We start from the raw sequence: 72,089 nt of genomic DNA on the forward strand, positions 1-72,089 counted from the left end.
GCATCACATACTGTAAGTCCGTGATAATAAACCTGAATTGAATTCTCAGTTAGAAACTTCTGAGCATATTTCCATTTAAAGATTAGTTTTATTTGTCACATGTACATCAAAGCACACAGTGAAATGTGTAAACAGTCCGAGGATTGTGCTGGGGGCAGCCCACAAGGGTCACTACACTTCCGGCACCAACACAGCGAGCCCACAACTCACCAACCCTAACCCGTACGTCCTTGGAATGTGGGAGGAAATGGGAATATCCAGAGAAAACCTACATAGTGACTGGGAGAATGTGTTACCTCCTTACAGGCAGTGGTGGTAATTGAACCTGGGTCCTCTGGGTTAAAATGTTACGCAAACTGTGCCTCTATTCTGTTTTACCCTAAGTAAAGGAACTGCAAGGGTTAACCTGTGGGAGCAGGATGAGGTCTGAAGGTAATGGAAAATCAGCGGAGATAACTCTGTGTCAGCAGGCTGACAAGGATTTATGTTTCCCTGGGTTCTGGCAGGAGTTGATAAGGATTGATAGATGGGGGTGTAACGCTGGAGCTGTTACACTGAGCCGTGGGAATCTCAGCTACTTGAAGATAATATGACATCACCAGCTGAAGTGTCCCCATCACCTCCAGGTAAACACAGAGTGCGTGGTGGGGGCAGTACGCCGGCCAAGGCACAGTGCAGGGTCTGTCTACTGCATCCTGCACGCCTGCCTTCCTAGGGAATCTCGCAGCCATACATTTTAGCAGCAACTTCGTCATAGGTGCAGGAAACAGAGCAGTAATGCGGCACTGTGACTGCCACAGGAACTGTAATATGACAGCAGCATGGTCGCAGTTGCAAGAAATGGCCCAGTCCGACAGTGCAGGAATTGCAGAGACTTGCAATGCATGCACTGGTGCAGAACCTGCAACATCAGAATGAGAATGATTATAAGATCATTAAACCAAAGTTCAAATATTCAAAGTAAATTTATTATCAAAGTACGTACAGTATATGTCACCATATACGACTCTGAGATTCATTGTCTTGTGGGCATCTTCAGTAAATCCATAGAATAATAACCGGAACAGAATTAATGAAAGATCGCACCAATGGGGTGTTCAAACAGCGTGCAGAAGACAACACACTGTGCAAATACAAAAAGAAAGAAATAATACTACTATTAAATAAATACACAATTAAATATTGAGAATATAGGAGCAGAGTTAGGCCATTTGGCCCATCAAGTCTGCTTCACTATTCCATCATGGCTGATTTATTATCCCTCTCAAAACCCCATTCTCCTATCTTCTCCCCGTAACCTTTGACACCCTGACTAATCAAGAATCTATCAACCTCTATTTTAAAGATATCCAATGACTTGGCCTTCACAGCCACCCATGGCAGATTCACCACCCTCTGGCTAAAAAATTTCCTCCTTATCTCTGTTCTAAGTGGATATCCCTCTATTCTGAGGCTTTGTCCTCTGGTCCTACACTCCCCCACTATAGGAAACATCCTCTCCACACCCACTCTATCTGTGTCCTCTGGTCCTAGACTCCCCCCTATAGGAATCATCCTCTCCACACCCACTCTATCTGTGTCCTCTGGTCCTAGACTCCCCCACTGTAGGAAACATCCTCTCCACACCCACTCTTTCTGTGTCCTCTGGTCCTAGACTCCCCCACTATAGGAAACATCCTCTCCACACCCACTCTATCTGTGTCCTCTGGTCCTAGACTCCCCCACTATAGGAAACATCCTCTCCACACCCACTCTATCTGTGTCCTCTGGTCCTAGACTCCCCCACTATAGGAAACATCCTCTCCGCATCCACTCTATCTGTGTCCTCTGGTCCTAGACTCCCCCACTATAGGAAACATCCTCTCCACACCCACTCTATCTGTGTCCTCTGGTCCTAGACTCCCCCACTATAGGAAACATCCTCTCCACACCCACTCTATCTGTGTCCTCTGGTCCTAGACTCCCCCACTATAGGAAACATCCTCTCCACATCCACTCTATCTGTGTCCTCAGGTCCTAGACTCCCCCACTATAGGAAACATCCTCCCCACACCCACTCTATCTGTGTCCTCTGGTCCTAGACTCCCCCACCATAGGAAACATCCTCTCCACATCCACTCTATCTGTGTCCTCAGGTCCTAGACTCCCCCACTATAGGAAACATCCTCACCACATCCACTCTATCTGTGTCCTCTGGTCCTAGACTCCCCCATCATAGGAAACATCCTCTCCACATCCACTCTATCTGTGTCCTCTGGTCCTAGACTCCCCCATCATAGGAAACATCCTCTCCACATCCACTCTATCTAGGCCATTCAATATCCAACAGGTTTCAATGAGTAACTCCAGTGAGTACAGTCCCAGAGCCATCCAGGAGCATTCACATGGACCCTCACAAATGCCAACACACCATTTCTCAGACTGCTGCTCCCGATACTCTGAGCACAGTCTGACCAATGCCTGTCCACTTACATATGTTGTGAAATTTGTATTTTGCCCATGGTCCAGAGCAATACATAAAAATTCCCATAAACTACAATAAGGACATATAAAAATAATTCCAAGTGCAAACAGAGAGCAAAATAGTGAGGTGGTGTTCATGGGCTCAGTGTCCATTCAGAGAACTGATGGCAGAGGGGAAGAAGCTGTTCCTGTCTTCAGGCTCCTGTAGCTCCTCACTGGTGGCAGCAATGAGACCTTTGTGGGTTTGGGGTTTTACTGACCTCCCCTGCCCTGGAAGGAGCAGGAGAAGTTCACCAAATGTCAGAGGACAAATAAATTTATTATCAAAGTATCAAAGGGTGGGAGGTGACAGAGGTCGGAGGTGTGATGGTTACAAGAGTCTCCAGCGCAAGAAAACCCCACCCATAGTGATCCAACCGCCCAGTGAGTGTAGGGGGATATGGTCTTCCTGTACATCTGGAATCTGGGGAGGTCCTCTGGGGTAATCTTACACCTCAAGTTTAGCATTGAGAAGCGGAGATTGTGACAGGCCATTAGCAAAGGCTGCAGTGGCCACTCCTCTGGGAAATGGTGGGTCAGTCACCTGTACATCATGCGTAACGATGAACAGGTGTGAGCTTGGAGGTGGGGAGGGAGAGGGGTGTGGGTGTGGTGTGATACCAAGACTATTATAGTTTAACGTTATAGAACTATTGAACAGTAAGATAGATTCTTGACCTCATAATCTACCTCATTATGACCAAACCATAAACCAGACTCGATGGGCTGAATAGTCTAATTCTGCTCCAATGTCTTATGGTCTATGGTCTAATGCAGAAGAGTTCTGCAGATGCTGGAAATCCTGGTCAACACACGCAAAATGTGGAGGAACTCAGCAGGTCAGGCAGCCAATAAACAGTCAAGCCGAGACCCTTCATCAGAACTGGAAAGGAAGGGGACAGAAGCCCGAATAAGAAGGTGGGAGTGAGGGCAAGCTGGCAGGTGATAGGTGAGGGGGTCGTCGGATGCGTGGGGGAGAGGGGATGAAGTAAGAAGCTGGGAGATGATAGTTGGGAAAGGTAAAGGGTGGAAGAAGAAGGAGAGGAGAGTGGAATGTGGGAGAAAGGGAAGGAGGAGAGCTTCCAAACGGAGCTGGGGAGAATTACACTCAAGGATCTTACAGACTTTCTCTGTAACACTTTTTTCTGCATTCTGTTATTGTTTTACCTCAGTGCACTGTGTGATGATCTGATCCTTATGAACAGGATGTAAGACAAGCTTTTCACCAAGTCTTGGTACATGTGACAATAATAAACCAATTCCTATTCTGAAAGTGTGAATCCTCCAAGCCCTGCGCTCAGAGACCTGCCACACCGAGTCCGGGCTGGGTAACTGGTCAGAGAGAGGGTGCCACCGGACCACCCTCTCCTTTACCGTCCCTTGGTCAAACCCTCGTAGGGCTAATTCTACCTCCAGGCACGAAAAGTGGCATATTTCCTCTCTCTCACACATGGTGTCGGTGTCAAACTGACCCTCCCTCAGCAGCAATTCCCCATCTGTTGCTGGAATATTCTGACCCTTGGATCGGATGGGTAGACAGAACTTCACTCTGTGTCTAACCTTGCTGTCCCTGCCTTTAGAGAGTCAGTACATCAGGGACCTGACCCTGGTGAGAGTTGGTGCAGGGACCAGACACCAGGAACAGAACCACAAACACAAAATGCTGGAGGAACTCAGCAGGCCCGGCAGTTTCTGCGAAAAGAGTACAGTTGACGTTTCAGGCCGACACCCTTCAGTAGGACTGGAGAAAAAAATATGAGGAGTCAGAATTAGGAGGAGGGGTGAAGTGAAGAGCTGGGAAGCTGATTGGTGAAAGAGATAGAGGGCTGGAGAAGGGGGAGTCTGGTAGGAGAGGACAGAAGGCCGTGGAAGAAAGAAAAGGGGGAGGAGCACCAGAGGGAGGCAATGGGCAGGCAAGGAGATGAGGTGAGAGAGGGAAATGGGAATGGAGAAGAGTGGGCAGCGGTAGCTCTGCCGGAAGTTTGAGAAATCAATGTTCATGCCGTCAGGTTGGAGGCTACCCAGATGGAATATAAGGTGTTGTTCCTCCAACCTGAGTGTGGCCCCATCTTGACAGTAGAGGAGACCTTGGACTGACATGCCGGAATGGGAATGGGAAGTGGAATTAAAGTGGGCGGCCACTGGGAGACTTGTTCTGGCAGACGGAGCTTAGGTACTGGTGAAGCGGTCTCCCAATCTGTGTCGGGTTTCACCGATATACAACAGGCCGCACCGGGAGCACCCAGCCGACTCACAGGTGAAGTGTCGCCTCACCTGAAAAAAACTGTTTGGGGCCCTGAATGATAGTGAGGGAGGAGGGGTAGGGCAGGGGCAGGTGTAGCACTTGTTCCGCTTGCCAGGAGGGAGATCAATGGACAAGGGGGTCACATCGGGAGCGATCCGTACGGAAAGTGGGGGGGGGGGGAGAGTGGGGAAGATGTGCTTGGTGGTGGGATTCTGTTGGAGGTGGCGGAACTTCTGGAGAATTATGTGCTGGGAGGGGTGGTAGATGAGGACAAGAGGAGCCCTATCCTTAGGGGGGAAGCGGGAGGATGGGGTATGAGCAAATGGGAGAGAGGCAGTTGAGGGCAGCGTTAATGTGGAGGAGGAATCCTATGTGTTCTGGAGTGAAGAGCCTCATCCTGAGAGCAGGTGCGGCGGAGACGGAGGAATTGAGGGGGGGGGTGGAGTGGAGTTTTTACAAGTACTGTACCACGGTGGGAAGTCCAGGACACTGAGGGTCTGTGGGTTTATAATAGACAGCGGCAGATAAGCTGCCTAGAGAGATGGAGAAAGGGGAGCGAGGTGTTGGAAACGGACCAGGAAGCTTTGAGAGCAGCGTGGAAGTTGAGCTCCGCTTGCGCGCAGGAAGCGGCGCCAATGCAGTGGTCGATGAAGTGCAGGGCGAGTGCGAGACGGACACCAGTCTAGATTTGGAACCGACTGTTCCACGTAGCCGACAAACAGGCAGGCAGAGGGGCCACTTCGCGAGAAGAGCTCCGCCCAGCCAACACTTCTGGCATCAGGTGCAAGAAGTTTCTATGTTCTGAAGCGTTTGCGTGTCAGATCCCGGATTGCCTTAACTCCCCCGTTCTGCGAGAGCCCAAAAAACATCTCATGCCGGGAAATCAGTCAGTATCCGGCATCGCTGGGAGGCAAAACCGTCTGGATCAGGGTTGCAAGTGGGATGGGACTGGCTTCAGGCTCGGGGGGCACGGTAGTGTGTGTAGCAGTTAGTCCAGTGGTGTGCAGTGCCCCGCTGTCACGTTCTCCCCGTGACTGACGGGTTTCCTCTGCGGGCTCCGGTTCCGCCCCGCTCGCCAAACCGGTGCGGCTCACGGTTACTGAGTTGTGGGCATTCTATCGGCGCCGGACGACGAATGTCACTGTGATTCAGTGCAGGTCTGACAAATACAAGTTCTCTTTGGCAGTAACACGCGGGATCTGAACAAGAGTATTTTTTTGTTTACTGTCTATGGGCATCTCTGTGGAGGCCAAAAGTGTATCCCCATCCCCGTCTCGGTCCCGGTCCCGGTCCCTGAGAGTGTGCACACTACTGTTAGTGACCGTGATTTTCCCAGATCAGGACGGAGTGTAAATGTCTTTTGTAGAAGTAGTAGAGGCCAGTTCAGTTGTGTCATTTAAGGTAAAATTGGATAGGTATATGGACAGGAAAGGAGTGGAGGGTTATGGGCTGAGTGCGGGTAGGTGGGACTAGGTGAGATTAAGGGTTCGGCACGGACTAGGAGGGCCAAGATGGCCTGTTTCCGTGCTGTGATTGTTATATGGTTATATGGTATGAAGATAGCTTCATTTGCCTACTCTGAAACATGACGGGACTGCAAGCGTCGTTTGCACTAATGACCAACAGAGGGGTGCTGAGGGCAGCCCGTAAGTTCCGCACGTTTCCCGCGTGAGGAATGATCTTTCTGGGCCACAGACAGAGACCAGCTCCGCACACGTGTCTACCAATCGCAACAGGTGACAGACGGTATGTTCAAAGTTCAAGTTGAAAGTAAATTCATTATCAAAGTACATTCCGGGGTGATTGATATGTCCGTGGCCCAAGGTAGAAGGAGTCAATTTTGGAAAACCTAGCACGTTTATTTTTCAACATAGTCCCCTCCTACACTTACACACTTAGTCCAGCGATGGTGGAGCACACGGATCTTGGACCTCCAGAAAGTGTCCACAGATGGGTGATTGATAAGTTCGTGGCCTATGGTAGCAGGAGATGAGTTATACAGCTCTCGTTACATGCACATAATTGTGCAGAAAGTTTGAAGTTAATAACTCATCTCCTTCTACCTTAGGCCACGAAGTTATCAGTCACCCTGATACGTTATTAATTTCAAACTTTCTGCATAGTCAGTCAAAGACTTGAACTGCGTGTGCATGTAACGAGAGCTGTATAACTCATCCATGAAAAAGATGATAAACTCTGCAAATACAAAAGAAAGAGAAAATAATAATCATAACTAAGCAATAAATATCGAGAACATGAGATGGAGAGTCCCTGAAAGTGAGTCTATAGATTGTGGGGACAGTCAGTGAAGTTTGAGAGTCTGATGTTTGAGGGGTTACAACTGCTTCTGAACCTGGTGGTGCGAGTCCTGAGGCTCCTGTACGTCCTTCCTGATGGCAGCAGCGAGAAGAGAGCATGAACTGGGTGCTGGGGTCTCTGATGATGGACGTGAGAGAGAACGTGTAATGGATGTGAGAGAGAGCATGTCCTGGACGGCGGGGTCCCTGATGACAGGAAAGGTTCAGAGGCAAGAGGACTAACAGGGAAATAGGACGACTTGAGGCTGGACAGGTAGGGCCAAGGGGCCTGTTTCCGTGACGACAATGGAATTACACCCTCGTGTTTGTGAAGCACAGACACGGGTCAGTGGCGATCTGCTGCTGACAGCATGCTGTGGGTCAGCTGGGAACTGACCAGTATGTAGGTCAGGTCTGCACTGACCTTCGCCAGGGCAGGAATACGGGAACCTCGGGGCACGGAGGTGTAGACACGCTCGCTTAGCTGGTGTGCCTGCCTGCCCCTCGGAGTGAGTCCTGCGTGCAGAGTCCCAGGCATTTACTGCCCTCTGCTGCAAAACCAAAGAACTGAGCGGGTCAGTAACTTTAAACTCCTTGTCCGAGGATCTGTCTGTGAACTACACGTAACTGCCATTTGAAAGAAAGCTTGGAAGCGCCTCTACTTTCTTAGAAGTTCATGTAGATCCGGCATGTCACCGAAAAGTGTGACGGACTTCTACAGATGCACAGTGGAGAGTATCCCGACTGGTTTCATCACGGCCTGGTGTGGAACCAAACACCAATCAGCAACCAGGTGTGGATGTCTTCACTCACCTTTACCACAAACTAAAGATTCACTTCCAAAAACTCTTTACAACTCGCGTTCCAGTATCATTTTTATTTGTAGTTTGTCTTCTTTTGCACATCGGTTGTTTGTCAGTCTTTGTTTATGTGTAGGTTTTTTTTGGTAAAATTCTCTCGTATTTGTTTTCCCTGTGAATGCCTGCAAGAAAATGAATCTTAAGGTAGAATATGGTAACGTACTTTGATAATAAATTAATTTTCAACTTTGAACTTTGAGCTTCTGAATTTAAAGCTCTCTGTAAAAAACAACCTACCCTCTGACATTTCCCCTTAAACTTTGCTCCAAACTGCATAAAGTAGCCCCTGGTGTCAGCTATTTCCACCCTGGGGAAGAGTCTCTGGCTGTCTACTCGATCCATGCCTCTTTTAATCTTGTACATCTTTAAACAGTCACCTCTCACGTCCTTTCTAAGATGAGGTGACCAGAACTGAACACAATGTTCCAAATGTGGTCTAACCGGGATTTTATAGAGCTGCAATTTTACCTCGTGGCTCTTGAACTCAATCCCCTGACTAATGAAGGCCAACACACCAAACGCATTCTCAAGCAGCCTATCAACTTGTGCAGCAATTCTGAGGGATGAGTGAAGGTGAGCCCCATTCCTCCACACTGTCAAGAATCTTGCTGAATTGCTCTATCAAGTTTAACCTTCCAAAGTTAATCACTTCAGCTCGGAGTGGGCTTTGCCTCAACCTGAGTCAGGGTATCTGGGCTGGAGGCTGCCACTAACAACTTCTTTTTACAAAATCATTTTCGATTTTCTAAAGATTGTATATCTCAGATTCTGCAATTCCAGATAAGCGAGTGTTGGTGATACTCAGTGAGTCTTGCAGTGTCTGTGAGGCACTGACCTGTCTCTACCCCCACAGATGCTACTTGACCTGTTGAACATCCTCAGGAGATTCTGTACAAGCCACGAGGCCAAGTTTGTGGAAGATATGCATGGGGCAGGTAGTGCTGAGACTGCAGGAGGATTTGGACCGATTGGGAGTGGCAGATGGAATATAGTATTGGGAACTTTGGTACAATGAATAGCAGTGTAGACTTTCTGAATCGGGAACACAAAAAGTTCTAAGTGGAAAGGTTAAGTTGCAGGTTCATTTGGTGGTAAGGAAGGCAAATGCCTTCGTTTCGAGAGGCAGGATGTAATGATTGGTCAGACTGCACTAGGAATATGTGTTGGGCCCGTATTGAAAAAAGGATGTGTTGGTATTGGAGGGAGTCCAAAGCAGGTTCATGAGAATGATTCTGGGAATGAGAGGGTTAACACATGATGAGCATTAAAGGATGAAGTGGGATCTCATTGAAACCTACTGAACATTGAAAGGCCAATACAGAGTGGACATAGAGAGGATGTTTTCTATAGTGGGTGAGTCTAGGATCAGAGGGCACAGCCTCAGAAAAGAAGGACATCACTTTAGAACAGAGGACAAATTTCTTCAGTCAAAGGATAGTGAATCTATGTAATTTATTGCCACAGACATTCATGGAGCCGTCATTGAGTATATTTAAAGGAGAGTTTGCTAGGTCTTGATTAGGGTGTGAAAGGTTACGGGGGGGGGGGGGGGAGGCAGGAAAATGGGGTTAAGAGGGATAATAAATGATGGAATGGCAGAGCAGATTTGATGGGCTGAACTACCTAATACTTTTTTCAATATTTTATGGTCTTATGTCATTAATTTCACATCGACACTCTCCCACTCAGGCACATCTTTCACACCTTTTATCGGCGGTTGTATCAACAGTGACTCCCCAGGCCCAGCAGGGGGCGATGTGGTTCCTCTGTTGCGCTTGGAGGCGGCAGGTTGCCTCTTGCCGGTGACCTGCTGTCGTTGTCGGCGGCTGGTCCTCCGGCGGTGGCGGCGGGGCTCCGAGGCTCCTCTTGCCGCCCGCGCTCCTCCTCGTTGGCGGGATGGCGGCGGTTCGCGGCCTGCGGGCCAGAGTGGAGACCGAGGCCGGCGATACGGGCTCGGTCTCGGACCCGGAGCCCGGGGAGCACGGCTCGGCCTCGGAGCCCGAGTCGGAGCGGGGGCGGGAGGAGGAGCCGATGGAGGTGGAGGAGGGAGAGATAGAGCCCGAGGCCGACAAGCTGGGCTCCATCTCAGTGCGGCGCTCCCTGAAGGATCTGCTCCCGGTGAGTGTGTGGCCGGGGTGGAGGGGTCGGGGGCTTTGCCGCTCCGGTGTCAGTGGAACTGTGTGGAGCCGGGCGCAGGGCAGCACTGAGGGAGCGCCCTGCCGCCGGGTAACGGGAAGGTGAGGGAGCGCCTACCACCGGGTAACGGGGATGTGAGGGAGCGCCTGGTTGTCGGTGCTGAGGTAAGTGAGGGAGCCTCTGGTGCGCAGATTGCCTCTCAGCCAGTCTCACCCAACGAACATCAGCCTTAACGGGACACGGACAAGCTCGGGACTGTTGGACACAGAGTTAGGAATGGGCAATTATAGACCTGCCAGGAGTGGCGGCATTTGCCCCACACATCCCTGGACTGGTCGTTCACACCAACCACATGTTCCATCGCAGTTTTCGATGTCCCTGTGGCAAGTAAGCTAATCTAATCTTTAAAGCTTTCGGTTTGCAGATCTAGTTTACCACCTACATTATTAATACAAACAACAACGGAGCCAGCAGCAGTTGCAGGATCGGGAAGACGCGAGTGGAAATGTACGGTTCTAGCAGAGATACGTGGGAGTGGAAGCGTTTTAAAGCAATGTTTTGTGCTGGATGCGAGGAATGCACTGTTTGGGGAAAGTTGGATGGAGATGTGGGAGCGATGTTTAAAGGGAATGCAGGCAGCCTCCTACATTTGCTAAGGATGGAGATACACAGCAGGTGCAGGAAGATGGAGTTAATTCGGGTTGGCATTCTGAGTTGTACAGCAGCAGACAGGCTCGTCAGAACTACTCAACGCATCTCTGGTACCTGTCTGCTCACCATCAATGACATATATACAGAAAGGTGCTGGACATGGGCCAGTAACATCATGAATTTTCATGAATATTCGTGAAAATCATGAATAACATCATGTTAATTCCACAGAGAGGTTAGAGAGACTGGGCTTGTACACGCTGGAATTAAGGAGATTGAGAGGGGATCTGATTGCAACATATAAGATTATTAAGGGATTGGACAAGGTAGAGGCAGGAAATATGTTCCAGATGCTGGGAGAGTCCAGTACCAGAGGGCATGGCTTGAGTATAAGGGGTAGGTCATTTAGGACAGAGTTAAGGAAAAACTTCTTCTCCCAGAGAGTTGTGGGGGTGTGGAATGCACTGCCCCGGAAGACGGTGGAGGCCAATTCTCTGGATGCTTTCAAGAAGGAGCTAGATAGGTATCTTATGGATAGGGGAATGAAGGGATATGGGGACAAGGCAGGAACCGGGTATTAATAGTAGTTGATCAGCCATGAACTCAAAATGGCGGTGCAGGTTCGAAGGGCCGAATGGTCTACTTCTGTGTTTATTGAAAGATCCCACTCACCCAGTGCGCTGCTTGTCCCACACCCATCAGGGAGGAAGCTATGTAGAATCCACGTCAGGACCACCAGACTCAAAAACTGTTACTTTCCCCAAGCAGTGAGGCTGATCAACCCCTCCACCCCTCCACCACTCCTTTAACATTTCCTGTCAGTCACCTTGTGTACAGACACTCCTGTGCCTGGCGTCACTTTATGGACATACAATCAATCTGTGTAGAGAAGCTATCTTATGTTTTTATTGTGCTGCATCAGATTCAGAGTAACAATTATTTTGTTCTCATTGTCTACTGTAAATGACATTAAACTATCTCAATCTTGAAGGACCTTTTCCTGTGATAAATTCTAAATTTTAAAATCCAGTGGATTCCAGTTATTTGGCCCTTAGCTAATCGGGGCAGCTGCTTATTTGGAAGATCTCTTAAAGAACAAAAACTAATTGAGAAAATAATAAACACGAGATTCTGCAGACGCTGGAAATCCAGAGCAACTCTAATTGCTGGAGGAATTCAGCAGGTCAGGCAGCAGCTGTAGAGAGGAAGAAACAGTTGACATTTTGGTCTGAGACCCTTCTTCAGGACTGAGAAGGGAAAGATGCCAGAATAAAAAGGTCTGGGAGGGGAAAGAGGACAGCGAGAAGGTGACAGGTGGGAAAGATAAAGGGCTGGAGAGGGAGGAATCTGATAGGAGAGGAGAGAGGACCATAGGAGAAAGGGAAGCACGGGGTTGGGGGGGGGGGGGGTGATAGGCGAGTGAGTAGAGGTAAGAGGCCAGAGTAGGGAATAGAAGAAAGTGGGGGGGGGGGACTTTTTACCGGAAGGAGAAATTAATATTCATGCTGTCAGTTTGGAGGCTACCCGGGTGTTGCTTCTCCACCCTGAGGAGCTCCTCATCGGGACTCAGGAGGAGACCGTGGACTGTCCTGTCGGAACGGGAATGGGACGAAATTGAAATTTTTCACCACCAAGAAGTTCAGCTTTAGGCGGATGGAGTGGAGATGCTCGACGAACGGCCCCCCAATTTACGACGAGTCTCACCAATGTAGAGGAGGCCACATCAGGAGCACCGGACACAATGAACGGCCCCAGCAGGTTCACAAGTGAAGTGTTGTTTCACCTGGAAGGACTGTTTGGGGCCCTGAATGGAGGTGAGGGAGGTGCTGGATGGGCAGGTGTGTGACTTTGGCTGCTTGCAGGGATAAGTACTGGGAGAAAGATTAGTGGGGAGGATGAATAGACAATCATCTTGAAGATTCTTGAGAATGGAAATTTGAAGGATGCAGTTGTTGATATCTTTGAAGGTAGTTCATTATGTGTTCTAGGTGTTTTTGCTGGCTTTGTTCAGTTACTGTCAACCAAATGACACAAGGCAGCATGCACTGAAGGAATTCCTCAGGCTACAGCCACACTAGACCGGATAATTTTGAAAACGCCAGTTTCACGTAAAAACGATAGGCGTCCACACTAAAATATCTCTGTCTACATTGAAATGAAGATTTCGGCGAATCTCCTCCTACTGCGCATGCACAGGACACCTACCAAAAACAAGCAACATGTTTGGTGTCGAATCTCGTGAAAAATGGTGTGTGTTTATTCAGTTACAGACTAGAAAAACTTAAACGACAGGCAGCTGTACGCTCTTGTGCAGTGGGATTTAAAAGTTAAAAAAAAACAAATACTGAAGCATATGGAGGCAACCGACAGGGAGTTCACGGACAGATTGATCCGGCCGACGATGAACATTGAAAAACTGACTAACTTTTGCATTAATAAAGCCCCTTGTTAAATGTATAAAACATGTCTGCATCAGTGTTATCTTGTATTTCTATACAATGTTACATTAGGCTGTTACACATCTATTGTCAGAGAAGTACTTACATAAATAGGTAAACCACCTTCATACAAGCAAGGACAGAAAACAGGGCAAAGTGAGTGTACTTATTTATTCAGTAAGTTATGGGTCAAATATTGAGTGTATTTCTAACTCTTCTGGCTTCAGTCTCGTTGCCATCTGTTCTGAAATTGTTAGGTTGCGTTCAAGAAAACAATGAAATGGCGGGCTGCTGTCTGACAGCGTTTTCAGATTTCTCCAGTTACCCCGTCCATACTGATCTGCCCAAGCAGCATTTTCAAAAATAAGCACCCTGGAAAGCGTTTCTGAAAAGCTCAGGTTTCGGGGGATGAAAACGCCATTTTAGTGTGGACAGAGGGTCAAAACGAAGAGAAAAAGCTTCAGTTACGGATTTATCCGGCGTAGTGTGGACGTAGCCTCAGTTAATAACTTATAGGAACTAATACTGAATTTTATAGTCATTGTCAAAATCATCATGTGTGCCGTATTGTATGACGTGGGTGATCGTGTTTTTCCATGACCACGATTGTACTTGTCAAAATTTTCCACAGAAGTGATTTGCCATTGTCTTCTGGGGAGTGTCTTTACAGGACAGGTGACCCCAGCAATTGTCAATACTTGTCAGAGATTGTCTGCCTGGTGTCAGTGGTCACAAATCTGGGACTTGTGATCTGCACCGGCTGCTCATACGACCGTCCACCACCAGCTCCCATGGCTTCACGTGACCCTGATTGGGGGGGCAGGTGCTTCACCTTGCCCAAGGGTGATCTGTAGATGTGCCTCACCCTGCAGTCCAAAGTTTTGTAGTGCTGTGGTATTATTGCTGGTGTTCTAGTTTGTTCTGTTTCTCATCTAAATACATAATTTGTTACTCAGTTAAATGGTAGCTTGTCTATTTCCATGAAACTTTGGCTAATTGCGACAGCTGCTTCAATTTGCCAAGATGTTCTGGTCCCAATTTGTCCGGATTAACCAGAATCCACCGTCGCTTGTTTTCATTCTTAAATCTCTACGTTTTCTACCTTTTGCTGTTTCTGCTGTTCTGCCCATATCCTGTTTCCGGACTTGGTAGATAACTGCTGTGCAGGCAGAGTGAGAAAGTTCTACAAGCTGCTTGTAGTTTGCAGACGAGAGAGTTTACATGCTTCAAAGCCGGTTCTGTACAGCTGTGATTGATTCTGATACAGTGCCTCAATAACCCACTTGATAGTACACTTTGAAGTGACAAGCTCTGAAAGAAGTTCTATAAATAGAAGTGGGAAGACGAAGCTGTTATTGTTGGCTGGCCAACTCATTCTGTTCGGTGCAGAGTGACTAACCCGGGCACTGCAACTTCCTTCAGCACCTTAATTAAATGCTGCACATCTCCAACATTGAGACCGGATCCCGGGGAGAGTCAGTACACGACCATACCCTGGGGAGAGTCGGTATGCTGCAGGGGCTGTTCCCCGGGGGGACGTACCCTGCGGAGAGTCAGTACGCCGGGAAAGGGGGGGGGGGGGGAGTCACCAGTCACCACTGTTGGAGAATGCATTAGAAGATGCACTGTTAATTCTCTCTTCTCCCTCTCCATTGGAAAAAAGATTTTAAAAAACCTGAAAGCATGTCGCACTAGGCTCAGTGACAGAGTCTAGCCCGCTGCTAGAAGACTGTTGAATGGTTTCCCAGTATGATGTGTCGGATTCCTGAGCTCTCAATCTACCTCATTTTTACCTTGCATCGTGTCTGTGCTGTTCCACCTTATTCCTTGCGGTTGGTAAAGGTAATGGTTGTGTGTGTTACGGTTTGACCTTGTCCTACCTCTGTGCACTGTGTAATGATCTGATCTGTATGAAGAAGCTTTTCACTCGACCTTGGTAAATGTGACAATAATAAACCAGTTCCAGTCGTAACTTAGCATGGCATTGCTTTGCCAGTCCCAGACCAGTACGGCTCAGAACAAGCCCTTCGGCCCACAATGTTATGCTGAGCCAATTAAATCATTAATCAAATGGCCAACCCCCCTTCCTAAACAATATCCAGACCCTTCCATGTTCCTCACATTCTAAACGTCTCTTAAAAGCCTCGACCACCACCCCAGGGAGCACATTCCAGGCACCCACTACTCTCTCTGTAAAAAAAAACACAACTGTCCCTCACATCTGCTTTGAAATGAGCCCCTCTCACCTTCAAAGCAGCCGTCGAGTATTAGACGTTTCAACGCTGTGGAAAAGGTACTGTGTGCGTACTCTCTCTATGCCTTGTGTGTGGTAGTGTAGGTTTCACGATGACGGCGTTACAGCCCGGGCCCTCGGGTTCAGAGTTCAGTCCCGGCATCCTCTGTAAGGAGTCACTCTCTGCCACCCTGTGGAATGTGTGGGTGTGCTCCGGGTGCTCCAGTTACCCCCTCAGTACCGGGTAGGGTAGTTGGTCATGGTAAATTGTCCCTTCAGTGGGTTATTGAAGGGCCAGGAGGGCCAACTCTGCACTGTATTGTTAAACAAATAAATAGTCTTATAAACTTCCGTCAGCTGCACCTCAGTGACGTGGTGCAATCTTCTTGTTTCTCTAGGACACGAGCAGGCGTTACGAAAACAAGGCTGGAACGTTCATCACCGGCATTGACGTCACATCAAAGGTAGAAACCTCATTCACCCTTTGGGAGCTCGGTGAATGGTTCACCAACCTGGCAGGCGGAGTTTGAACGATGGGCTTTGATGACTACGGGTAGCTGGTGGTGGTGATTAAAGGCCTTCTGTCTGTAATGTCGGCGAGAGCATTAGGTGATGTCAGATGGCACTGAGCTGTGATGTCCGTCGAGCTCGTGGTTCAGACTTAGTTGTGTTTTTAAGTTTGAAGGGACAGTTTTGAGGCCAATGTGGGGAATCAGGTCAGGTTAGGGTTTAGGAATAGGGATGAGGGGTGTCAGAGGTCACGGGCAGTAAGTGAAGGGGATTGGAAGCCGGAGGTTGCACTGTTCAGGGGTAAAGGCCAGCGATCCCTGAGCCTGGGTGTTTGGCAAGCACTGATGATGGAGACCACCAATCTCTGAGGTTGGCATGGCCGATGGCCGACCCTGGGTTGTCTCGTTCTGTTGTTTGTGTTGTTCTGCTGAACGCCGGTCGTGCTACGTTGCTACCAGAATGTGTGGCAACACTTGAGGGTTGCCCTCAGTGCACCCTTGGGTGTGTTGGTTATGAACACAAGCAACACACTTCACTGTATGTTTCAATGTATACGTGATGAATCTGTGGCTGCGGTGGGTTGGGTCAGGTGAACTGTCTGTGTGAGAGTGTTTGCTTTGGTCGTAGACACTGGCCAGCCCTGAGGCTGAGGTCACTGTGTTACATTCATGGTAAACTTGGGCAAAGGCTGGCTTCTATATGCAGATGTGTCCTTGGAGCATACTGAGTGAGCTGGGAGGATGGTTAATGCATAGGGAGTGTTTGATGTCTCTAGGCCCGTACTCGCTGGAGTTTAGAAAAATGAGGGAGGATCTCATTGAAATCAATTGAATATTGAAAGGCCTAGAGAGAGTAGATGTGGAGAGGATGTTTCCTATAGTGGGGAAGTTGAGGGCCAGAATAGAGCAATGGTAATTTAGAATGGAGATAAGGAATTTCTTTAACCAGAGGGTGCTGAATCTGTGGAATTCATTGCCACAGACAGTATTTTTGGGTTTCTTTAAAGCGGAGGCTTAATGAAACATCTCAGCCCAAAACGTCAACTCTTTATTTCTCTCCTTAGATGTTTCCTGACCTGCTGAGTTCCTCCAGTAACTACTGAGGCTGATAGGCTCTCGATTAGTCAGGATAAGGGCGTCAAAGGTTACAGGAGAAGGCAGGAGGATGGGGTTGAGAGGGGTAATAAATCAGCCATGATGGATTGGTGGAACAGATTTGATGGGCCAAATGGCCTAATTCATCTCCTATGTCTTGTGGTCCTATGGAAAACTAGGAAGGTCGCCTTGAGCTTGAGTTTTGGAAGAGGTGAGATGGGTGGGGATTCTGTGACACTTTAGTCCTCAGTGTAAGGCTAAGCTCTTCACCCCTGCAGCAGACTAACCTCTGAGCTGTACTGCAACATCGGTGACTAGCCCAAAGCTGTTGCTGGCCAGGCTGCTGTTCAATCTGTGAGCTCTCTGTGAAGTCAGTTTGATTTTGCAGGAAGCGGTGGAGAGGAAGGAACAGAGGGCGCGGAGGTTCCACTTCAGGGCGGAGGTGAACGTCACCCAGCGCAAGGTGGTGCTCGACAAGGAGGTCCTGAGGGAAGGTAGTTCCATTCTGAAAAGCCTGAAACAGAAAGCTTTAAAAAATGTGTATTAACCTCGGAATGGCGTTGAAATCAAGCCAGCTCAGGCAACAGTCCCTTAGCTCCCACACCAGCAGGTTCAGGAACAGTTATTACCGTACAACCGTCAGGCTCCTGAACCTGTGTGGTAACTTCACTCACCTCAACTCAACTGATTACTCAGCCTGTGGACTCACTGTCAAGGACTCGACATTCACGTTCTCAGTATGAGCTGTGTTTTTCGTTGTCTGCACAATTTGTCGTCCTCTGCACATCGTCAGTCTTTGAGTAGATTTTTCCAGATTTTGTATTTGTTCATTTTCCTGTGAATGCCTGCAAGAAAATGAATCTGAGTATTATATGGTGGCATACACAGTGCATAATTTGGTAATAAATTCTACTTTGACTTTGATGGCAACATTGGCTAAAAATCTATCAAATCAAATGTATGTTCATGTGAACTTCCTTCTCCAATCTCATCCTCCCCTCCCACAAAGCCTCCAGTTTTCTGTCATCCATGTGTCTGTCTCAGAGTTTCTTAAACTAATGTATCTCTCACCACCCTTGGCAGGGTATTCCACACACCCACCAATCTGTGTATAAAAAACTATCTCTGACATCCCCCAATACTTTCGATTATACTTTATATGTACAGTACTGTGCAAAAGTCTTAGGCACATATATATATATAGCGAAGGCTTTTGCAGTGCTGTAGTAATTTTATGTATTCCACTGTACTGCTGATGTGAAAAAACAGATTTTATGACATATGAGTGATGATAAACCTGATTCTGATATGGGTCTCTGTTGTGGACTGAGAGTGTGAAGGGGTCAGGGAGAGGGGAATCATGGTTGGGAAAAGGGGAAGGGAACAGGAAGCACCAGAGAGACATTCTGTAATGATCAATAAACCAATTGTTTGGAATCTAGTGACTTTGACTGGTGTCTCAGGGCTGGGTGTGCCTGCCCCTGACACTCCTCCCGTGGTGCTTCACCCTCACCATTCTCACTGCTGCCGGATTTATGAACTCGATCTCCACTCCACGTTGACAAATACGGAACCGTGCAAGTCTTAGGCAGCCTGTTGCATACCGATTGTGCATTAGACAATACCGTACACACTTTGATAGCAACATTGTCCAAGCATCTACCAAATTAAATTTCTGTTTATGCATTGTGTCATCCTGTCACCCAGGAGGAGGAGAAAACATCAGGGTTATACAGCATGGAAACAGACCCTTTGCCCATTTTGCTTGTGCAAACTAAGATGTCCATCTAAACTAGTTCTTTTTGCTTAGAAGAAGGGTCTTGGCCTGAAACATCAACTATTTGTTCATTTCTGTAGATGCTGCCTGACCTGCTGATTTCCTCCAGAATTTTATGTGTATTGCTGCTACATGCCCGTGTCTGTTCCATATTCTTCCAAGGCCTTCCCACCAGGCACAAGGTCAAGTTTTGCACTGTGTCTCAGTACATGTGACAGTCATAAACCAATTCCAAGTCCAATTTTAATCCCTCAGGCCTGTCCAAGTGCCTTTTAAAAGGAGTTTATTTTGCCAGCTTGCTCTGCCACTCGAGACCATGGTTAATCTTCCACTTCCTGTCAAGTTCCTGTACTTTTCCCATACCCTCATCTTCCTAAATCTCCGTCTTAACTGGAATGCAGTTAATGACCCAATTGTCAAAGCCCAACAGGATGTAAAATTGCAAAGGCTCACCATCTTTCACTCTGAGACTGTGGTCCCAGGTTCTCAGTCAAAGAAACACTTTCCTATGCACCCTTTTGAGACCCGATCGCCTTCTACACATCGCTTTGTTTATTGAAGTAATCTGCCTGTGTTCCTAGATTTATTTACCTATCAGCGTACAACGAAACAAACGGTGAAATGCGTTGTTTGCATTAACAACCTACATAATCTAACGCCGCGCAGGAGGCAGCCGGCTAGTGTTGCTACACATTCCACCGTTCAGCACGACGACACAATAACAGAAACACAACAGTAAAACAAGCCCCTTTCCTGCCTCCCACACACAGACTGGAAGCTCAGACAATCATAACACCAATGTTTGTGTGAGTTACTGTTGGTAGAGGGCAGTCTGGTGACGGTGGACGGTAAATTTGTGAGTCCAGAAATCGTGAAGTGCTTGAAGACTCAGATGCTCCATGAATTTTGTTCTTTCCTCATTCTCACGCTTTCTGCCCTCCCTGCAGTAATGCCGAAGGGTAGGGGTGGCAGGTTGGTGTAACACTCTTACAACGCCAGTGACCCAGGTTCAATTCCTGCTGCTGTCTGTAAGGAGTCTTTACATTCTCCCCGTGACCTCGTGGGTTTCCACCGGACGCTCCTGTTCCCTCGCAAATTCCAAAAGAGTACTGGTTAATAAGCTAATTGGTCGCGAGGGTGGAATTGGGTGGTGCAGGCTCATTAGGATTGAAGGGCCTGTTACTGTGCTGAATCTCCAAATCAGGGCTTCCCAACGTTTTTTATGCCACGCAGCCTTACCATTAACCAGGGGGACCATGGGCCCCAGGTTGGGAACCCCTGTCCTAAAAAATAAAATACCTCAGCACCGTCCTTCTGGATCATCCCCAGCCGGCCCAGCCATTCACCCTTAAAGTTAACCTTCTGCTGGAACAACAGCCATGGTCCTACCTATGCTCTTTGTTAATATTCCTCCTGCAACACCACACTGGAACAGGCAGTACGGCCCATCGTGTCAGTGTTCACCATTCCTCCTGTTACACCACACTCCAACAGGCACTTCGGCCCATCGTGTCAGTGTTAACCATTCCTCCTGTTACACCACACTCCAACAGGCACTTCGGCCCATCGTGTCAGTGTTCACCATTCCTCCTGTTACACCACACTGAAACAGGCAGTACGGCCCATCGTGTCAGTGTTAACCATTCCTCCTGTTACACCACACTCCAACAGGCACTTCGGCCCATCGTGTCAGTGTTAACCATTCCTCCTGTTACACCACACTCCAACAGGCAGTACGGCCCATCGTGTCAGTGTTCACCATTCCTCCTGTTACACCACACTCCAACAGGCACTTCGGCCCATCGTGTCAGTGTTAACCATTCCTCCTGTTACACCACACTGAAACAGGCAGTACGGCCCATCGTGTCAGTGTTAACCATTCCTCCTGTTACACCACACCGAAACAGGCAGTACGGCCCATCGTGTCAGTGTTGACCATTGCTCTCTTCTGTACCAGCATTTAAGAGGTTCGCTTTATTTGTCACATGTACATCCAAACATACTGTGAATTGTGTGGCTTATGTCAACAATCAGCAATTTGGGGATGTGCTGGGGGCAGCCCGCAAGTGTCTGCACGCTTCCCATGCTCACAATTCACTCATCCTAACCCATATGTCTTTGGAATGTGAGAGGAAACCAGAGCACTCTGAGGAAATCCACATGGTCACAGGGAGAACGTACAAACTCCTTATAGACAGCAGTGGGAATTGAACCCTAGTCGCTGGGTGCCGTGAAGGATTATGGTAATCACTGCACTACTGTGCCCTCCCCTTGGCTATCGTGGCACCCCCATGGTAGCAGATGTCACTGTCAGCATTCAAAGCTGTTTCTTTGTGCAGTCAAGCAATACACTCAGAATGCTGGAGGAACTCAGCAGGCGAGGCTAAAACATTGACTGTACTCTTTTCCATAGATGCTGCCTGGCCTGCTGAGTTCCTCCAGCATTTTGTGTGTGTGCTCGGATTTCCAGCATCTGCAGACTTTCTGTTGTTTTTTTTCTCTCTAAATTTTTTCAGAAATGCATTTCCAGTATCTTTGCATTCTGTATAGTGTGATTATATAATTAAATTTCCAATCAGTTTCTCCAAAGAAATTCTTTCATTATTGTATTGAAATTCCTTCCCATCCTGTCTCCGTAATCTCTCCAGGCTCAATCTCTGTATTCCTCCAAAACTGACCAGATATCACCTCGTGTGGCTCAGTATTAAGAACGAGCAGGTCCTTGTGATGTGCGTTAATGGTCACGTAGATCTTTGTCCATTCTCCTGTCCGTTGGCTGTGATTAACTCCTGCCTATGCCTTGCAGCAATCCCCAAGGTACGCCTGGAAGCTCTCCACGTGATTGGGGTCGATGAGATGAGCACTGAAGAGATATTTGCCTACTTTAAGGAATACCCCCCATCCAGCATAGAGTGGATTGACGACTCTTCTTGTGAGTGTTCAGTGAGGTTCTCACTCTAGAATGAGAAGTGATATTGATGTAACTACTGAAATCCTGTCAGAAAGCAGAAATGTTGGAAAAGCTCAGCCAGCTAGATTGTATCTGCTGAAAGAGAAAGCGGTCAACATTCTGCGTCAGGGTCCTTCCATCAGAACTGGGGAATAGTCCCTGGTTTCTGATGGTGTTTGAGAGGGTGGATGTGCCTCCTCATGGGAATAGAATCATAGAGGAATTCAGCAAAGAAATAGGTCCTTCAGCCCATTTAGTTCTGTTACTCTGCCTAGTTCCGTTGACCCCCACCTGCACCGTAGCTCTTCATAACATTCCCCTCCAAAATGATGCAGTCAAACCCACATCCACCACTTGTGCAGGTAGCTTGTTCCACCCCCCTCATGTTCCTGTCAATATTTCACGTTTCACCGTTAAGCCATGATCTCTAGTTCCATTCTCACCCTACCCCTGGGGGAAGCCTGCCTGCAAGTTCAATATAAACCCCTCCAACATAGCTGTTTATCTTAACAAGATAGACTGTGACAGTAAGAATCCATCATTTTCTACTAGGGAGCTATTTAATAATCTTATACCAGTGAGGTAGAAGCCACCCTTGTCCCAAGAGTTGAGGTTCGGCCAGATAGTAGAGACCAGTAACTGAAGAACTGTCCTCACTTTGCTACTCTCAATATTAGATTTGTAGTCAGGTAGTTGAGGTTCCTTCACCCCAGGAATATCCAAACCTACCTGTCCTTTTTATCAGACTTGTAGTCTCTATTCCTTTCCTAGCACGTCCATCTCTCAACGTAGGTCGAGGGGGGGCCAGCACGCTTTTGCAGGGGCAGAAGGTGATGCTAAGAGGAGCCAAGGTTGGCAACATTGCAGGAGAGGTGCTGCATGGGAGATGCGTTCTGCCCTGTCCGATTCGATCCATTCACAGCTGCTTTCACCTCACCCAGTCCTGGAACCACGTTTGGGTGAGCGGCAAAGTGACCTGGGCCAGAATCCATCCATGGCCAACGTCAGCTCAACTGGTTGTGTCAGTGCTGTCTTTGGAGGCTGTCTGGGAGACAGTAAAGTAATGATTTCACATCAGGGTCATTGAGGTGCCTTTGGCTGGTGAAAAATTCAGAAGAAGGAGCCCTCTTGGAGCCATAATGAGCTACAGCGCAGAAAGAGTTACCATATGATGGCTCTGGGTCTGTACTCATTGAAACCTATGGAATGGTGAAAGGCCTTGAGAGAATGGATGTGGAGAGGATGATTCCTATGGTGGGAGAGACTTAGACCAGAGGGATGTCCATTTAGGACGAAGATGAAGAGCGATTTCTGTAGCCCCAGAGTGGTGACTGTGTGGAATTCATTGCCACAGGTGGCTGAGGAGGCCAAGTCATTGGATACATTTAAAGCAGAGGTTGATAGATCTTTGATTAGTAGAGGCATGAAGGGTTATGGGGAGAAGGCAGGAGATTTGGGCTGAGAGGGAATTGGATCAGTCATGATGAAATGGTGGACCAGAGTCGATGGGCCAAATGGCCTAATTCTGCTCCTGAATTTTATAGTCCAGAAACAAGACCTTGAGCCCATCTCGTTTGTGCTGAACTGTTAGTCCCGTCAACCTGCACCTGGACCAGAGCCCCCCATGTACCTATTCAAATTTCCTTAAACATTGCAGTTGAGTTCGCACATCCACCATTCCCAGTGCCCCATCCTGTACCAAGCTTCCTACCGGTCCGATGTCTGCTGGGTGGTGGGGAGAGGCACAGGAGCTGGTGTGAAGCTGCTGCTGTGGTGTCTTGCTTCTGAATCTCTTTCTCTCTCTCTCTGTTTCTCTGTCTCTCTCCCCCCTCTCCCTGGGTGTTTCGCAGGTAACGTGGTCTGGCTGGACGATGTCACGGCTGCTCGCGCCATGATAAACCTCAGTGTGGGAGCAGACAGCAGCACCAGCGTTGATAAACTGGCTGGTGGCGAGGGCAGACACAGCTCAAGAAAGCAAGGTAGCCCCATGGACCACTCCTAGCTTGGAGTTGCTTGGCATTGCTAGAGGTGTGGTATGGCCAAGAGAGGCATGGAGTGGACAGTCTGAGCTGTGGAGGGGGTGCAGAGGAGACTCACCGGGTAACACACACAAAATGCTGGAGGAACTCAGCAGGTCAGACAGCACCAATGGAAGTTTTGAGCCGAGACCCTTCTTCAGGACTGGAAAGGAAGGGGGAAGACACCAGATTAAAACAGTGGGGGGATAGGTGAAGCCAAATGGGTGACTGGCGAGGAAGGAATCTGATCGGAGAGCGGGGTGGACCACAGGAGAGAGGAAGGAAGAGGGCACCGGGGAGGTGATGGGCCAGAGTGAGGAATTGAAGATGAGGGAGGGAAGAATAACCAGGAGAAATTGATGTTCGTGCCATCAGGTTGGAGGCTACCCAGACAGAATATGAAGTGTTGCTCCTCGACCCTGAGGATGCCTCCTGGATTAGAGAACATGTTTTATGAGGAGGTTGAGAGGACACGTGTTAGAGGTGTAGGCCGGAAAAGGTCAGTGCCAGAGAGCATCCATTTACGAGGATGTCAGAGATCGGTTTTTTCACACAGAGTGGTGGGTGTGTGAAATGCCCTGCCAGGAGCGGTGGCACAGGCAGATACATTAGGGACGTTTAAGGGACTCTTAGATAGGCACGTGGGTGAAAGAAAAGCAGGTTATGGTCTGTGAAGTAGTGAGGTTTAAATTGTTGCTAGAGCAGCTTAGATAGGTTGCCACAATGTTGTGGGCTGAAGGGCAGATTCTGTGCTGGAGTGGAATGTGGGAGGAAACCCACGTTCTCATGGGGAGAATGTACAAGCTTCTTACAGACAGCACTGAGAATTGAATCCAGGTAGTTACCCTAACTGCTGTAGTGTCGTGCTGCCCCCTAAACAACCTTTTCCGACCGGGATTGAGGACATCTGATTGCTTTTTATCCAGGCTGGACTTTGTGTCTTGGAGCAGAGATTAACTGGTAGAAAGCGGAGAGTAGAACCCTGGGCACTCAGCAGTGTGGGGCTGACGGGCAGTCTCTTCAGTAACACTCTTGCAGAGACTGCGCGTCGGGCTGTTGCTTGGCTATCCGAATGAGATGGAATACTAGTGTGATTATTTGGGTGGCTGTTGGCAGTAAATTGCAGTCTGAGCTAGCTGCCCTCAATACTTCAGCCAGTGTTACACGGCCCAGAATTCCCTTTTATTGAGAATTTGGATTGAATTGGTTCACAGCCAAAGACTCTGGCTTTGTAAGGCATTGGTCAGATCACACTTGGGAGTATTGTGAGCATTTCTGGGCCCCTTATCTGAGAAAGATATGGAGAGGGTGCAGTGGTGGTTTGTGAGAATGATCCTGGGGATGGAAGGGTTATGGGAAGCACTTAATGGCTCTGGGTCAGTACTCAATGGAGTTTAGTCGAATGAGAGAAGATCTCATTGAAATCTATCAGAAGTTGAACGGCCTAGGTAGAATGCACATTGAGAGGATATTTACAATAGTGGGTCGGTCTTGGACTATAGGGCACAGCCTCAGAATGGAGGGACATCCATTTAGACATGGAGACCATGTCACTGGGTATATTTAAAGAAGAGGTTGTCGTGTTTTTGATTAGTCAGGGCGTTAAAGGTTATGGGGAGAAGGCTGGAGAATGGGGTCGAGAGGAATAATAGATCAGCCATGATGGAATGGCCAAGCAGACTCAGTGTCTAATTTTGTTCCTACAGTACTGTGCAAAACTCATACATAACAGCCTCAGACTTTTGCATACTACGATAGTAATGTTATGCATTACACTGTACTGCTGCTACAAAAAAAACTTCATGATGTGTGAGTGATAAACCTGATTCTGATATGGGTCTCTATTGTGGACTGCGAGTAGGAATGGGACAGGAATCACAGTTGGGAAAAGGCGGAAGGAGAAGGCAGGGAGCAGAAAGCATCAGAGAAACATTTCCTCGTGTTTGCTCGAGAGAAACATTCTGTATTGATCAATAAACCAATTGTTTGGAATCAATTGACCTTGCCTGGCATCTCAGGGCTGGGTGTGTCTGCACCCACACCCACACCACCACCGCCCTGGCACTCCTTTTCTGCCACCTGTCCCACACAGCCTCCCAGAACGCTCCATTCCTGACACCCTTTGCCCCTGTCAGATTTACAAATGCTCTCCACTCCACATTGACAAATTCAGTAATGTACATGGAACTTCAAGGAGGGGAGCTAATTGAGGCATTTAAAAGACAGTCGGATTGGTACATGCATTACATACAGAATGCTCGAGGAACGCAGCAGCTAAGGTGGCATCTGTGGAGAGAAATAAACAGTCAATGTTTTGATTGAGACTCTTCATCAGGACGAACAGCTGAGACAAATTGAGGACTCCTCAAACAAGGAGGTTCGAGGTTTCAGTCCTGGCAAGGATCTACAGAGAAGATCAAAAGTGGGTACTTGGAAAGATTTAGAACTCATCTGGAGTTCCTCTAGCATATGTGTGTTGCTCTGGGATTCCGGCACCTGCAGACACTCGTGTTTATGCACAGGTACATGGATTGAAAAGGTTGGACCACAAAAACTGTTTCTATGTGACTTTGTCAGCGCCTCAGGCTGCCTTGACTGAATGCGGTGTATTTATTTTGGTGGCAGACGGCTCTGATGTACACGACTCGTCGGAAAAGACTGACGAGGAGGAGGAGGAGGGTGAGTTAGAGAAGGAGCCTGCAAACGCTGAGGAAGTAGTGTGCAAACTGCTGGCAAACAACGAGGTATGTCCGAGGGTCGCAGCTACACGGGTAAATATGGCTGTCGAAAGCATTGTACGTCAGTCCCATCGCGTTGGTGAATGGCTCCTTTCCCTAGCGTCTCAGCAAACGTACCCTTGGGCAGATGCCCCTTCTCTCGTAGCCCCTCCCTTTACTGAGGGCTGTTCCCTGTTCTCCACCCTTGGGCAGATGCCCCTTCTCTCGTAGCCCCTCCCTTTACTGAGGGCTGTTCCCTGTTCTCCACCCTTGGGCAGATGCCCCTTCTCTCGTAGCCCCTCCCTTTACTGAGGGCTGTTCCCTGTTCTCCACCCTTGGGCAGATGCTCCTTCTCTCGTAGCCCCTCCCTTTACTGAGGGCTGTTCCCTGTTCTCCACCCTTGGGCAGATGCCCCTTCTCTCGTAGCCCCTCCCTTTACTGAGGGCTGTTCCCTGTTCTCCACCCTTGGGCAGATGCCCCTTCTCTCGTAGCCCCTCCCTTTACTGAGGGCTGTTCCCTGTTCTCCACCCTTGGGCAGATGCCCCTTCTCTCATAGCCCCTCCCTTTACTGAGGGCTGTTCCCTGTTCTCCACCCTTGGGCAGGTGTGACAACACTGTTCAGCAAGGGTGTGATGCTCCCTACAGTTCAATTGCACCCTGGCTGTATAAAGAGTTTTATTTGTCACAAGTACATCAAAACACACAGTAAACTGCATCGTTTACGTCAATGACAAACACAGTGTGAGGATGTGCCGGGGGCAGCCGGCAAATGTCACTGTGCTTCCTGTGTGAACGTAGGACGCACATAACTCACTAACCCCAAGCAGTCTGTCTTTGGAATGTGGGAGAAAGCTGGAGCACTGAGGGAGACCCACATGGTCATGGGGAGAATGTGCAGGCTTTTCACAGGCAGTGGTGGGATTTGAACCCAGATCACTGGCACTGTAAAGCATTGTGCTAACTGCTACACTACCTGTGCTATGCTGCATGCATGACCCGTCAGCAGAATGTCTTTTTAAATACAATCCATTGAACAGCCTGAAAACAGCTCGTTCTGTGGACACCGTCAGCACCTCCTGTTTGACAGTGTATAGCAGGCTTGTCATTTGAACTTTGTGTGGAGAGACAGCACTTTGGAATGTGGGAGGAACTCCACAGGGTCCTGGGGAGGACATACCCATTCTTCAGACAGTAGCAGGAATTGAACATAGACCGCTGGTGCTGTCAAAGCATTGTGCTACTGTGCCACACCCAAACATCGTGTAGTAAGGATTCATCTGTGGTGCTAATGTCTTCAGTGCAGTCAGTCTTCCTGAGACGTGATGTTGCATTGTGTGTGTGTTTCTCTGTCTCTGCCGCTCTCATAATGGTGCCAGACACCTAGTCCAGCAACCGAGGGCTCCTGTGGCTCCATGTTGCGGGAGAGCCGTGACATTCTTGCCGTTCTCCTTGGGGCAGTGGGAGGTTGTTGTGCTGCGACCTAACCTCTGGCCGGGGCATGTGCACTTACCTCTGTCTCATTACCCAGCTGGACACCCTGTCACAGGCTGAGCAGGCGTCAATCCTTCGAAACGACCTGAGGCCAGCGATCAGGACTCCGCAGGGGAACAAGCTGCAAGTGAGATTTGCCACAAAAGGTGAGTGAAGTTCTGCCTAGGATAGACACCTGGCCTGCTAGCCCAGAGAGAAGACCAGCTGGCTGAACGGCTGTAGTCGGCATCACATTCTTCCCAGGGTCTCCTGCAGTCAGGGTGAGGTGTGCAGGCTGCTTTTCCTGAAAGGGGAGGGAACTGTGGTAGTGTGTTACAATCTGCTATCATCCACTCCGCTTAGACAATGCTGAAATGACTCACCAGGGTCTGTTTCATTCACTTTCCTTCATCCTAATTCGTCCGTTCGTTATGTTTCGTGTTGTATGATCTGGGTGATCGTGGTCTTTCCGGGACCATGGTGGTCCTTGCAAATTTTTCTACATAAGTGGTTTGCCATTGCCTTCTTCTGGGCAGTGTCTTTACAAAACGGGTGACCCCAGCCATTATCGATACTCTTCAGAGATTGTCTGCTCGGCGTCAGTGGTCAGTCACATGTATCAGCTGCTTATACGACCATCCACCTCCTGCTCCCATGGTTTCACGTGCCCCTGATTGGAGGCTAAGCGGGGACTACCCCCTGCCCAAGGGTGAGCTGCAGGCCAGTGGAGGGAAGGTGTTGAGTTTATTGTTACGTGCACAAGTACCCGTATGCTCATTAATACTTGCAGCAACATCACAGACAGCGTCAGAAAATCAGCATTCACAAGAAAAACATAAGCATAAATTATACACAATTTTCACAAGGAAAGACAGAACAAAGAAACACAAACACGAGGAAATCTGCAGACGCTGGAAATTCAAACAACACACACAAAATGCTGGTGGAACACAGCAGGCCAGGCAGCATCTATAGGGAGAAGCGTTGTCGACGTTTCGGGCCGAGACCCTTCGTTGTCTTGATGAAGGGTCTCGGCCTGAAACATTTATTGTTTATTCCTCTCCATAGATGTTGCCTGACCTGTTGAGTTCCTCAAGCATTTTGTGTGTGTTACTCCAGATTTCCAGCATCTGCAGAATCTCTTGTGTTTAAAAGAAACACAAAATCCATTTCAGTGCAAAGTGATTAAGATTTTGCCAGGTGGTTCAAGTACCACATAGCTGAAAGGAATTTGCTGTTCCTGAACCCGGGGGTGTGGGACTTTGGGCTTCTGTACTTCCTACCCGATAGATCCAGATGGTGGGGAACTTTGATGGATGTTGCTTTTTTGAGGCAACACCTCACCTAGGTGTACGAGCTGGAACTTCTAGATGATGGTGGTGAGCGACATGCCTGCACTGCATTGGGACAAGTCCACTACAGTTTACAATTACACACATTCCTGTACGTTCAGATTGCTGTACCGGACCGTGATGCAACCAGTCTGGGTATTTTCAAAAACACAAGAGATTCTGCAGATGCTGGAAATGCAAAGCTATACACACAAAATGCTGGAGGTACTCAGCAGGTCAAGCAGCATCCATGGAAATGAACAGTCGACATTTTGGGCCAAGACCCCTCTTCTGGACTGGAAAGGAAGGGGGAAGAATCCAGAATAAAATATGGGGGGAGGAGGAGGATAGTTAGAAGATGATGGATGAAGCCAGGTGGGTGGGAAAGGTAGAGGAAGGAATCTGATAGGAGAGGAGAGTGGACCGTGGGAGAAAGGGAAAGAGGCAGCGGCCCAGGGGGAGATGAAAGGGGGTAAGAGGCCAGAATAAGGAATAGGAAAAGAGGGGAGAAATCAATATTCACGCCACTAGGTTGAAACCTACCCAGATGGAACAAGAGGAAGCCGTGGACGGAATTGTGGGAACCGGAATGGGAATGGGAATTAATATGTTTGGCCACTGTAGAGTGGCAAACCAAAGCCAAAGCATCTGCTGCCACCAGAAACCCTATGGATTCGTTATACTGGTTCTTACTCCAGTAATGATTGTTTCAAAAGTCGAGCATCTGCATTCCATCCTTTATTAGCAAACATATAAGCTTGAAGCGATGAAACCTCAGCGTACCCCAATGTAAGCTAAGTGTTATTGAGCAATCGGCAAAAGATACGGCCTCCGTCAGTCCCCAGTACAAACGGCAATGAGCAAAGCATGAAGATGTGACTTATTCCCTTTGCTTTTACCCTGCCCCCACTTGTGGCTAGGCACTAGGTAAACGCACAGAATATAATGCAGATAGACAACGGATGCAAGGCTCCTAAATTCCAAAACCGTCGTTATTATACTAGAATAATTACAACGGCACGCTACTAAGACACAAAATCTCAACATTTACACTTGATGTCTTTCTGGTGAGCAGTCTATCCCGGAATGAGATCATCTCCTTATAAACCAGGTTGTTGTTCTTGACTGCATTCAGGAAAACCTGTTTTGAATCGCTGCTCCTGAAGTGCAAAACTGAAATCCCATTAACTGTCATGTCTGGCAGAGTGTGGCCGTTCCCACCACCACGGTCTCCTTCCCATGGTCTGTTACCAGTCCAACCCAGCATAGGGTCCATCGTTAACACTTGCAGTGGCTGCAATGCCTTAACCTCATTCACCCCTCAATTTCCTTCAAATGAGACCATTCCTGATGATCTCTCTGATGAGGAATGTTCCTTCTGTAAACAGGCACACGTTCCAGTGGATGCATGCTAAGCCAGCCGCTTTCAATCCTGTAGCTGTTCACAACCATGGTGCATAAGAGAATGCACGTTTCTTTTGCTTTCAGGTTGAGCTTGTATATGAGGCTGACAGTGCATAATCTAGGGAAGTATAAGTACCCAGCGTCTTGTTACCCTTCTTAGACATCACCCGATTCGGAATTAGAGGAAGTTTACAATCATGATCACCAGCCCCCGAAAGGCCAGTAGATACTGGGGTGGTACTCACTGCTGTGTTTGCTTCAAATCTGTATTCTTTTCACCAGTTGCAGCTTCACTTTCCACAGTAGTGGGAAAGCTGCTTCCTTTAGCTTGACAACCAGATTGTTCCCACCTTTGCTTGCTGCTGGTGATGTAGCATTGTATTTCTTTACAAACACCGAGTGTGTAGCAATCTTTACTTGCCTTTCAATAAAATCAATACTGTCTGCGAAATTAACCTTACAGTTGTGTTTTTCTTGTCGTTTATAGACCGCCAATCTCCATTTTTCCGTAAGTTTATCGGGTAATTTATTCACAACAATCCACATTTTAACAGGCATGTCCAACTCATGTGTCCTGCACATATTGCACGACATTGACTATAATCTTAAAGAGCTTTCATGTCTTCTGATTTGATACGTGACCAAGAAACAGCCTTTTCCATATAGGCCGCAGCAATTTGTGCTTATCACCAAAATGTTCCTGTAGTAAAGCTTGGGCCTTTAGATATCCTTGCTCTGGGTCAGCCCATTGGGAACTTTTAACAAGCTCTCTAGGGGAATCTCCAGTGAACTGTTTGAGTAATTAGCAATGGCTACCACAGTTATCAGTCTTGCCTTCGATGCTGTTCCTGAAAGCCCTGATAAACGAATGGATTGCCATTGAAGACTTGAATCTCTCTCTTAGGCAGAGATGCAATGCATTGTTGTTCATCACCCTGCTTGTTATTTCCTTTCGCAGCGTCTTTAGACTGGTATCATCTGAATCACCGGTGTCAGTCAGTGTCCTCCGAAGCACCGTGTGCCACTGGATACGGCATAGGTTCGGAGAGCCCCCTCCATTCAGCCTGAACTTCCGCTTGCGGTTCAATCTTGTTGCTTGTAGGAGCAGATGTATCCATGTGGACATCGAGTATGTTGGATATTCTCTGTTCCATGTCACCATAGAGCTGTCCTGCTGGAGCACGTTTAGATTCAGCACTTGTACTCTGGCCAACCTGGCTTCGGTTTCTTCCTGCAACTTAAGCTGCTCCATCTTTTTTCAAAGTTGTTCTTCCATTTGTTTCGGTTTCATTAAAGCTGTTCCATCTTTTCTTCTAAAGCATGTTTATCCCTCAATACTTGTCTTGCGTTTAACACAGCTATATCAGTCTCCATCCTAGTGCATGCTGATGAGGTATTGTAGTCACTCTGCTAGCAGTAGAACATGCTGCACGCACGTTAACCGCGCTGTCTTCAGTGCATACGCCATCCTGAAAGTCAGCTTTATACGCCGTCACAGCCTGTTCTGTGGCTCTATAAGTATTTTCATTTCCTCCAATAGTCTGACCTTCAACATCGCATGTTTGTTTAATTTCTCTCTGTCTTGACTTCAAGGTCACTGCTTCCAGCTTGATTCATGTTGTTTAACAAGTGCACGAACCAGACAAAACATCGCCAAATTCAATTCAGCTGTCGGCAGGCGAAGCAGTATTTCAGTTCACATTTTAACAGAACCAAGCGTGAAAGTACTCAGGTAAACACCACTATACAGCTTTCAGTCCCCACTGGACAGGCAGCGTGTCTCAAACCCAAACACACAGCATAAACCAACAAAAGGCCATTGCTGGCCACCAGCTGCCGCAGGCTGCAATGCTTCTGATTTCACCGACCTGTCTGAATGCTGACGTTAGTTTGGTATAACTGTCGAACACTTTTACTGACTGAGCGTAGCAGCCAGCACAGTTACTGCTGCCTGTGAGCCCATGCATTGTTATACTTGCATTATGTGCCCCTTCACAGAACGGGGTTTCCCTCCTCCACGGTCACCCTGTCTTCCCACTGCCTTAACAGTGATAGAGTTCCTCTTGTCTTTACCTATCACTTCACAAGCCTCTACATCCATGCTCTGAAACCTCCGCTATCTCCAAAGGGAACCTACAACCAAACGCATCTTTACCTCCCCCAACTCTCCGCTTTCCACAGGGATCGCTCCCTCTGTGATTCCCTTGTCCATTTGTCCCTCCCGGCACCTATCCCTGCAAGTGGCCAAAGTACTACACCTACCCCCACACCTCCATTCATGGCCCCAAACAGTCTTTCCAGGTGAGGCAACACTTCACCTAGGAATCTGCTGGGGTCGTCTGTTGTGTCCGGTGCTCCTGATGTGACTTGCTATGCACTGATGAGACCAGTTGCAAATCGAGCTCCTCCACTCCATCTACCTCAAGTGGGACTTCCTGGTGGCCAAACATTTTGATTCTGATGTCAGCCCGTGGCTGGAGGAGCACACCTTGCATTCCATCTGTGTAGCCTCCAACCTGATGGCATGAGCATTGATTTCTCCTTCCGTTAAAAATGTTTCCCTTCCCTCTCCACTCTTTCTGTTTCTCACTCTGGCCTCTTATTTTCTCACTTGTCATTTCCACCTGGTGTCCCTGCTCCTTCCCTTCCTCTAGTCCACCCTCCTCTCCTATCAGATTCCTTCCTTTCCAGCCCTGGCTTCACCCATCACCTTCTAGCTACCCTGCTTCCCTTTCCAGTATTGATGAATGGTCTCAGCCTGAAACATTGGCTGTTTGTTCATTTCCATGGACGCTGCCTGACCTGCTGAGTTGTCCCAGCATTTTGTGATGCTTTCAATAGTATACAGAATGTAGAACAATGCAGCATGGGCCCTTCAGCCCACAATGCTGTGCCAGACTGAATCTTCCTGTTCTGAGGCTGTTTCCTCTGGTCCTCTCCATCCAGCCCTTTCTGTCTGGTTGTTAGGAGGTACTTCCCCTGGGGATGACCAGAACAAGGGGGCATTTCTTAACAGTCAGGCCAGTATGTAGAGGTGCGATGTCAGAAAATGCATCTGAACACACACTCGGGCAGAAATCTGGAGCTTGTGTCCTTGCCAGGTGCTGAGTCAGTTGCAGTCTTCATGGCTGTCGAGCAGAGTTTGTGGGGTGAGAGTTAGGGGTACGAAGTCTGTCTGAATGATGCAGCAGGTGGGCTGCCGTTACTGTATAACACGAGCTGCTTAAGTGGACAGGGAATCTCACTGAAACAGGGCCATCCTAGCTTCCTGCTCGAGCAAATTTCTACAGCAGAACTGTGGAGTGTGTTCTAAATGGTTGCATCACTGTCTGGTGTGGAGGGGCCACTGCACAGGGTCAGAAAAGGCTGCAGAGGGTTGTAAACTCAGCCAGCTCCACCATGGGCTCTAGCCTCCCCACATCGAGGACATCTTCAAAAGGCCATGTCTCTAAAAGACAGCTTCCCTCATTGAAGTTCCCCATCAACCAACAAATTCAGAGAGGAGATGCAGGAGCCTGAAGACATACACACAACATTTCAGGAACAGCTTCTTCCCCACTGCCATCAGATCTGTGAATGGTCCACGAACACTATCTCACTATTTTTGCACTACTTATTTATTTTTTGTAAGTGTATTTCATGCTGTGATATATCGTATATTTTATGTATTGCACTGTTCTACTGCTGGAAATCTACAGATAATAAACCTGATTCTGATTTGGGGTTAACATCAGTAATCCTGGGGGGGGGGGGCTTATTGTTGGCACCTCAGCCGGGCTGTTACTGACGCCATGTGCCCTCTTCCAGATGACCGAAAGGAATTGGGAGCCGCAAGGCGGAGTCAGTATTACATGAAGTACGGGAATCCTAATTATGGTGGAATGAAGGGGATTCTGTCGAACTCGTGGTGAGTGCGGTGGGGGCACTGGGTCATGTGCCACGCTGTTAGACCTGAGTACTTACGTGCTGTTCAAAGTTATAGAGCCCTACAGCACAGAACATGCCAAACTGATGTCCTGACTTTAATATACGTGACCCCTTTATTTATCGTGATGCAGAGCGGAACAGGGGTGACAGTTTAAGGATCCAGAACGAGGGGTCACAGTTTAAGGATAAAGGGGAAGCCTTTTAGGACTGAGATGAGGAAAAACTTCTTCACACAGAGAGTGGTGAATCCTGTGGAATTCTCTGCCACAGGCAACAGTTGAAACCGGTTCGTTGGCTATATTTAAGAGGAAGTTAGATATGGCCCTTGTGGCTAAAGGGATCAGGGGGTATGGGGAGAAAGCAGGTACAGGGTTCTGAGTTGGATGATCAGCCATGATCATACTGAATGGTGGTGCAGTCTCGAAGGGCCGAATGGCCTACTCCTGCACCTATTTTCTGTGTTTCTAACAGGCTGTTCCAGACCTTCGAGCTACCAACTGCCCAGCAATCCCCTGATTTAACCCTGGCTAATCACAGACTATTTGCAATGACCAATTAACCTACCAGCCAACATGGTCTGTGGGAACAAACTCGCGCGGTCATGGAGAGAATGTACAGGCTCCTTAAGGGCAGCAGTCGGAATTGAACCTGGGTCACTGGAAGTATGAAGCGTGCTATCCAGTATGCTAGTGCCGTCCCACAGGATCCTCATGTTATTCTGGATTATTTATTCATTCCTCGCCTCCAGAGAGTATTGATAGTGGCCTTTTTGCTTTGAATATCTATCTTCCACATAGTTTGTGAGGGCTTGGTGCGACCCAGTGCTTCGCTTGCTCTCTGCAGAGGGCATAGAACATGAAATAGTACAGGCCCTTCGGCCCACAATGCTGTGCTGAACTTTTAACCTTATCTAAAATCAACCTAATGCTTCTCTCCCACAAAGCCCTCCATTTTGCTATCATCCATCTGCCTAAGAGGTTCTTAATTGTCCCTAATGTATTTGCCCCTCCCACCACCCCTGGCCACGCGTTCTCCACACCCACCACTCTGCCTCTGACTTCCCCCTTTACTTTGCTCCAGTTACTTTAAATGGATGTCCTTTGGCACACTGGGAGCACCTCTGGCTGCTCACTCCATCGTTTCCTCTTACCATCTTGTACACCTCAGTCAAGTCACCTCTCATCCTCCTTCACTCCAAAGTGAAAGGCCCTGGCTTGCTCAATCTTTCCTCATAAGACATGCATCCAGGCAGCATCCTCGGACTGAGATTTATCCATTTATCACATATACATTGAAACATACAGGGAAATTTGTTGTTGGTGTTAAAAAGCAAGACACATAAGTATTTCCTGGGGGCAGCCCGCTGGTGTGTGAGTGGCTGGAGTCTGGCGATGGGTACAGGCTGGCACCAGATTCCTTCCCTGCATGATGGCTAAATGTTCTCAAACACCAGTCCATCTGCTTCCTGCTGCCTTCCAGTGCTGCTACTTATACATTTCTTCGACGACTTTGGGTTTGACCATAATCCAGAAGTCCTAGCAGCAGAATTAGGCCTTTTGCCATCGTCTGTGCCACCACTCCATTGTGACTATCCCTCTTAACTCCTGCCTTCTTATGAACTTTGATGCCCTGACTAATCAAGAACCCACAACCTCTGCTTTAAATGTACTCAATAACCTGGCCTCCATGGCCATCTCTAACAATGAATTCCACTGATTTACCATCCTCCGGCTAAAGAAATTCCTCCTCGTCTCTCTTCCAAAGGGACGTATTCTGAGGCCATGCTCTTTGGTCCTAGACTCTCACCTACAAGAAACATCCTCTCCCTGTCCACTCCGTCTAGCCCTTTCAGAATTTGCCGCGTTTCAACAAGATCCCCCTCATTCTTCTAAACTCCAGTGAGTATGGGCCAGACTCAAATCAAATGTTCTTTACAGGTTAACCCTTTCATTCCTGGGATCATTCTCGTGAACTCCTCCAGACCCTCTCCAATGCCAGCACATCTTTTCTTCATTCTCAGTCCTCCTAATGCATCGACAGGTGCAGTGAAATCCTGTGCTTGCTCACCTGATCCCTTGGGGGCCACTGATACCTGTGTGATCTGACAGTCAGATCCCAGATTAATCTCACGTGGAGGGTGTCACCTCTGGCACAGAATTGTAGGGCGTATGTCAGCAAGATATCTGAACCCATAAGTCTCTGCCGCAGGTGCGTTCTGCCCCTCTACTGTGAGCACTGAGGTTCTGAGTGCCTGTGGTCTTTGCAGAGTCCTGGAGTAATACAGCACTGAAACAGGGCCTTTGTCCCAGCGGGGCCATGATAACCACAGCACCCTCACTACCTGCATTTGGCCCATAACACTCCTCTCTGTGCACCTATCCAAATGCTTCTATAATGCACACAAAATGCTGGAGAAACTCAGCAGGTCGGGCAGCACCTAGGGAGGAGAATAAACAGTCAACATTTCAGGCTGAGGTCTTTCATGAGGTCTGCTTCCCTCTCACCTATCACTTGCCAGTTTGTAGTCCTTCCCCTCCACTTACCTTATTGTAGCCTCTGTCCCCTTCCTTTCCAGTCCTGATGAAGGCTCTCATCCCAATACATCCACTCTTTATTCCTCTCCATCGATGCTACCCGACCTGCTGAGTTTCTCCAGTATTGTGTGGGTGTGTGTTGCTCTGGATTTCCAGTGTCTGCAGAACCTCTCGTGTTGATGATTTGCCTCTCCGGTGTTGTACCTGCTTTGACCGGTCCCTCACGCTGAATGTGGTGGGATCTCATGAAGGTGCGTCTCTCTGCAGGAAGCGGCGTTATCACGCGAGGCGCATCCAGAGGGACATTCTGAAAAGGAAGAGCTTCCTGCCCGATGATGTGGGGCTGGCATCGCATTACAAGCACCACCATACTGGTCAGTCTGTGCTGGAGCGGCCGCGGGTCACTAATATAGTTCCACAGATGCTGGAAAGCTGAGATAAGTCAGAACACAGGAAATGGCCTGCATGTCCAGCGCGTCAGTGGCACAAGTGTGTTTCTAGTTAATAAGATCTTCAGCAAGTGTGGAGGAGGGGCAGGTCCCGCCTGTCTTTGGGGGCTAGCAGTGGTACCGGTCTTGGAATTATAGAAACATGCAGGACAGAAACGACCCACTCAGACATTGGCACTCATCTAGACTAATCCCCTTCGCTCATGTCAAGCCCATCTCCCTCCACCCCTTTCTTATCCAGCTACCAGCCCAAAACAAACATTTCAATAATATTTGTCTCCAGTGCCTCCGCTGGTAGGTAAAAGAATAAGCCATGAGACGGAGGAGCAGAGTTGGGCCATTTGGCCCATTAAGTTTGTCCTCATCCCATCATGGCTGATTTATTTTCTCTCTCAACACCTTTCACACCCTGACTAATTGAGAACCTGTCAACCTCCAGTGTAAATGTACCCAGTGACTTGGCCTCTACAGCCGTCTGTGGCAATGAATTCCGCAGATTCACCAGCCTCTGGCTGCAGAAGTTCCTCATCTCTGCTCTAAATGGGCATCTCTTTCTTCTGAGACTGTGCCCTCTGGGCCTAAACTCCTCCGCTATAGGAAATGGCCTCTCCATGTCCACTCCTTCGAGGCCTTTCAACATTCAATAGGTTTCAGTGAGTTCCCCCCCGCCCCCATTCTTCTAAACTCACAGGCCCAGGGCCATCAAACGCTCCTCATACTTACACCCTTTCATTCCCAAACACCCCCCATAAATTAACCCTTTCATTCACTGGATAATTCTCATGAACTCCTTCTCTAACACCAGTACATCCTTTCTTAGATATGGTCCCAACTGCTCACAATATTCCAAATCTGATATGACCAATGCCTTAAATAGCATTTGAATCGGGTTCTGAATCAGTGCTTGCACTATAGTGTGCCCAGTTCCACATGCTTCCAGCTTTTGGAATGAGAGGGGGAGGGGGAGGGGGTTCTTGGAGATGGAATGGATGTGTCTACAGATCAGGATACTCCCACCTTTGATCACGCTCCTCAGCTGACCGTTACCTTGGGTGCCTGCAGGTCTGGGGAACGTTCCTGAAGAACCCATCCAGGAGGAGGATGAAGAGGATGAGGCAGAGCAGGACATGGAGGCGGACGACCGGGTGGTGGTGGAATACCGGAACGACAGCCGCAACAGTGGACACTGGAGTCCCCGGGGCTCAGACTCTGATGAGATGGACTATGATCTCGAGCTGAAGATGATCTCGATGCCTTCGCCCAAGAAGAGTCTGAAGATGACGATGTACGCGGACGAGGTCGAGGCTCAGCTGAAGACCATAAGGTGTGTTTTCAACTCTGCTGCCTCTCCCCCCCCCGTGCAAATGAAAGGTAACACGGTCCAGTCTGATGGAGCTCACATCCAGTCTGCTGGTGGGTGCCCAGCAGCGATTGGATGAACGAGGAGAGGTCTAGATCTCCTGGGTAGCGCAGCAGTTAACGTAACACTATTACAGCACCAGTGATCAGGGTCAATTCCCACCGTTGTCTGTAAGGAGTTTGTACTTTCTCCCTGTGACTGCATGAGTTTCCTCCAGGAGCTCTGGTCATCTCCCACACTCCAAGGATGTTTGTATGGGGTTAGTAAGTTCTGGGGGCACTGGGAGCATGGTGGGCTGTTCCCCAGCACATCCTCAGACTGTATTGGTCATCAATGCAAACGAGGTGTTTAACTGTGTTTTCATCTACTACATGTGACAAGTTTTAATAACATCTAATCTGGTGTGGGGATGCAGACTGAGGGCTGGGGTGTGTACACAAAAGGCAGGATGAATTGGAGTGACCGACAGGGATCTGGCTGGGGCCCCTGATATTCCCAAAGACGTAGCAACAGAATCATGACATTCGGTGCATTGGGTCTGTGCAGTCTTTTATCAGGGATTAGGATGAGGAGGCAGTGTAACGTATCCCAGTTTTCCACTGATTCCATATTGCTTTCAGAATGTGGTTTGTAGGGGAGATCCAGAAGGTGGTGGGGGGAGAAATGTAAACATATTGAATAAACTGCTGAGTGGAATATCACATGGTAAAATAGGAGATCATGTACTATCAGAAAGAGTAACGCAGATTCCTCTAACTTCTGGTTATTTATTTAGTTAGTTTTACACCAGAGTAACAGGCCCTTTGGCCCAACAAGCCCGTGCCATCCAATTATACCCGTGTGACCAATTAACCTGCTAACCAGCACGTCTTCCAACTGTGGGAGGAAACCCACGCAGTCACGGGGAGAACGTACAAACTCCGTACAGACAGTGGCAGGAATTGAACCCAGGTCGCTGACTCTGTAATAACATTGCACATCATACCGCCCCTTCCTCTTCTCTCTTTTTACCTCCTGCTTCCCTCTTACCCCTTATTTTCTCCTCTCACTTCCCACTGGTTCCCTCTGTCCCCTTCTGCCATGGTCCACTCTCCTCTCCTAACCGATTCCATTGTCAGCTTTTACCCCCTCACCTGCCACCTTCTTACCTCATCCCCTCCCCTCCACGCCAACCTTCCCCTCACCTACCACCTGCCAGCCTCTTACTTCAGTTATGAAATCCCATAACTGGATCACTTACCAGCAAAGATAGAGAGGTTCGTTGAAGTCTGAAGGTACTATTTTTAAAAGTCTTTATTTATGAAGGGGCACAAAAATAAGATTAATACAAACATTCAGATAATATACGTCGTCACTACTCAATCTAAAAGCGCGGGTCTAATAATAACTGTCAATAAGAAACAGCTCGATCGTTTGTCTAGGGCAGGGGTCAGCAACCTTTACCACTGAAAGAGCCACTTGGACCCGTTTCCCACAGAAAAGAAAACACTGGGAGCCGCAAAACCCGTTTGACATTTAAAATGAAATAACACTGCATACAACGTTTTTTTTGCCTTTATGCTATGTATAAACAAACTATAATGTGTTGCATTTATGAAATTGATGAACTCCTGCAGAGAAAACGAAATTACATTTCTGCATGCAACAAAAACATTTTGAACTCCGAAAAAAAGACGTTGGGTTGAAAGTTACTTTTAAGTAAAATATTCAATGTCTATTTGAGTCCTTCTTGTATTTATGAAAAACGCCGAACTTAAATTTTCCGCCAGCAGCAAACCAAAAATAACGTCAGCCAGCTGTCAGCCTGAAAAATAAAAGGACTATTTCACTGAACAATGAAAAAATATGAATATGAGTAAAATAATAGGCAATTAAAATATTTATCATACTTGGTTAATGGGTTTTCTGCTCCTGGACCTCAGCGCACAGCGTCTGCACATCAGGGCTGTATGATGTCACCTTCATCTTTACACAGGATCGCAAGCTGTCATCTGTGAGGTTTTCAATATCACTCCATTTGTGTTTCTGAGCAAGAACGGCCTTCTGACGGGCAACATCTTCAAGGTCTGCTGTCAAGCGTCTAAACTTGGACACCCATATGTCTTTGTCGGCTATGTCGGCCAGTTCCATCTCAAGATCAGGTTGACTCACACCTGCCAATGCAGTCGTATTCAGTAGGGAAGGATCGATGCTTAAGGGAGTGACCGGGAAGGATAATGTGTTTTTTTCCTCTCTGAACTCACAGAAGCGTTTCCCAAACGATGTTTGCATTGCGATGATTGCAGAATGTAAATACTCCGAAATTATCATGTCGTGACCTTGTTTGAACTCTCTCAAATTGGGGAAGTGAGACAAAGTGCCTTTCTGTAAATCTCTGGCAAGCACTGTCAACTTGCGCTCGAATGCCAAAACATCCTCCAACATGTGCAGGGCTGTACGTCCTTTCCCCTGAAGAGCTGTGTTCAGCGTGTTCAGGTGCGCTGTCATGTCTACCATGAAGTGTAGCTTTTCCAGCCACTCTGGCTGTTCCAGCTCAGGAAAGGTGAGCCCTTTGCTGCCCAGGAAAGTTTTCACTTCTTCCAGACACGCGACAAAGCGTTTCAGCACCTTCCGTCTGGACAGCCAGCGATAAAAACACGTTGTAGCGGTGTCAGTAAACTGCAGTCAAAGATAGCTTTATTCGAACTAAACAGCCTTGCTTTTCAGCTTCCCTCAACCCAGCCCCCATGGACGCAGATGCTGCAAAAGACGCGTACTCACAAACCCCCGTAGGCTATCTCCCTTAGCCGGAATGCTGGCTAATTGTGAGCCGTTTTATGATGTGGCAGGAAATGTGTCGCTACACTTAGGTTGTACAAGATCACCATAATTACATTTCAAAAGCTAACAAACTAACATAAAATACATTTTAATTAAATACTGACCAATTATTTCCCAAAGCCACAGGGAGCCGCAGCACAGAGGTGAAAGAGCCACAAATGGCTCGGGAGCTGCAGGTTGCCGACCCCCGGACTAGGGGATAATATATTGTCCGATGGAAATATAAAAGTCACTCAGTTCCTGCAGGCTTCAGCCTTTGGGGACCGCTGGGTTTTCACTTGTTGGGGAGAGAGAGAGATTTGTGAGAAAAGAAACTTGCCAGGGTCTTTTATGAAGCAAATCTGTTGAGTCAGGGGAGCGGGCTTCCCCGTTGTTAGCTAAAAGCTGGTTTCCATGGTTCCAGCCACCGATTCCAGCCACGGAATTGGGTGCATGTGGCTTCCCGCTACTACGGGATCGTTAGCGTTTCTTCTGGTGTGCTGAAGGAGTTGTTCCCCCAGACCCTCTTTTATACTTCCTCACGGGGTCTCAGATGTCAATCAGGTTGGGATGATGCAATCCCTCTCTCAACCAGCCCACTTTGCCCGAGGGCTTGCACGTAGCATAGTCCACAAATCCACAAACGTGGTCTCCAGGAGACAATGGTCAATGTCGCGTTAATTTGCACCGCTGTGGAACGAGGCATTTGGCTCATCTCTCTCCCATTTCCTGGGTCTACTGACCCCCTCCCCCCCCAACTAGTGCTCTTGCGATTCTCACAAAGGAGGGGGCTGCGGGCATAACACTTCATCCCCTTCCCTCCACGCCAACCTTCCCCTCACCTACCAACTGCCAGCTTGTTCCCCTACTCCTTCCCCCTTCCCTCCCACGTTTTTACACTGGTTCTGCCGCCTTCGTTTCAGTCCCGATGAAGGGTCTCGGCCTGAAACGTCAACAGTCTGTTCCTCTCCATAGACGCTGCCTGACCTGCTGAGGTGTTTTGTTTAGTTTCTGCCAAAGCTTCCGGAGGCTGCGACAGACATGCGGCTCTCCTGCTGTGAACGTATCTTCATGATTCTCCGCTGTTCTGATTCTCCAGGAATTCCATAAGGCCAGAGACCAACATGACAATTGTGTCCAGCAACGTGAAGAGCCGGATTGGTTCCAGGCTTTCGGCGGAGAAGGTTTCGGACGTTCGGCTGTTGCTGCAAGAGAAACGGCAACTGGCAGAGAGACAGCTGCCCAGTGCAGGGAGCAGCTCAGTCACAGGTACGGCCCCCACTCCCACACACGTGTAGAGTCCACGTTCACCCCGGTCACCGGTACGGTCCCCACTCCCACACATGTGTACAGTCCACGTTCACCCCGGTCACCGGTACGGTCCCCGGTCCCACACACGTGTAGAGTCCACGTTCACCCCGGTCACCGGTACGGTCCCCACTCCCACACATGTGTACAGTCCACGTTCACCCCGGTCACCGGTACGGTCCCCGGTCCCACACACGTGTAGAGTCCACGTTCACCCTAGTCACCAGTACGGTCCCCGGTCCCATACACGTGTACAGTCCACATTCACCCCGGTCACCGGTACGGTCCCCGGTCCCACACACGTGTAGAGTCCACGTTCACCCCGGTCACCGGTACGGTCCCCACTCCCACACATGTGTACAGTCCACGTTCACCCCGGTCACCGGTACGGTCCCCGGTCCCACACACGTGTAGAGTCCACGTTCACCCTAGTCACCAGTACGGTCCCCGGTCCCACACACGTGTACAGTCCACGTTCACCCCAGTCACCGTACGGTCCCCAGTCCCACACACGTGTACAGTCCACGTTCACCCCAGTCACTGGTACGGTCCCCGGTCCCACACACGTGTAGAGTCCACGTTCACCCCAGTCACCGGTACGGTCCCCGGTCCCACACACGTGTACAGTCCACGTTCACCCTAGTCACCGGTACGGTCCCCACTCCCACACACGTGTACAGTCCACGTTCACCCCGGTCACCGGCACGGTCCCCACTCCCACACACGTGTACAATCCACGTTCACCCCGGTCACCGGTACGGTCCCCGGTCCCACACACGTGTACAGTCCACGTTCACCCCGGTCACCGGTACGGTCCCCGGTCCCACACACGTGTACAATCCATGTTCACCCCGGTCACCGGTACGGTCCCCACTCCCACACATGTGTACAGTCCATGTTCACCCCAGTCACCGGTACGGTCCCCGGTCCCACACACGTGTACAGTCCACGTTCACCCCAGTCACCGGTACGGTCCCCACTCCCACACACGTGTACAGTCCACGTTCACCCCAGTCACCGGTACGGTCCCCGGTCCCACACACATGTACAATCCATGTTCACCCCAGTCACCGGTACGGTCCCCGGTCCCACACACGTGTACAGTCCACGTTCACCCCGGTCACCGGTACGGTCCCCGGTCCCACACACGTGTAGAGTCCACGTTCACCCCAGTCACCGGTACGGTCCCCGGTCCCACACACGTGTAGAGTCCACGTTCACCCCAGTCACCGGTACGGTCCCCGGTCCCACACACGTGTACAGTCCATGTTCACCCCGGTCACCGGTACGGTCCCCGGTCCCACACACATGTAGAGTCCACGTTCACCCCAGTCACCGGTACGGTCCCCGGTCCCACACACGTGTAGAGTCCACGTTCACCCCAGTCATCGGTACGGTCCCCACTCCCACACATGTGTACAGTCCACGTTCACCCCAGTCACCGGTACGGTCCCCACTCCCACACATGTGTACAATCCATGTTCAAGTTGATTGGGGCTGGAGAGTCCCTTGTGACCTTGTGTGGCCCCAGCTCACGTTTACACCACACCGGCAGTACGGGGTTTCCCAGCAGCCGGCTTCATCACAAGATCCACATTGAGTCCATCAGACATAGCAGCAGAATTAGGCCATTCTGCCCATCGAGTCTACTCTATCATTCCATGATGGCTGATTTAGTATCCCCCTCGACCCCCATAACCTTTGATATCCCGACTAATCGTGAACCCTCAGCCTCCGTTTTAAGTATGCTCAATGGCTTGGCCTCCATAGCCGTCTGTGTTAATGAATTCCATAGAGTCACCATCCTCTGGCTAAAGGACTTCCTCCTCATCTGTTCTGAAGAGATGTCCTTGCATTCTGCGGCTGACTCCCCCCCGCCCCCCATGGGAAACATCCTTTCCAGATCCACTGTCTAGGCTTTTCATTTTTTGGCTGGTTTCAATGAGAACCCCCTCCCCCCAGCCCCCAATTCTTCTAAACTCCAATGAGTACAGGCCCAGACATATCTAATGCTCCTTGTATGTAACACTTTAATCTTGCTTAAAGGGGCTGAAGAAGCTTCAGGGATTATCGCCTTCGGCCCTCACCAGTTTTGCATGATACACCATTTGAAAGCATCACAGAACAGCAGCTGCTTTGTGCAAGCAGAGAGTTGTGAACACAGCTCAGAACATAACAGGAACCAGCCTCCACTCAATGGGCTCTGTCCTCACTCCCCTCTGCTTGGTAAAGCAACCACCCCAGATATTCTCTCTCCTCCCCTTTCCCTCTCCCGTCAGGCAGATACAAAAGCCTGAAAGCATGTCCCACTAAACTGAAGGACAACTTCCACCTGCTTTTATAAAGGTATTGAATGGTCACTTGATTTCACCACCTACTTCATTGTTTACCTGCACTGCACTTTCTCTGTGACGGTAGCATTAGTCTGCATTTAGTTAGTTAATCTTACTCTACCTCAGTGCACTGTTGTATCTGTATGAATGGTATTCTGTGCCTCAGTATGTGACGATCAGAAACCAATTCACATCTCCTTGGAAATTAACCCCCTCACCTTCAACACATTCACTTCAACCCTGGGAAATAGAACTGTCTGTCAGCTCTACCTATGCCTAAACTTTTAAACCTTTATCCACCACTCCAGAGAAAACAATCCAAGATTGTCCAACCTCCCATTACAGCACGTGCCCTCTAATCCAGGCAGCATCCTGGTGAACCTCTTCAGCACCGTCTCTTAAACCTTGATAGCCTTCCTGCAGTGGGCTGACCAGAACTGTGTGCAGCTGTATAAAGCTACAACATCTCACCTCGAGCTCAGTTCCATTATTAATAAAGGCAGGCATGCTGAACACCTTATTTACCATCCTGGCAATCTGTGTGGTCACTTTCAGCGAGCTGTGGACTTGGCTCCCAAGATTCCTATGCATATCAACAGAGTAATGGTCTGTTGCCCTAAACAGTGTACCTGTCTCCAGTTGGGGCATCGCCAGGTGACCTCTCACTGACGCTCTGCTGTCTGTGTCGGTTCCAGGTGTGAGGCAGAGGCTGGGCAAGCGGCCGCACTCGCCACAGACCGTCAGCATCAGCCGGCGTGAGCCTCAGACAGATGTCCACAGCAGGCTGGGCTTTTCCAAACAGGACAGCAGGAGTTTCCCACCAGACAAGGGCAAGAAAACGGGTAAGTTCGCCATGGCGTCCTGTTTCAGCCAGCTAGTCTTGCAGGGAGGTGAATGGTCGGTCAGAGGCAATGTCTGCTGTAGCTCTATCCGCACTCTTCCTTGCATCCTCAAAGAACATCAGATATGATTTCCCTTGTTAAAAATGTATTTAGTTAGAGAGACAGCACAAAGCAGGCCTTTCTGGCCCATCAAGCTGCATCACCTAGCAGTGCACCTGGTTAACCCTCGCCGAGGTTCTCCAACAAACAAGGCAACGGAGAACCCTCAGATACTGGACACTAAGAGAAAAAGGATAGCAAGGAATGATCAGACTGGTAGCATACGAGTGGACCCAAAAGAGATGGGTGAGATCTCAAATGAATTGTTTGCATCCAGTATTATTTACTGTGGACGTGGGTACAGAATCTATAGATATATATAACCATATAAACATAACAGCACAGAAACAGGCCATCACGGCCTTTCTAATCCGTGCTGACACTTACACTCACCTAGTCCCACTGGCCCACACTCAGCCCATAACCCTCCATTCCTTTCCTGTCCATATATCTATCCAATTTTACTTTAAACGACAATACCGAACCTACCTCTACCACTTCTACTGGAAGCTCGTTCCACACAGCTACCACTTTCTGAGTAAAGAAGTAGCGGGGGAGTTATTGAAAGGTATTCCGAGGGACTGGATAGGCACAGACCGACTCGGGATAGTCAGTGTGGCAGGTGATGTCTACCCAATCTGTAGAGCTTTTTGAGGAAGCTACCAGGCAAGGCAGTGGATGTTGTCTACGTAAACTTCAGCAAGGTCCTGCATGGGAGGCTGGTCAGGAAGGTTCAGTCATTTGGCATTCAGGGTGAGGTAGTAAATTGGATTGGACTTTGGCTTTGTGGGCGAAGCCAGATAGTGGTAGAAGATGGAGGCCTGTGACTAGCGGTGTCCCAGGGGATCGGGGCCGGGCCCTTTGCTGTTTGCCGTCTATATCAGTGATCTGGATGATATTGTGGTAAACCAGATCAGCAAGTTTGCAGATGACACCAAGACCTGGGGGTGTAGTGGACAGCGAGGACTATGACAGCCTGCAGCAGATCTAAACCAGCTGGGAAAATGGGCAGAAAAAGATGGCAGATGGAATTTAATGCAGGCAAGTGCGACATTTGCACTTTGGTAGGACCAACCAGGGTAGGTCTTACAGTGAATGGTAGGGCACTGAGGGGTGCAGTAGAACAGGTCCATTCAGTGAAGGTGGCATCCCAAGAGGGGAGGGGCATAAAGCAATGACCTTCATAGGTCAGTGTATTAAGTGTAGAAGATGGGATGTTATTATTTAAGTTGTACGAGACATTGGTGAGGTCTCATTTGGAGTATTGTGTGCAATTTGGGTCACCTTCCTACAGGAAAGATGTAAACAGGTTGAAAGAGTACAGAGAAAATTTACCAGGTTGTTGCTGGGTCTGGAGGACCTGTGTTATTAGAAAAGATTGAATAGGTTAGGACTGTACTCTTCAGAATGTAGACAATTGAGGGGAAATTTGATAAAGAAATGCAAAACTGAGGGTATAGATAGGGCAAATGCAAGCAGGCTTTTTCCACTGAGGTTACAATTAGAGGTCATGGGTTTTGGATGAAAGGTGAAAAGTGGAACATGAGGAGAAACGTCTTGACTCAGAGGGTTGTGAGTGTGGAACGAGCTGCCCGTGCAAGCTCAGTTTTATGTTTAAGACAAGTTTGGCTAGGTACATGGATGGGAGCAGGTTGATGGGCTGAAGGACCTGTTTCTATGCTGTACTTGATGACTCTAAGCTTGAACCATCTGCGTTTTGTCCAGTGCAGGAACTAGACCCTTTGCCCTACTACACCCTGCTGAACTCATCAGTAATCAAATGCCCAACTAAACTAATCTCGTCTGACTACACAGTGTCCACATCCTTCCATATCTCTCACAATCAGAGACTGTTAGAAACCTCTACCACCCCTAGCAAGGCACCCACCCCTCTGAGGAAAAAGCAAATCTTACCCAATGACTGCCTCTCACCCTAAATGCATGCCCTCTGGTATTAAGACATTTCAAACCTGGGGATGAAAGATACTGTCTGTCTACTCCATCTCTGCCTCTCAATCTTATAAACCTCTTATCAGATCTCCCCTCAGCCTCCGTCACTCCAGAGCAAACAACACAAGTTTGCCCAACCTCTCATTACAGCACGTGCCGTCTAATCCAGGCGACATTCTGGTAACCTCTTCCGCGTCGCCTCCAACACCTGTCCTATAATGAGGTACCAGAACTGTACGCAGTACACCAGATGCAGCGCTGCAGTACATACAGGTAGTGTGCCTCAGACTTTTGAACTGTACTGCTGCCACACAAAAAAACTTTTTATGACATGATGATAAACCTAATTCTGATATGGGTCTCTGTTGTGGACTGAGAGTGGGAAGGGAGCAGGGGGAAGGAATGGATAGGGAAAGGGGGGGAAGCGGGAAGCACCAGAGAGACATTCTGTAATGATCAATAAACCAATTGTTTGGAAACAAGTGACCTTGCCCAGTGTCTCGGTGTGTCAGCATACACACTATCCCCTGTCCTGGCACTCCTTCTCTGCCACCTGTCCCACACCCCTCCCAAGGCACTCCACCTCACCATTCCCAACATCCTTTGCTCCCGCTAGATTTACAAACTTGCTCTGCTCACCGCTGACAAATATAGGACTGAGCACCCTAGCTTTAAACATGTATACAGTACTGTATAAACCCGAGACATACTGTAACTCCCTGACTCTTCAACTTAGGGTTCATGCTCTGAAGTCTCCACATCATTCCTATAGTGGGGTGACCACAATAAGCCTGATGTTTACTCGCATCTGGTTTCTGTAACTTGTTTAGATGTTCTGTAGGATTCTAAATAAATTCTTGCCAATCTTCAACTTGAAACTTTTGCTCTTGGTGATAATGTGTGCATACTTGCCTCTCTCTACCTTCCCTGACCTCCCTCACTCCCCCTACCTCCCACCCTTCCCTCCATGCCTCGTTGGGGAAGAGACCAGTCTCTTGTTGGCCCAAGCTGATGTTCTGCTCTTCCCAACAGGGGGTTTGTGGAGCCGTCTAGGGAAGGTACGCGGGAAAGGGGAGAAGTTGCCGGAGAAAGAGGCGGACAAGGACGCTCCTGCGGTGAAGGACAAGGAAGAGCCGGCAGCGGGAGAGGAGAAAGAAGAGGACGGCGACACAGCTCTGCAGCGAGCCTGGGGCGCCCTGATCCGGGAGAAGGAACGCTCGCACAAGAAGAGTCGGCTGGACAACCTGCCCTCGCTCCAGATTGAGATCAGCCGGGAGAGCTCCACCTCAGACAGCGAATCGTGACTTCCAGGCACCCCAGTCAAGAACTTTGCTCCTCCACCGAGACAGAGATGGCAGCTCTGGGTACCCCAATGGACAGCAGCCGGCCCTGGGCTGAAATCTGGCGTGTTTAATCCCCCATCCCTGAGCCCCCCCACACCCCTCCGCCATGTTACATTTCATTTTATGACTGAATTAAAGTTAACCTTGAAAGCCAGTTTGTAGGTTGGATTGACTTGTGTGGTGCTCGTCACAAGCACTGGCTGCCCCTGCTCTGCCTCTGTGAAGAGATACAGAGTGTAGAATCCGTAGGAATGGCTTACTGTTGATTCATTCACAAGAAGCTGGGTCACTGGCAAAGCCAAGAGTCTTGAAAGGTGTAGTTGATGGTGTTGTGATGGAAAATAACTGGTTCTTTGAGTCTCAACAGTAGAGGCCTGGACACACAGTTTTAATAATAAGAAATTTATTTACAAGGGGAAGTCAGGTCAACACAAGCAACTACAATACACAGGAAGCGGTGTGGGGACAGGGTACGGTTACACAAAGAACAAGGGAAAAGCACAGTGACAGCTATCCCCCTTGACCTTGGATAGCTGCGGCTCCCTTACCAGGACAAACGATAGACCTTCCCAAACATAAATCAATGCACTTACCTCCAATGAGGTGGTCTGTAAGAGAGGGCTCGCCAAGGGCAAGTCTCACCTTTTATAGCATGGGGCTGGGTGAGATAATCCAATTAAGGTGACCAATAATTTAGGAGTGCATTGATTAGTTGGAAGGGACCAAATGTTGATTGGCATGTGGTGTGTCCTCCGACCAGCCAGTTGCAGTGCGTCTGTCATGTGGCCGGTATCTCTGGATACACTCCACCCCTCGGAAGCCGCACCACATCGCCAACACACATAAGAGGGTGAAACAAAATCGCATATACCAGAAATAACCAATATTGAGCAACTAAGTAAATGCAGAGACGCTCTTAATCAGCTGGCATGCGCAACATAGTATAGAAATGGCTGTGAGTGCAGTGGACCAGTGAATGACAGTTGCCCACCACCCCCCTAGGGACCCAAACGGCCACCAATTGCCCCATGAGGTGTTGTGTCGGAGGAGCTGGTCCCTTGATTTTTGAATTTTAGCCACCGAGTCCCGAATGTGAGCGGCCAAGTGAGTGATGTTGCTGGACTCATCAGGGATAAAGGTACAGCATTCCTCACCACCCACTGCACACGGTCCTCCACCAGCAGCGAGTAGGTAGTCCAGTCCACTCGGTTCTGCGGGGCGACCATCCTGACGAGCCGTCCGAGTTCTGTTGCCAGGGCCTTCCAGACAGTTTCAGGCAGGGAATGCGTGGAGGGTGGTCTCTTTGTAAGTAGTCTTCCCCCTCCAATGCTCCTTCCACAGGGCATATAGGTTGGGGGTGGGGATGCCAACTATCTGGTTACGATCCACCCCTGCACGCAGCAGGTCCGTGTACAGCTGCCTGCGTGTGTATCTGAGAGGGACAGTGTCTAGGGCCCTTGTCTCGGTCTTCCGTACCTGCGTAGGTGCCCCCCTCTGCATATATTCTAATCCCTCCAGGAGGGTGATGGCATCCCGTACGGTCCTACTGCTGGCTGGTGCCATGAGGGGCAGGATTACCGACTTCAGATCGGGGCGTGCGGTAGTGACCGAGTATCCCGCCAGGGCACCGGTCACTCGTGTGTTTTCAAGTTACGGTCGCAGGCATCCTGATAGATACTGTTGACCAGTGCCCATTCCCTGATAACCCGGGTGCCCTCACTGATTGTACCCCTTGAGGGAGAAGTCTCAGGTCTTGGAGTGACTAGGGGAAGGTCTGGCCGTCTCCCCCTCATTCCCTTCCTCACTGCGGTGAACCTGGGACCGCGTGGTGACGGGTCGGGCATGTTGGAGCTTGGGTGAGAAGGGGGAAGGGTGGTTGTGGGACCTTGATTCCTCGGGCACCCCCTCGTCGTCACTATCCAGCCAGATGTCCCCATCCCCCAGCCATGCATCCAGCTTGTCGCCACACTGGACTAAGGCTCGAATCTTTAATGGGTCCGGCTGCCAGCCAGACCGACGGGCTGCCCTGGCCTGCTGAAGTTTTATGAGGCAACAGGCAAGTTCAGTTCCCCGAACTTCAAGGTCATCGGCTCAGGCCTGGGCAGCCTGTGCTGCTTCCTTCAGCGTGCAACAACGCTGACTGAGGTCTTCAATTTCCCTGTCCTTCTGACCACACAAGCGCTGCAGGTGATCAGTAATTCTAACCTGGAGTCTCAGCAGGGACGCAAACAACCAGAAGGCACCCCTTTGACTCCCCTTGGCTTTGGGGAACCCTGATTCCTTCAGGAGGGAGACCACATGATGGCCCAGCTTCTCTCCACGGGGCTCTAACTGCTCAGACCAGTCCACTGGTTTCCCGTGGTCTGCCAGCATGCTGGCCAGACTCTCAAATCCCTCCCTTTCATCAGCCCACCCGGGGGTCTTATCCTGGGAGCCTGCACTGGCTTTCTTCCCCTTATTCCAGAACATTATCCCCTGTACTTGTGTCCAGCCAAAACCTATGAGACCCTGCTCCGCAGCGCCAAATGTTGTGATGGAAAATAACTGGTTCTTTGAGTCTCAACAGTCGAGGCCTGGACACTCACAGCTTTAATAAGGAATTTATTTACAAGAGGAAGTCGGGTCAACACAAGCAACTACAATACACAGAAAGAGGTGTGGGGACAGGGTACGGTTACACAAACAAAGAACAAGGGAAAAGCACTACACCAACAATCCCCCTTGACCTTGGATAGCTGCAGCTCCCTTACCAGGACAAACGATAGACCTTCCCAAACATAAATCAATGCACTTACCTCCAATGTGCTGGTCTGTAAGAGAGGGCGAGCCAAGGGCAAGTCTCACCTTTTAAAGCATGGGGCTGGGTGAGATAATCCAATTAGGTCACCAATAATTTAGGTGTGCATTGATTAGTTGGGAGGGACCAAACGTTGATTGGCATGTACATCTATCACGTGCCCGGTATCTCTGACTACAGATGGCCGATCTTAAAAACGTAGGACAGTACAATACAGGCCCTTCGGCCCACAATTTGGTGCTGACCTTTTAACCTACTCCAAAATCAATCTAACCCTTCCCCTCCACATTGCCCTCCATTTTTCTATCATCCATGTAAGAGTCTCTGAAATTTCCCTATGAGACTAGATGAGCTTTATTAATCGCATGTACTTTGAAACTAAGTGAAATACTTTGAGTCAACAACTATGTAGTCTGAGGACGTGCTGGGGGCAACACGTCAGTGTCGCCATGGTTCTGGCGCAAACATGCCCAAACTCATCTACTTAGGATGTGGGAGGAAGCCCACCCGGTCAAGAGGACAACGTACAAACTCCTTCACGACATTGAATCCCGATCCTGCAGCTGTCACTGTAAAGAGTCAGGCCAGGGGTTCCCAACCGTGCACCAATAACATTAAGCATGGGTCCGTGGCCTCGGGTTCGGCGGTACTGTACTGCCATGGTAGATTGTTCCACGCACTCGCCCTTCTATGTGTAGGAAAAAGCTACCTCTGATACCCCCCAGGCTTTTCTGTTCCGGTATTTACATTTGGTTCCCGAGGGAGTTCTGTTTTGTCAACAGTACCCTCCGCTGTCCCGACACTAGGGAGAGAACGAGTTTCCAAAAGGGCAAAGGCTGCCCTCTCTGGTGTTACTCGTTACAAGTAAAAAGTGAAAGGGTGAGACATTGGAGCTGCCCTCAGGTGGGGCGTCGTCCATTAATCTCTGGTATGCCTTCCAGATGGTGTTTGATAAGCTGCCACAGAAGAGCTATCCGTCTGACAAGGATGCATAGAGATGGGGTAATGTATCAGCATGGGCAGAGGGTTGGTTAACCAATAGAGATGGGGTAATGTATCAGCATGGACGGAGGATTGGTTAACCAATAGAGATGGGGTAATGTATCAGCATGGGCAGAGGGTTGGTTAACCAATAGAGATGGGGTAATGTATCAGCATGGACGGAGGATTGGTTAACCAATAGAGATGGGGTAATGTATCAGCATGGGCAGAGGGTTGGTTAACCAATAGAGATGGGGTAATGTATCAGCATGGACGGAGGATTGGTTAACCAATAGAGATGGGGTAATGTATCAGCATGGGCAGAGGGTTGGTTAACCAATAGAGATGGGGTAATGTATCAGCATGGGCAGAGGGTTGGTTAACCAATAGAGATGGGGTAATGTATCAGCATGGACGGAGGATTGGTTAACCAATAGAGATGGGGTAATGTATCAGCATGGGCAGAGGGTTGGTTAACCAATAGAGATGGGGTAATGTATCAGCATGGGCAGAGGGTTGGTTAACCAATAGAGATGGGGTAATGTATCAGCATGGACGGAGGATTGGTTAACCAATAGAGATGGGGTAATGTATCAGCATGGACGGAGGATTTGTTAACCAATAGAGATGGGGGTAATGTATCAGCATGGATGGAGTATTGGTTAACCAATAGAGATGGGGGTAATGTATCAGCATGGACGGAGGATTTGTTAACCAATAGAGATCGGGGTAATGTATCAGCATGGATGGAGTATTGGTTAACCAATTGAGATGGGGGTAATGTATCAGCATGGACGGAGGATTGGTTAACCAATAGAGATGGGGGTAATATATCAGCATGGACGGTGGGGTAGGTTAACCAATAGAGATGATGGTAATGTATCAGCATGGACGGAGGATTGGTTAACCAATAGAGATGGGAGTAATGTACCAGCATGGACGGTGGGTTGGTTAACCAATAGACATGAGGGTAATATATCAGCATGGACGGAGGATTGGTTAACCAATAGAGAAAATAGAGTAATGTATCAGCATGGACGGAGGGTTGGTTAACCAGTAGAGATGAGGGTAATATATCAGCATGGACGGAGGATTGGTTAACCAATAGTGATGGGGTTAATGTATCAGCATTGATGGAGGATTGGTTAACCAACAGAGATGGGTGTAATGTATCAGCACGGACGGAGTGTTGGTTAACCAATAGAGATGGGGGAAATATATCAGCATGGACGGTGGGGTTGGTTAACCAATAGAGATGGGGGTAATGTATCAACAATGACGGAGTGTTGGTTAACCAATAGAGAAGGCGGTAAAGTATCAGCATGGACGGAGGGTTGGTTAACCAGTAGAGATGAGGGTAATATATCAGCATGGACGGAGGATTGGTTAACCAATAGAGAAAATAGGGTAATGTATCAGCATGGACGGAAGATTGGTGAACCAATAGAGATGGGTGTAATGTATCAGCATGAACGGAAGATTGTTTAACCAATAGAGATGGTGGTAACATATTGGCATGGGCAGAGGTTTGGTTAACCAATAGAGATGGGGTTAATATATCAGCATGGACGGAGGTTTGGTTAACCAATAGAGATGGGGTTAATATATCAGCATGGACGGCGGATTGGTTAACCAATAGAAATGGGAGTAATGTATCAGCATGGACGGAGGGTTCGTTAACAAATAGAGAATGGGGGTAATGTATCAGCATGGACGGAGGATTGGTTAACCAGTAGAGATGGGGGTTATGTATCAGCATGGACGGTTGGTTAACCAATAGTGATGGGGGTAATGTATCAGCATGGACGGAGGATTGCTTAACCAATAGAGATGGTGGTTACATATTGGCATGGGCAGAGGGTTGGTTAACCAATAGAGATGGGTGTAATCTATCAGCATGGACGGAGGGTTGATTAACCAATTGAGATGGTGGTCATGTATCACCATGGACGTAGGATTGGATAACCAATGGAGATGGGGGAAATGTATCAGCATGGACGTAGGATTGCTTCACCAGTAGAGATGGGGGTTACATATTGGCATGGGCAGAGGGTTGGTTAACCAATAGAGATGGGGGTAATGTATCAGCATGGATGGAGGATTGGTTAACCAATAGAGATGGTGGTAACATATTGGCATGGGCAGAGGGTTTGTTAACCAGTGGAGATGGGGGTAATGTATGAGCATGGACGTTGGGAGTGGTTAACCAATAGAGATGATGGTAATGTATCAGCATGGACGGATGATTGGTTAACCAATAGAGATGGGGGTAATGTATCAACAATGACGGAGTGTTTGTTAACCAATAGAGAAGGCGGTAATGTATCAGCATGGACGGAGGGTTGGTTAACCAACAGAGATGGGGGTAATGTATCAGCATGGACGTTGGGGGTGGTTAACCAACAGAGATGGGGGTTATGTATCAGCATGGACGGATGATTGGTTAACCAATAGAGATGGGGGTAATGTATCAACAATGACGGAGTGTTTGTTAACCAATAGAGAAGGCGGTAATGTATCAGCATGGACGGAGGGTTGGTTAACCAACAGAGATGGGGGTAATGTATCAGCATGGACGTTGGGGGTGGTTAACCAACAGAGATGGGGGTAATATATCAGCATGGAAGGAGGATTGGTTAACCAACAGAGAAAATAGGGTAATGTATCAGCATGGACGGAAGATTGGTTAACCAATAGAGATGGTGGTAACATATTGGCATGGGCAGAGGGTTGGTTAACCAATAGAGATGGGGGTAATGTATCAGCATGGACGGCGGATTGGTTAACCAATAGAGATGGGGGTAATGTATCAGCATGGACGGAGGATTGGTTAACCAGTAGAGATGGGGGTAATGTGTCAGCATGGACGGAGGGTTGGTTAACCAATAGAGATGCGAGTAATGTATCAGCATGGACGGAGGTTTGCTTAACCAATAGAGATGGTGTTTACATATTGGCATGGGCAGAGGGTTGGTTAACCAATAGAGATGGGTGTAATGTATCAGCATGTACGGAGGGTTGGTTAACCAATAGAGTTGGGAGTAATGCATCAGCATGGACGGAGGGTTGATTAACCAATTGAGATGGTGGTAATGTATCAGCATGGACGTAGGATTGGATAACCAATAGAGATGGGGGTAATGTATCAGCATTGACGTAGGAATGCTTCACCAGTAGAGATGGGGGTTACATATTGGCATGGGCAGAGGTTTGTTTAACCAACAGAGATGGGGGTAATGTATCAGCATTGATGGAGGATTGTTTAACCAACAGAGATGGGGCTAATGTATCTGCATGGTCGGAGGATTGGTTAAACAATAGAGATGGGGTAGTGTATCAGCATGGATGGTGGATTAGTTAACCAATAGAGATGCGGGTAATGTATCAGCATGGATGGAGGATTGTTCAACCAATAGAGATGGTGGTAACATATTGGCATGGGCATAGGGTTGGTTAACCAATAGAGATGGGTGTAATGTATCAGCATGGACGGAGGATTGGTTAACCAGTAGAGATGGGGGTAATGTATCAGCATGGACGGAGGATTGGTTAACCAATAGAGATGGGGCAATGTATCAGCATGGATGGTGGATTAGTTAACCAATAGAGATGCGGGTAATGTATCAGCATGGATGGAGGATTGTTCAACCAATAGAGATGGTGGTAATATATTGGCATGGGCATAGGGTTGGTTAACCAATAGAGATGGGTGTAATGTATCAGCATGTACGGAGGGTTGGTTAAACAATAGAGTTGGGAGTAATGTATCAGCGTGTACGGGGGATTGTTTAACCAGTAGAGATGGGGGTTACATATTGGCATGGACAGAGGGTTGGTTAACCAATAGAGATGGGTGTAATGTATCAGCATGGATGGAGGATTGTTCAACCAATAGAGATGGTGGTAATATATTGGCATGGGCATAGGGTTGGTTAACCAATAGAGATGGGTGTAATGTATCAGCATGTACGGAGGGTTGGTTAAACAATAGAGTTGGGAGTAATGTATCAGCGTGGACGGGGGATTGTTTAACCAGTAGAGATGGGGGTAATGTATCAGCATGGACGGAGGATTGGTTAACTAATAGAGATGGGGGTTACATATTGGCATGGACAGAGGGTTGGTTAACCAATAGAGATGGGTGTAATGTATCAGCATGTACGGAGGGTTGGTTAACCAATAGAGTTGTGAGTAATGTATCAGCATGGCTGGAGGGTTGATTAACCAATTGAGATGGTGGTAATGTATCAGCATGGACGGAGGATTGGATAACCAATAGAGATGGGGGTAATGTATCAGCATGGACGTAGGATTGGATAACCAACAGAGATGGGGGTAATGTATCAGCATGGACGGAGGATTGCTTAACCAATAGAGATGGGGGTTACATATTGGCATGGGCAGAGGGTTGGTTAACCAATTGAGATGGGGGTAATATATCAGCATGGATGGAGGGTTGGTTAACCAATTGAGATGGTGGTAATGTATCAGCATGGACGTAGGATTGGATAACCAATAGAGATGTTGGTAACATATTGGCATGGGCAGAGGTTTGTTTAACCGATAGAGATTGGGCTAATCTATCAGCATGGACGGAGGACTGGTTAACCAATAGAGATGGGAGTTATGTATCAGCATGGACGGAGGTTTGGTTATCCAATAGAGATGGGGTAAATGTATCAGCATTGATGGAGGATTGGATAACCAATAGAGATGGAGGTTCTGTATCAGCATGGACGGAGGTTTGGTTAACCAATAGAGATGGGGTAAATGTATCAGCATTGATGGAAGAATGGTTAACCAATAGAGATGGGGGTAACATATCGGCATGGGCAGAGGTTTGGTTAACCAATAGAGATGGGGGTAATGTATGAGCATGAACGGACGATTGGTTAACCAGTAGTGATGGGGGTTATGTATCAGCATGGACGGAGGGTTGGTTAACCAATAGAGATGGGGGTAATGTATCAGCATGGACGGAAGATTGGTTAACCAATAGAGATGGTGGTAACATATTGGCATGGGCAGAGGGTTGGTTAACCAATAGAGATGGGGGTAATGTATCAGCATGGACGGCGGATTGGTTAACCAATAGAGATGGGGGTAATGTATCAGCATGGACGGAGGATTGGTTAACCAGTAGAGATGGGGGTAATGTGTCAGCATGGACGGAGGGTTGGTTAACCAATAGAGATGCGAGTAATGTATCAGCATGGACGGAGGTTTGCTTAACCAATAGAGATGGTGTTTACATATTGGCATGGGCAGAGGGTTGGTTAACCAATAGAGATGGGTGTAATGTATCAGCATGTACGGAGGGTTGGTTAACCAATAGAGTTGGGAGTAATGCATCAGCATGGACGGAGGGTTGATTAACCAATTGAGATGGTGGTAATGTATCAGCATGGACGTAGGATTGGATAACCAATAGAGATGGGGGTAATGTATCAGCATTGACGTAGGAATGCTTCACCAGTAGAGATGGGGGTTACATATTGGCATGGGCAGAGGTTTGTTTAACCAACAGAGATGGGGGTAATGTATCAGCATTGATGGAGGATTGTTTAACCAACAGAGATGGGGCTAATGTATCTGCATGGTCGGAGGATTGGTTAAACAATAGAGATGGGGTAGTGTATCAGCATGGATGGTGGATTAGTTAACCAATAGAGATGCGGGTAATGTATCAGCATGGATGGAGGATTGTTCAACCAATAGAGATGGTGGTAACATATTGGCATGGGCATAGGGTTGGTTAACCAATAGAGATGGGTGTAATGTATCAGCATGGACGGAGGATTGGTTAACCAGTAGAGATGGGGGTAATGTATCAGCATGGACGGAGGATTGGTTAACCAATAGAGATGGGGCAATGTATCAGCATGGATGGTGGATTAGTTAACCAATAGAGATGCGGGTAATGTATCAGCATGGATGGAGGATTGTTCAACCAATAGAGATGGTGGTAATATATTGGCATGGGCATAGGGTTGGTTAACCAATAGAGATGGGTGTAATGTATCAGCATGTACGGAGGGTTGGTTAAACAATAGAGTTGGGAGTAATGTATCAGCGTGTACGGGGGATTGTTTAACCAGTAGAGATGGGGGTTACATATTGGCATGGACAGAGGGTTGGTTAACCAATAGAGATGGGTGTAATGTATCAGCATGGATGGAGGATTGTTCAACCAATAGAGATGGTGGTAATATATTGGCATGGGCATAGGGTTGGTTAACCAATAGAGATGGGTGTAATGTATCAGCATGTACGGAGGGTTGGTTAAACAATAGAGTTGGGAGTAATGTATCAGCGTGGACGGGGGATTGTTTAACCAGTAGAGATGGGGGTAATGTATCAGCATGGACGGAGGATTGGTTAACTAATAGAGATGGGGGTTACATATTGGCATGGACAGAGGGTTGGTTAACCAATAGAGATGGGTGTAATGTATCAGCATGTACGGAGGGTTGGTTAACCAATAGAGTTGTGAGTAATGTATCAGCATGGCTGGAGGGTTGATTAACCAATTGAGATGGTGGTAATGTATCAGCATGGACGGAGTATTGGATAACCAATAGAGATGGGGGTAATGTATCAGCATGGACGTAGGATTGGATAACCAACAGAGATGGGGGTAATGTATCAGCATGGACGGAGGATTGCTTAACCAATAGAGATGGGGGTTACATATTGGCATGGGCAGAGGGTTGGTTAACCAATTGAGATGGGGGTAATATATCAGCATGGATGGAGGGTTGGTTAACCAATTGAGATGGTGGTAATGTATCAGCATGGACGTAGGATTGGATAACCAATAGAGATGTTGGTAACATATTGGCATGGGCAGAGGTTTGTTTAACCGATAGAGATTGGGCTAATCTATCAGCATGGACGGAGGACTGGTTAACCAATAGAGATGGGAGTTATGTATCAGCATGGACGGAGGTTTGGTTATCCAATAGAGATGGGGTAAATGTATCAGCATTGATGGAGGATTGGATAACCAATAGAGATGGAGGTTCTGTATCAGCATGGACGGAGGTTTGGTTAACCAATAGAGATGGGGTAAATGTATCAGCATTGATGGAAGAATGGTTAACCAATAGAGATGGGGGTAACATATCGGCATGGGCAGAGGTTTGGTTAACCAATAGAGATGGGGGTAATGTATGAGCATGAACGGACGATTGGTTAACCAGTAGTGATGGGGGTTATGTATCAGCATGGACGGAGGGTTGGTTAACCAATAGAGATGGGGGTAATGTATCAGCATGGACGGAGGATTGCTTAACCAATAGAGATGGGGGTTACATATTGGCATGGGCAGAGGATTGGTTAACCAATAGAGATGGGTGTAATGAATCAGCATGTACGTAGGGTTGGTTAACCAATAGAGCTGGGAGTAATGTATCAGCATGGACGGAGGGTTGATTAACCAAATGAGATGGTGGTAATGTATCAGCATGGACGTAGGATTGGATAACCAATAGAGATGGGGGTAATGTATCAGCATGGACGTAGGATTGCTTCACCAATAGAGATGGGGGTTACAAAATGGCATGGGCAGAGGGTTGGTTAACCAATAGAGATGGTGGTAACATATTGGCATGGGCAGAGGTTTGGTTAACCAATAGAGATGGGGGTAATGTATCAGCTATAACGGAGTGTTTGTTAACCAATAGAGAAGGCGGTAATGTTTCAGCATGGACGTAGGATTGGTTAACCAATAGAGATGGGGGTAATGTATCAGCTATAACGGAGTGTTTGTTAACCAATAGAGATGGGTGTAATGTATCAGCATGTACGGAGGGTTGGTTAAACAATAGAGTTGGGAGTAATGTATCAGCATGGACGGAGGGTTGATTAACCAATAGAGATTGTGGTAATGTATCAGCATGGACGTAGGATGGGATAACCAATAGAGATGGGGGTAATGTATCAGCACGGACGGAGGATTGCTTAACCAATAGAGATGGGGGTTAGATATTGGCATGGGCAGAGGGTTTGTTAACCAATAGAGATGGGTGTAATGTATCAGCATGGACGGAGGATTGTTTAACCAATAGAGATGGGGGTAATGTATCAGCATGGACGGAGGATTGGTTAACCAGTAGAGATGGGGGTAATGTATCAGCATGGACGGAGGATTGGTTAACCAATTGAGATGGGGGTAATGTGTCAGCATGGACGGAGGATTGGTTAACCAATAGAGTTGGGAGTTATGTATCAGTATGGACGGAGGTTTGGTTAACCAATACAGATGGGGGTAATGTATTAGCATGGATGGAGGATTGGTTAACCAATAGAGATGGGGGTAATATATCAGCATTGATGGAGGTTTGGTTAACCAATAGAAATGGGCGTAATGTATCAGCATGGACGGGGGATTGTTTAACCAGTAGAGATGTGGGTTATGTATCAGCATGGACGGAGGGTTGGTTAACCAATAGAAATGGGGGTTTACATATTGGCATGGGCAGAGGGTTGGTTAACCAATAGAGATGGGTGTAATGTATCAGCATGTACGGAGGGTTGGTTAACCAATAGAGTTGGGAGTAATGTATCAGCATGGCTGGAGGGTTGATTAACCAAATGAGATGGGGGTAATGTATCAGCATGGACGGAGGATTGCTTAACCAATAGAAATGGGGGTTACATATTGGCATGGGCAGAGGGTTGGTTAACCAATAGAGATGGGTGTAATGTATCAGCATGTACGGAGGGTTGGTTAACCAATAGAGTTGGGAGTAATGTATCAGCATGGCTGGAGGGTTGATTAACCAAATGAGATGGTGGTAATGTATCAGCATGGACGGAGGATTGGATAACCATTAGAGATGGGGGTAATGTATCAGCATGGACGTAGGATTGCTTCACCAATAGAGATGGGGGTTACATAATGGCATGGGCAGAGGGTTCGTTAACCAATAGAGATGGTGGTAACATATTGGCATGGGCAGAGGTTTGGTTAACCAATAGAGATGGGGGTAATGTATCAGCATGGACGGAGGATTGGTTAACCAATTGAGATGGGAGTAATGTATCAGCATTGATGGTGGATTGGTTAACCAGTAGAGATGGGGGTTATACATCAGCATGGACGGAGGATTGGTTAACCAATAGAGATGGCGGTAACATATTGGCATGCGCAGAGGTTTCGTTAACCAATGGAGATGGGTGCAATGTATCAGCATGGACGTTGGGGTTGGTTAACTAATATAGATGATGGTAATGTATCAGCATGGACGGAGGATTGGTTAACCAATAGAGATGGGGGTTATGTGTCAGCATTGACGGAGTGTTTGTTAACCAATAGAGAAGGGGGTAATGTACCAGCATGGACGGTGGGTTCGTTAACCAATAGAGATGAGGGTAATATATCAACATGGACGGAGGGTTGGTTAACCAATAGAGATGCGGGTAATGTATCAGCATGGATGGAGGATTGTTCAACCAATAGAGATGGTGGTAATATATTGGCATGGGCATAGGGTTGGTTAACCAATAGAGATGGGTGTAATGTATCAGCATGTACGGAGGGTTGGTTAAACAATAGAGTTGGGAGTAATGTATCAGCGTGTACGGGGGATTGTTTAACCAGTAGAGATGGGGGTAACATATTGGCATGGGCATAGGGTTGGTTAACCAATAGAGATGGGTGTAATGTATCAGCATGGACGGAGGATTGGTTAACCAGTAGAGATGGGGGTAATGTATCAGCATGGACGGAGGATTGGTTAACCAATAGAGATGGGGCAATGTATCAGCATGGATGGTGGATTAGTTAACCAATAGAGATGCGGGTAATGTATCAGCATGGATGGAGGATTGTTCAACCAATAGAGATGGTGGTAATATATTGGCATGGGCATAGGGTTGGTTAACCAATAGAGATGGGTGTAATGTATCAGCATGTACGGAGGGTTGGTTAAACAATAGAGTTGGGAGTAATGTATCAGCGTGTACGGGGGATTGTTTAACCAGTAGAGATGGGGGTTACATATTGGCATGGACAGAGGGTTGGTTAACCAATAGAGATGGGTGTAATGTATCAGCATGGATGGAGGATTGTTCAACCAATAGAGATGGTGGTAATATATTGGCATGGGCATAGGGTTGGTTAACCAATAGAGATGGGTGTAATGTATCAGCATGTACGGAGGGTTGGTTAAACAATAGAGTTGGGAGTAATGTATCAGCGTGGACGGGGGATTGTTTAACCAGTAGAGATGGGGGTAATGTATCAGCATGGACGGAGGATTGGTTAACTAATAGAGATGGGGGTTACATATTGGCATGGACAGAGGGTTGGTTAACCAATAGAGATGGGTGTAATGTATCAGCATGTACGGAGGGTTGGTTAACCAATAGAGTTGTGAGTAATGTATCAGCATGGCTGGAGGGTTGATTAACCAATTGAGATGGTGGTAATGTATCAGCATGGACGGAGTATTGGATAACCAATAGAGATGGGGGTAATGTATCAGCATGGACGTAGGATTGGATAACCAACAGAGATGGGGGTAATGTATCAGCATGGACGGAGGATTGCTTAACCAATAGAGATGGGGGTTACATATTGGCATGGGCAGAGGGTTGGTTAACCAATTGAGATGGGGGTAATATATCAGCATGGATGGAGGGTTGGTTAACCAATTGAGATGGTGGTAATGTATCAGCATGGACGTAGGATTGGATAACCAATAGAGATGTTGGTAACATATTGGCATGGGCAGAGGTTTGTTTAACCGATAGAGATTGGGCTAATCTATCAGCATGGACGGAGGACTGGTTAACCAATAGAGATGGGAGTTATGTATCAGCATGGACGGAGGTTTGGTTATCCAATAGAGATGGGGTAAATGTATCAGCATTGATGGAGGATTGGATAACCAATAGAGATGGAGGTTCTGTATCAGCATGGACGGAGGTTTGGTTAACCAATAGAGATGGGGTAAATGTATCAGCATTGATGGAAGAATGGTTAACCAATAGAGATGGGGGTAACATATCGGCATGGGCAGAGGTTTGGTTAACCAATAGAGATGGGGGTAATGTATGAGCATGAACGGACGATTGGTTAACCAGTAGTGATGGGGGTTATGTATCAGCATGGACGGAGGGTTGGTTAACCAATAGAGATGGGGGTAATGTATCAGCATGGACGGAGGATTGCTTAACCAATAGAGATGGGGGTTACATATTGGCATGGGCAGAGGATTGGTTAACCAATAGAGATGGGTGTAATGAATCAGCATGTACGTAGGGTTGGTTAACCAATAGAGCTGGGAGTAATGTATCAGCATGGACGGAGGGTTGATTAACCAAAGGAGATGGTGGTAATGTATCAGCATGGACGTAGGATTGGATAACCAATAGAGATGGGGGTAATGTATCAGCATGGACGTAGGATTGCTTCACCAATAGAGATGGGGGTTACAAAATGGCATGGGCAGAGGGTTGGTTAACCAATAGAGATGGTGGTAACATATTGGCATGGGCAGAGGTTTGGTTAACCAATAGAGATGGGGGTAATGTATCAGCTATAACGGAGTGTTTGTTAACCAATAGAGAAGGCGGTAATGTTTCAGCATGGACGTAGGATTGGTTAACCAATAGAGATGGGGGTAATGTATCAGCTATAACGGAGTGTTTGTTAACCAATAGAGATGGGTGTAATGTATCAGCATGTACGGAGGGTTGGTTAAACAATAGAGTTGGGAGTAATGTATCAGCATGGACGGAGGGTTGATTAACCAATAGAGATTGTGGTAATGTATCAGCATGGACGTAGGATGGGATAACCAATAGAGATGGGGGTAATGTATCAGCACGGACGGAGGATTGCTTAACCAATAGAGATGGGGGTTAGATATTGGCATGGGCAGAGGGTTTGTTAACCAATAGAGATGGGTGTAATGTATCAGCATGGACGGAGGATTGTTTAACCAATAGAGATGGGGGTAATGTATCAGCATGGACGGAGGATTGGTTAACCAGTAGAGATGGGGGTAATGTATCAGCATGGACGGAGGATTGGTTAACCAATTGAGATGGGGGTAATGTGTCAGCATGGACGGAGGATTGGTTAACCAATAGAGTTGGGAGTTATGTATCAGTATGGACGGAGGTTTGGTTAACCAATACAGATGGGGGTAATGTATTAGCATGGATGGAGGATTGGTTAACCAATAGAGATGGGGGTAATATATCAGCATTGATGGAGGTTTGGTTAACCAATAGAAATGGGCGTAATGTATCAGCATGGACGGGGGATTGTTTAACCAGTAGAGATGTGGGTTATGTATCAGCATGGACGGAGGGTTGGTTAACCAATAGAAATGGGGGTTTACATATTGGCATGGGCAGAGGGTTGGTTAACCAATAGAGATGGGTGTAATGTATCAGCATGTACGGAGGGTTGGTTAACCAATAGAGTTGGGAGTAATGTATCAGCATGGCTGGAGGGTTGATTAACCAAATGAGATGGGGGTAATGTATCAGCATGGACGGAGGATTGCTTAACCAATAGAAATGGGGGTTACATATTGGCATGGGCAGAGGGTTGGTTAACCAATAGAGATGGGTGTAATGTATCAGCATGTACGGAGGGTTGGTTAACCAATAGAGTTGGGAGTAATGTATCAGCATGGCTGGAGGGTTGATTAACCAAATGAGATGGTGGTAATGTATCAGCATGGACGGAGGATTGGATAACCATTAGAGATGGGGGTAATGTATCAGCATGGACGTAGGATTGCTTCACCAATAGAGATGGGGGTTACATAATGGCATGGGCAGAGGGTTCGTTAACCAATAGAGATGGTGGTAACATATTGGCATGGGCAGAGGTTTGGTTAACCAATAGAGATGGGGGTAATGTATCAGCATGGACGGAGGATTGGTTAACCAATTGAGATGGGAGTAATGTATCAGCATTGATGGTGGATTGGTTAACCAGTAGAGATGGGGGTTATACATCAGCATGGACGGAGGATTGGTTAACCAATAGAGATGGCGGTAACATATTGGCATGCGCAGAGGTTTCGTTAACCAATGGAGATGGGTGCAATGTATCAGCATGGACGTTGGGGTTGGTTAACTAATATAGATGATGGTAATGTATCAGCATGGACGGAGGATTGGTTAACCAATAGAGATGGGGGTTATGTGTCAGCATTGACGGAGTGTTTGTTAACCAATAGAGAAGGGGGTAATGTACCAGCATGGACGGTGGGTTCGTTAACCAATAGAGATGAGGGTAATATATCAACATGGACGGAGGGTTGGTTAACCAATAGAGATGGGGGTAATGTATCAGCATGGACGGAGGATTGGTTTACCAATAGAGATCGGGGTAACATATTGGCATGGGCAGAGGGTTGGTTAACCAATAGAGATGGGACAGTGTATCAGCATTGATGGTGGATTAGTTAACCAATAGAGATGCGGGTAATGTATCAGCATGGATGGAGGATTGTTCAACCAATAGAGATGGTGGTAATGTATCAGCATGGACGGAGGATTGGTTAACCAGTAGAGATGGGGGTAATGTATCAGCATGGACGGCGGATTGGTTAACCAATAGAGATGGGGGTAATGTATCAGCATGGACGGAGGATTGGTTAACCAGTAGAGATGGGGGTAATATATCAGCACGGACGGAGTGTTGGTTAACCAATAGAGATGGGGGAAATATATCAGCATGGACGGTGGGGTTGGTTAACCAATAGAGATGCGGGTAATGTGTCAACAATGACGGAGGATTGGTTAACCAGTAGAGATGAGGGTAATATATCAGCATGTACGGAGGGTTGGTTAAACAATAGAGTTGGAAGTAATGTATCAGCATGGACGTAGGATTGGATAACCAACAGAGATGGGGGTAATGTATCAGCATGGACGGAGGATTGGTTAACCAATAGAGATGGGGTTAATGTATCAGCATTGATGGAGGTTTGGTTAACCAATAGAAATGGGCGTAATGTATCAGCATGTACGGAGGGTTGGTTAACCAATAGAAATGGGCGTAATGTATCAGCATGGACGGGGGATTGTTTAACCAGTAGAGATGGGGGTTATGTATCAGCATGGACGGAGGATTGGTTTACCAATAGAGATGGGGGTAACATATTGGCATGGGCAGAGGGTTGGTTAACCAATAGAGATGGGTATAATGTATCAGCATGTACGGTGGGTTGGTTAACCAATAGAGTTGGGAGTAATGTATCAGCATGGCCGGAGGGTTGATTAACCAATTGAGATGGTGGTAATGTATCAGCATGGACGTAGGATTGCTTCACCAACAGAGATGGGGGTTACATAATTGCATGGGCAGAGGGTTCGTTAACCAATAGAGATGGTGGTAACATATTGGCATGGGCAGAGGTTTGGTTAACCAATAGAGATGGGGGTAATGTATCAGCATGGATGGAGGATTGTTTAACCAATAGGGATGGGGTAATGTATCAGCATGGACGGAGGATTGTTAACCAATAGAGATGGGAGTTATGTATCAGCAAGGACGGGGGTTTGCTTAACCAATAGAGATGGGGGTAATGTATTAGAATGGACGGAGGAATGGTAAACCAATAGAGATGGGGTAAATGTATCAGCATTGATGTAGGATTGGTTAACCAGTAGAGATGGGGGTTATATATCAGCATGGACGGAGGATTGGTTAACCAATAGAGATGGGCCTAATGTATCAGCATGGACCGAGGATTGGTTAACCAATAGAGATGGGTGTAATATATCAGCATGGATGGAGGATTAGTTAACCAATAGAGATACGGGTAATGTATCTGCATGGTTTCAGGATTAGTTAACCAATAGAGATACGGTTATGTATCAGCATGGACGGAGGATTGGTTAACCAGTAGAGATGGGGGTAATGTATCAGCATGGACGGAGGATTGGTTAACCAATTGAGATGAGGGTAATGTACCAGCATAGTCGGAGAATTGGTTAAACAATAGAGATGGGGCAGTGTATCAGCATGGATGGTGGATTAGTTAAACAATAGAGATGCGGGTAATGTATCAGCATGGATGGAGGATTGTTCAACCAATAGAGATGGTGGTAACATATTGGCATGGGCATAGGGTTGGTTAACCAATAGAGATGGGTGTAATGTATCAGCATGTACGGAGGGTTGGTTAAACAATGGAGTTGGGAGTAATGTATCAGCATGGACGGGGGATTGGTTAACCAATAGAGATGGGGGTTATGTATCAGCATGGACGGAGGGTTGGTTAACCAATATAGATGGGGGTAATGTATCAGCATGGACGGAGGATTGCTTAACCAATAGAGATGGGGGTTACATATTGGCATGGACAGAGGGTTGGTTAACCAATAGAGATGGGTGTAATGTATCAGCATGTACGGAGGGTTGGTTAACCAATAGAGTTGTGAGTAATGTATCAGCATGGCTGGAGGGTTGATTAACCAATTGAGATGGTGGTAATGTATCAGCATGGACGGAGGATTGGATAACCAATAGAGATGGGGGTAATGTATCAGCATGGACGTAGGATTGGATAACCAACAGAGATGGGGGTAATGTATCAGCATGGACGGAGGATTGGTTAACTAATAGAGATGGGGGTAATGTATCAGCATGGACGGAGGATTGGATAACCAACAGAGATGGGCGTAATGTATCAGCATGAACGGAAGGTTGGTTAACCAATTGAGATGGGGGTAATGGATCAGCATGGTTGGAGGATTGGTTAAACAATGGAGATGGGGTAATGTATCAGCATGGATGGAGGATTTTTCAACCAATAGAGATGTTGGTAACATATTGGCATGGGCATAGGGTTAGTTAACCAATAGAGATGAGGGTAATGTATCAGCATGGACGGAGGATTGCTTAACCAATAGAGATGGGGGTTAAATATTGGCATGCGCAGAGGGTTGGTTAACCAATAGAGATGGGTGTAATGTATCAGCATGGATGGAGGATTGTTTAACCAATAGAGATGGGGGTAATGTATCAGCATGGACGGAGGATTGGTTAACCAATAGAGATGGGAGTTATGTATCAGCATCGACGGAGGATTGGTTAACCAATAGAGATGGTGGTAACATATTGGCATGGGGATAGGGTGGGTTAACCAATAGAGATGGGTGTAATGTATCAGCATGTACGGACGGTTGGTTAAACAATAGAGTTGGGAGTAATGTATCAGCATGGACGGGGGATTGTTTAACCAGTAGAGATGGGGGTTATGTATCAGCATGGACGGAGGGTTGGTTAACCAATATAGATGGGGGTAATGTATCAGCATGGACAGAGGGTTGGTTAACCAATAGAGATGTGTGTAATGTATCAACATGTACGGAGGGTTGGTTAACCAATAGAGTTGTGAGTAATGTATCAGCATGGCTGGAGGGTTGATTAACCAATTGAGATGGTGGTAATGTATCAGCATGGACGGAGGATTGGATAACCAATAGAGATGGGGGTAATGTATCAGCATGGACGTAGGATTGGATAACCAACAGAGATGGGGGTAATGTATCAGCATGGACGGAGGATTGCTTAACCAATAGAGATGGGGGTCACATATTGGCATGGGCAGAGGGTTGGTTAACCAATGGAGATGGGGGTAATATATCAGCATGAATGGAGGGTTGGTTAACCAATTGAGATGGTGGTAATGTATCAGCATGGACGTAGGATTGGATAACCAATAGAGATGTTGGTAACATATTGGCATGGGCAGAGGTTTGTTTAACCGATAGAGATGGGGCTAATCCATCAGCATGGATGGAGGGTTGGTTAACCAATTGAGATGGGGGTAATGTATTAGCATGGACGGAGGTTTAGTTAACCAATAGAGATGGGGGTAATGTATCAGCATTGATGGAGGTTTGTTTATCCAATAGAAATGGGCGTAATGTATCAGCATGGACGGGTGATTGTTTAACCAGTAGAGATGGGTGTAATATATCAGCATGTACGGAGGGTTGGTTAACCAATAGAGTTGGGAGTAATGTATCAGCGTGTACGGAGAGTTGATTAACCAATTGAGATGGTGGTAATGTATCAGCATGGACGTAGGATTGGATAACCAATAGACATGGGGTAATGTATCAGCATGGACGTAGGATTGCTTCACCAATAGAGATGGGGGTTACATAATGGCATGGGCAGAGGTTTCTTTAACCAATAGAGATGGTTGTAACATATTGGCATGGGCAGTGGTTTGGTTAACCAATAGAGCTGGGGGTAATGTATCAGCATGGATGGAGGATTGTTTAACCAATAGAGATGGGGTAATGTATCAGCATGGACGGAGGATTGGTCAACCAATTGAGATGGGAGTTATGTATCAGCATGGACGGAGGATTGGTTAACCAATAGAGATGGGGTAAATGTAACAGCATTGATGAAGGATTGGTTAACCAGTAGAGATGGGGGTTATATTTCAGCATGGACGGAGGATTGGTTAAGCAATAGAAATGGCGGTAACATACTGGCATGCACAGAGGTTTGGTTAACCAGTAGAGATGGGGGTAATGTATGAGCATGGACGGAGGATTGGTTAACCAATAGAGTAGGGGGTAATGTATCAGCATGGACGGAGGGTTCGTTAACCAACAGAGATGGGTGTAATGTACCAGCATGGACGGTGGGGTTGGTTAACTAATAGAGATGATGGTAATGTATCAGCATGGACGGAGGATTGGTTAACCAATAGAGATGGGGGTAATGTGTCAGCATTGACGGAGTGTTCGTTAACCAATAGAGAAGGGGGTAATGTACCAGCATGGACGGTGGGTTCGTTAACCAATAGAGATGAGGGTAATATATCAGCTTCGTCGGAGGTTTGGTTAACCAATAGAGATGGGGGAAATGTATCAGAATGGACGGAGGATTGGTTAACCAATAGAGATGGGTGTAACATATATGCATGGGCAGAGGTTTGGTTATCCAATGCAGATGGGGGTAATGTATGAGCATGAACGGAGGATTGGTTTACCAATAGAGATGGGGGTAACATATTGGCATGGGCAGAGGGTTGGTTAACCAATAGAGATGGGGGTAATGTGTCAGCATGGACGTAGGATTGCTTCACCAATAGAGATGGGGGTTACATAATGGCATGGGCAGAGGTTTCTTTAACCAATAGAGATGGTTGTAACATATTGGCATGGGCAGTGGTTTGGTTAACCAATAGAGCTGGGGGTAATGTATCAGCATGGATGGAGGATTGTTTAACCAATAGAGATGGGGTAATGTATCAGCATGGACGGAGGATTGGTCAACCAATTGAGATGGGAGTTATGTATCAGCATGGACGGAGGATTGGTTAACCAATAGAGATGGGAGTTATGTATCAGCATCGACGGAGGTTTGGTTAACCAATAGAGATCGGGGTAATGTATCAGAATGGACGGAGGATTGGTTAACCAATAGAGATGGTGGTAACATATTGGCATGGGGATAGGGTGGGTTAACCAATAGAGATGGGTGTAATGTATCAGCATGTACGGACGGTTGGTTAAACAATAGAGTTGGGAGTAATGTATCAGCATGGACGGGGGATTGTTTAACCAGTAGAGATGGGGGTTATGTATCAGCATGGACGGAGGGTTGGTTAACCAATATAGATGGGGGTAATGTATCAGTATGGACAGAGGGTTGGTTAACCAATAGAGATGTGTGTAATGTATCAACATGTACGGAGGGTTGGTTAACCAATAGAGTTGTGAGTAAT

At 47.7% G+C, this 72,089-nt stretch overlaps 1 protein-coding gene across 3 annotated transcripts; it reads left to right on the top strand.

Annotated features, from left to right (window-relative positions):
- The first annotated feature begins 9,706 nt into the window (after nucleotides 1-9,706).
- ncbp3 (nuclear cap binding subunit 3) lies at nucleotides 9,707-49,731 on the top strand. 3 transcript variants are annotated; one of them, XM_059973712.1, is made up of 13 exons: nucleotides 9,707-10,022; nucleotides 15,761-15,826; nucleotides 17,355-17,460; nucleotides 21,550-21,675; nucleotides 23,544-23,672; nucleotides 26,337-26,455; nucleotides 27,957-28,065; nucleotides 34,441-34,540; nucleotides 37,362-37,468; nucleotides 38,606-38,867; nucleotides 42,802-42,971; nucleotides 46,039-46,185; nucleotides 49,267-49,731. In XM_059973712.1, the coding sequence occupies exons 1-13, from the start codon at nucleotides 9,801-9,803 to the stop codon at nucleotides 49,536-49,538; spliced, it is 1,935 nt and encodes a 644-aa protein (XP_059829695.1). In that variant the 5' UTR covers nucleotides 9,707-9,800; the 3' UTR covers nucleotides 49,539-49,731. The 3 variants fall into 3 exon arrangements, with proteins under 3 accessions (XP_059829695.1, XP_059829696.1, XP_059829697.1); XM_059973713.1 differs by lacking the exon at nucleotides 23,544-23,672; XM_059973714.1 differs by lacking the exons at nucleotides 21,550-21,675; nucleotides 23,544-23,672.
- Nucleotides 49,732-72,089: the final 22,358 nt, after the last annotated feature.

This window comes from Hypanus sabinus, chromosome 6 (assembly GCF_030144855.1).
Source record: "Hypanus sabinus isolate sHypSab1 chromosome 6, sHypSab1.hap1, whole genome shotgun sequence".
NCBI classification, from domain to species: domain Eukaryota; kingdom Metazoa; phylum Chordata; class Chondrichthyes; order Myliobatiformes; family Dasyatidae; genus Hypanus; species Hypanus sabinus.

Excerpts from the sequence above, each read along its gene's own strand:
- ncbp3 (XM_059973712.1), top strand. The coding sequence starts at position 9,801 with ATGGCGGCGGTTCGCGGCCTGCGGGCCAGAGTGGAGACCGAGGCCGGC. Across the intron at positions 37,469-38,605 it reads TTACAAGCACCACCATACTG|GTCTGGGGAACGTTCCTGAA; the intron begins GTCAGTCTGTGC and ends GGGTGCCTGCAG. Across the intron at positions 38,868-42,801 it reads GCTCAGCTGAAGACCATAAG|GAATTCCATAAGGCCAGAGA; the intron begins GTGTGTTTTCAA and ends CTGATTCTCCAG.